This window comes from Ovis canadensis, chromosome 12 (genome assembly GCF_042477335.2).
Source record: "Ovis canadensis isolate MfBH-ARS-UI-01 breed Bighorn chromosome 12, ARS-UI_OviCan_v2, whole genome shotgun sequence".
NCBI classification, from domain to species: domain Eukaryota; kingdom Metazoa; phylum Chordata; class Mammalia; order Artiodactyla; family Bovidae; genus Ovis; species Ovis canadensis.
Window position 1 is genome coordinate 14,709,137 of NC_091256.1, and position 71,519 is coordinate 14,780,655.

At 48.5% G+C, this 71,519-nt stretch overlaps 1 protein-coding gene across 1 annotated transcript; it reads right to left on the reverse strand.

The window, feature by feature from the left end:
- Positions 1 to 11,727: 11,727 nt before the first annotated feature.
- On the reverse strand, positions 11,728 to 40,220 carry RAB7B (RAB7B, member RAS oncogene family). The gene is made up of 6 exons (XM_069544520.1): positions 39,802 to 40,220; positions 31,124 to 31,192; positions 30,514 to 30,640; positions 29,547 to 29,762; positions 20,284 to 20,409; positions 11,728 to 13,683 (listed from the first exon to the last, which is right to left on the reverse strand). Exons 2-6 carry the CDS (start codon positions 31,174 to 31,176, stop codon positions 13,603 to 13,605), a joined length of 603 nt encoding a protein of 200 aa, XP_069400621.1. The 5' UTR covers positions 31,177 to 31,192; positions 39,802 to 40,220; the 3' UTR covers positions 11,728 to 13,602.
- Positions 40,221 to 71,519: the final 31,299 nt, after the last annotated feature.

The following is a 71,519-nucleotide window of genomic DNA, read 5'->3' on the forward strand; positions in this document are numbered from 1 at the left end:
GTTTGAGTAAGCTCTGAGAGTTGATGATGGACAGGGAAGCCTGGCGTGCTGCAGTCCATAGGGTCACAAAGAATTGGACATGACTGAGTAACTGAACTGAACTGAACTGTGCTTCAGTTTCCCCATATGTCTAATGTGGATTATGATTTAACACCTAGTTCACAGGACTCTTGTGAGGACTAAAATAGTTAACATTCATAAACTGCTCAGAACAGTGCCTAGTACATAATAAGCCTCAATATATGTTCGATCGTCTAACACATTATTGACCAGGGGATTTTTGCAGAAACTAACACCTGTGGCATTAATATGTATTGTGTTAAAAATAAGCAACCCACCAACCAACCAACAAAGATATTTTGAATTCAGCATTCCCTCCCTACACCATGTTATGCAGAGCTGTATAGTTTTCAAATGACTAGCATATATATAATTTTACTTTATTTTTCTATCATTTTTCTATCTTACCCTGTGAAATGAGCAAGAAATAATAATAATAACTATTTTTTAGCAGTGTCTCATGGCATGCAGACTCCTAATTCTCTGACCTTTGGTGGAACATGTGCCCTCTGCTATGGAAGCACAGAATCTAACCACTGGACTGCCAGGGAAATCCCCAGGAAACAACTATTGTTCTCATTGTACAGAAGAGAAAACTGAGGCTAGAAAGAATACTAGCTTAATATCACAAAAAAAACTTCGTTAAAATCACCTGACTTCAAATCTATGGCCCTGTCTCTGATTTCACAGGTAATTCTCTGCCCTAGATGTAGCCTGAAACAGGGAAAAAATCAAATCAGAGACTGGTAGAGATTCTCAGAAGTCCTATAAACACCAGTCTCTCTCATTTTCAGAGTTTTGAAATGCACTTAATTTTCTCCAATCATGGGCTCGTATTGCATATAGAACAGATGTTTCTGAGACTTTAAGGGCAAAGAAATCTCCCAGAAATTCAAGAGCTATGGATCCGAGGCTACAGATGTCTGGGGAGCTCCCTGCTGACCGAAGACCTGTCTTCCCAAAACAGTGGCTGTGGGCTCAGAACCGTGCTGGGGCATGGCAGCAGGGAGGACGCAGTGAGCTCCGCCCATGAGGTCTTCTCTCTGGTCCAGTTTGGAGGATGCAGGCAGAGTCTTCCTGGGGCTAAATGTGCCAGCTGCCTGCTTCCAGACACTCTGCAAAGGTGTGAGAATTGGATTTTGCTTTTACAAGTGGCCTCAATGCTAACCAGGCAGCTTGAGTCCCAGAAGTCAGTGAGGGAAGATGAGTAGGTGTGAGCAGGATGGATGACTTCTTTTGTTTGTTCTCTCACTCATTCATTCATTCATTTAATTGCACCCTTAACTTAATAAAGGTAAGTTAAAGAATCTGATAACCTTTATTCACAAAGAGATTTAAGCCAATCCTCCTGAAACTCTTCCCGACCCAAGAATAACCAGCATTTATTGCTGGGCCTACCACCTTCTCCTGAGACATAAACCGAGATTTATCACAGGTCTCACACTTTTAATACACTTTACAACTCTACCAAGATAATATTAGAGAGTCCCCCAAATTTCAGATCTGTTTTCTCGGCTAATGCCGTAAAGAACAGTAAACCTAGTTACGGGCCGTCCTGTGAAAACCCCTTTCATTTTGACCTGTGGTCCTTCTCTACTTCTCTAATTGTGCTTTCTTAGATTCTGTATCTGTCAGTTCGGCAGCAACGAATCACAGGGCCACCCTCAGAGCTAGAATTGTTTATATCTCTCCTGCAAGTAGCCTGCCTGGAGCACACCTTTCCAGTGTAGACCCAAGCCTCTGCCACCTTCGACTCTCACACACCATGTAAATGTTTCTCCTGTCCTAAATCAACCCAGGGCCAGGAACCAGACGACTAGGTAAAGACTCACTTGCCCCAAAGCCTGTGGGAATTACTTAAACCAGCCCATCGTAAACTTTTTACTCAGCCCTGCCTTGCCTTTCCTGCAAGAAACCCCAACAACGCCCGTGTTCTAGGGGTCACCACTCTTTCTCCTAGTTTTCCTTCCTGATCACCCTGGTCACCAAAGACAGAAACACGTTAAGATGTATTATTTCAGGGACTAAAGTGATAATTTAATGTTCATTTTGCGACATGCCAATAAAATATTACAGGAAAGGACCAAATGAACAGAAATGATGGAGAATACTTAATGTACTGGGGGACACACTATTAGTAATTACGGGCTTCCCAAGTGGCTCACTGGGTAAAGAATCTGCCTGCAATGCAGGAGACGAAGGACACTTGGGTTCAATTCCTGGGTCAGGAAGATCTCCTGGAGGAGGACATTGCAACCCACTCTAGTAGTTTTGCTTGGGGAATCACATGGACAGAGGAGCCTGGCAGGCTGCAGTCCATGAGGTCACAAAGAGTCAGACATGGCTGAAGCGACTGAGTACGTGTTGAGCATCTACTACAAGCAGGCACAGCACATACATAACCCTTAGTGGTAAACATTATTATCCCTACGTACAGAGGAGAAGGCAATGGCACCCCACTCCAGTACTCTTGCCTGCAAACCCCATGGACGGAGGAGCCTGGTGGGCTGCAATCCATGCGGTTGCTAGGAGTCAGACACGACTGAGTGACTTCACTTTCACTTTTCACTTTCATGCATTGGAGAAGGAAATGGCAACCCACTCCAGTGTTCTTGCCTGGAGGATCCCAGGGACGGGGGAGCCTGGTGGGCTGCCGTCTATGGGGTCGCACAGAGTCGGACACTACTGAAGTGACTTAGCACAGATGAGACCATGGATGCTCTGAGAGGGCGGGGGACAGGCCCAAGTTCACACAGCTACGAAAAACAAAGTCAGGCTTCAAACCCAGGAGGGCCTGATGCTAAGGCTCAGACTGTGGCTAAAATTTTAAAAATTGAATCCCTGAGTGGTTAAAATACGTGTAATATATGTAGCATACACCGAAGACACAAAGTGTAATAACAACATGACTGCCTGTGGCCTCAACCCAACTGGAGAAATAGAAGTCTTCCAGCATCGTCCTGGTGCCTTGAGTGTCTGGCCCCTATTGCAGCTCTGCCTCCCCTGACCCTGACCCTGTCAAAGGTAAACACAGTCCAAATTTGGGGTCCAGGTGTCCCTTATTTGCTCGCCTTGTATTGCTTTCTGTTGTTTTGCCACATGCAATTATGATAAATATGTATGAAGATGAGCTGTTAAGTTTTAAACTTTACATAAATGCTTTACCATATGTCTTCTATGGCTTGCTATCTTCCAGAGCTTCTGAGTTTCACCCAGTTGATGTGTGTGGCTTTATTTATTTCCAGTGCTGGGAAGTGCCACTGTTTGAATATACCACATTTTATTTATCTGATTTCCTGGCAGATGTTTAGATCATTTTCAGTTTCTTAAAAAAAAATTTTTTTTTTAGCTATTACAAACAATACAACAAAAAATTCTTTCAGGGGAGACTTTCCTGGTGGTCCAATGGCTAAGTTTCCATGCTCCCAATGCAGGGGTTCTGGGTTCAATCCCTGGTCAGGGAACTACATCCCACATGCTACAACTAAGAGTTCACAGGCTCCAACGAAAGACCCCAGATGCCACAACTAAAGACCCCAGATGCCACAACTAAAGACCCCACATGCTGCAACCAAAAACAAAGATCCTGCATGCCACAACGAGCATCAAAGATCCTGTGTGCCACAAGAAATAAGCAAATTAAAAAAAAAAAAATTCCTTTTAAAAATTGAACTAAAATTGAAGTTTAATTGATTCACAATATTGTGTTAGGCTCAGGTGTACAGCAAAGTGATTTGGTTTTATATATACATATATATATATATACACACACATTCTTTTTTAGATTCTTTTGCATTATAGGTTATTACGAGATACTGAATATAGTTCCCTGTGTTATACAGTAAACTCTTATTGTTTATCAGGGGATCTTCCTGATCCAGGGATCAAACATAGGTATCCCACATTGTAGGCAGATTTTTTACCATCTGAGCCATTGGGGAAGCCCCATTTTATATATGATGATGTGTATCTGTTAGTCCCATATTCCTAATTTATCCCCATCCCTCCCCTTCTCTCTTTGGTAACCATAAATTTGCTTTCTATGTCTGTGAGTTTGTTTCTGTTCTGTAATTAAGTTCTTTTGTCCTATTCTTTAGATTCCACATATAAGTGATATCATACAATATTTGTCTTTGTCTGACTTACTTCACTTGGTATGACAACCTCTAGGTCCATCCATGTTGCTGCAAATGGCATTTATTTCATTCTTTTTTTAATGGCTTAGAATTTTCCATTATATATATATATATATATATATATACACCATATCTCCTTATCCATTCATCTGTTGATGGACACGTAGGTTGCTTCTATGTCTTGTCTATTGTAAATAGCGCTGTTATGAACATTGGGGAGCATGTATCTTTTTGAATTATGGTTTTCTCCAGACATATGCCCAGGTAACTCCTGAGTCCCTTGGATGGCAAGGACAACAAGATCAAACCAGTCAATCCTAAGGGAAATCAATCCATTGGATATTCATTGGAAGAACTGATGCTGAAGGTGCAACTCCAGTATTTTGGTCAACTGACTTGAAAAACAGGCTCATTGGAAAAGTCCCTCATGCTGGGAAAGATTGATGGTAGAAGAAGAGGGCATTAGAGGATGAGATGGCTGGATGGCATCACTAATGCAATGGACATGACCTTGGGCAAACTCCAGGAGATGGTGAGGGACAGGGAGGCCTGGCATGTTGCAATCCATGGGGTTGCAAAGAGTCGGACATGACTGGGTGACTGAACAACTACAACAATGGTAACTTTATTTCTATACTTTAAAGGATCCTCTACAGTGTTCTTCATAATGGCTGCACCAACTTACATGCCTACAAACAGTGTAGGAGGGTCCCCTTTTCTCTGCACCCTCTTCAGCATGTATGGTTTGTAGACTTCTTGATGCTGGCCATTCTGACTGGAGTGAGGTGATCCCTCACTGTAGTTTTGACTTGTATTTCTTTAATAAGTAGTGATGTTGAGGATATTTTATGTGCCTGTTGACCATCTGTTGTATTTTTGGGGAAATATCTATTTAGGTGTTCTGCTCATTTTTTGATTGAGTTGTTTGTTTTGTTGTTGTTGTTGAGTTGTATGAGGCTATTTCTATATTTTGGAAATAAAGCCCTTGTTGGTTGCTTCATATGCAAATATTTTCTCCCATCCTGTAGGCTGTCTTTTCATTTTGTTTATGTGTGGTGTGAAGGAGTGTTCTAACTTCATTGATTTACATTTGGCTGTCCAGCTTTCCCACCCACTCCAGTGTTCTTGCCTGGAGAATCCCAGGGATGGGGGAGCCTGATGGGCTGCCATCTATGGGGTCGCACAGAGTCGGACACGACTGAAGCGACTTAGCAGCAGCAGCAGCAGCATTCGCAGCAGCAGTCCAGCTTTCCCAATACCACTTGTTGAAGAGACTGTCTCTTCTCCATTGCGTAGTCTTGCCTCCTTTGTCAAAAATTAGTTGACCCAGGTGTGTGGGTTTATTTCTAAGCTCTCTATTTTGCTCCATTGATCTGTATGTCTGTTTTTGTTCAATACCACGCTATTTTGATTACTGTAGCTATTGTATGAAGTCTGGGAGGGTTATGCCTCTAGCTTTGTTCTTTTTCCTCAGGATTTCTTTGGCAATTCTAGATCTTTTGTGGTTCCATATAAATTTTAGGATTATTTGTTCTAGTTCTGGGGGAAATATCATTGATATTTTGATAGGGAGCACTTTAAATCTGTTGATTGCTTTGGTTAGGATGACCATTTTAACTATATTGATTCTTCCAACCCAAGAGCACAGGATATGCGTGTCCCATTTCCTTGAATCTCCTTTGATTTCCTTTATTAATTTTTATATTTCTTAGTGTGTAAGTCTTTCACCGCTTGGTTAGACTTAATCCTAAGAATTTTATTTTTGTGATGCAAATTTAAACAGGATTTTTGTTTCTACTTTATGATAATTCATTGTTAGTATAAAGAAATGCCTCAGATTTCTATATATGAATTTATATCCTGCTCCCTGTTGAACCAATTTATCAGTTCTAATAGCTTTGGCTTGATAAAGGACAGAAATGGTATGGACCTAACAGAAGCAGAAGATATTAAGAAGAGGTGGCAAGAATACACAGAAGAACTTACAAAAAAGATCTTCATGATGAAGATAATCACAATGGTGTGATCACTCATCTAGAGCCAGACATCCTGGAATGTGAAGTCAAGTGGGCCTTAGAAAGCATCACTATGAACAAAGCTAGTGGAGGTGATGGAATTCCAGTGGAGCTATTTCAAATCCTGAAAGATGATGCTGTGAAAGTGCTGCACTCAATATGCCAGCACATTTGGAAAACTCAGCAGTGGCCACAGGACTGGAAAAGGTCCATTTTCATTCTAATCCCAAAGAAAGGCAATGCCAAAGAATGCTCAAACTACCGCACAATTGCACTCATCTCACATGCTAGTAAAGTAACGCTCAAGATTTTCCAAGCCAGGCTTCAGCAGTACGTGAACTGTGAACTCCAGATGTTCAAGCTGGTTTTAGAAAGGGTAGAGGAACCAGAGATCAAATCGCCAACATCTGCTGGATCATGGAAAAAGCAAGAGAGTTCCAGAAAAACATCAATTTCTGCTTTATTGACTATGCCAAAGCCTTTGACTGTGTGGATCACATCACAATAAACTGCGGAAAATTCTGAAAGAGATGGGAATACCAGACCACCTAACCTGCCTCTTGAGAAACCTACTTGCAGGTCAGGAAGCAACAGTTAGAACTGGACATGGAACAGCAAACTGGTTCCAAATAGGAAAAGGAGTACGTCAAGGCTGTATATTGTCACCCTGCTTATTTAACTTATATGCAGAGTACATCCTGAGAAACGCTGGGCTGGAAGAAGTACAAGCTGGAATCAAGATTGCCGGGAGAAATATCAATAACCTCAGATATGCATATGACACCACCCTTATAGCAGAAAGTGAAGAGGAACTAAAAAGCCTCTTGATGAAAGTGAAAGAGGAGAGTGAAAAAGTTGGCTTAAACTCAACATTCAGAAAATGAAGATCATGGCATCTAGTCCCATCACTTCAGTGTCAGACTTTATCTTTTTGGGCTCCAAAATCACTGCAGATGGTGACTGCAGCCATGAAATTAAAAGACGCTTACTCCTTGGAAGGAAAGTTATGACCAACCTAGATAGCATATTGAAAAGCAGAGACATTACTTTGCCAACAAAGGTCCGTCTAGTCAAGGCTATGGCTTTTCCTGTGGTCATGTGTGGATGTGAGAGTTGGACTGTGAAGAAGGCTGAGCGCCGAAGAATTGATGCTTTTGAACTGTGGTGTTGGAGAAGACTCTTGAGAGTCCCTTGGACTGCAAGGAGATCCAACCAGTCCATTCTGAAGGAGATCAGCCCTGGGTGTTCTTTGGAAGGAATGATGCTAAAGCTGAAACTCCAGTACTTTGGCCACCTCATGTGAAGAGTTGACTCATTGGAAAAGACTCTGATGCTGGGAGTGATTGGGGGCAGGAGGAGAAGGGGACGACAGAGGATGAGATGACTGGATGGCATCACGGACTCGATGGACGTGAGTCTGAGTGAACTCCAGGAGTTGGTATGGGCAGGGAGGCCTGGCATGCTGCAGTTCATGAGGTCTCAAAGAGTCTGACATGACTGAGCGACTGAAGTGAACTGAACTGAATCGTTTTGGTGTGGAGTCTTAAGGGTTTTCTATGTAGTGTATCATGTTATCTGCATATAATGAGAATTTTACTTCTTCCTTCTGATTTGGATACTTTTCATTTCTTTTTCTTGCCTGATTACTGTGGCTAGGACTTCCAATACTATGTAGAATAGAAGTGGTGAAAGTGAGCAACCTTGTCTTGTTCCAGAATTTAGTGGGAAGGCTTTCAGACTTTTACTGGTTAGTATTATGTCAGCCATGGGAGAAAATTCTTGATCATGTCCTCTGGTGCACCAGGAAGGGTTTTGCCTGTGCAGGGACAGAACTGTAGGATTGGAGGGCCTGTATGTGGTGCCTTACTCAATATAGCCCCCAAATAATTGCACCAGTTTACTTTGGAGTTTATAAGCTAGAGCAGCATCTTTTCAGGGGTCAATGTTTCAGTTAGGAAAGGGAGTTCCAGGGTGTTGACAAACTGGTAAGCCCTGAGATTAGCCTTGGGAAATTCCTAAGTGTAGTCATTACATGGTAATTCACAAAGCAGTGCAGACTTGATTGTTCATCTCCAGAGCTGAGTTTCTGAGACTGGAAACACTTGCTCAGTTACTAGCTAACATCCCAGTACAGAGGATCCTCCTCCAGGACACAGGAGAACCAAGAGAACCTGAGGGGCTCTCACCACATCCCAGAGGACTTGGCATCTCAGCCAGAGCACGTGGGCTGGGAGGATTTCTTAAGGGTGTCCTCTATGGCGGCAGAATCTACATTTGTCAGCCTTGGATTCAAGGCCATAGGATGTGACTGATTGGAGGCAGGCAGATCCTGGTTGGGGTTTTGCTTCTCTCCCGTTTTGTTCTTTTTTTCCATCAACACTCATTTTCCTTCTTTTAAATTGTTGATTATATAATACATTCAAAGAATTCAAAATCTGAATTGCAAAATTATACAAAGAAGAGTCTTGCTGTCTCTCCTGACTTGTGTTTGCCCAGTCCCTCTCTGAAACGTAATCACTTTTATCCACTTCTCATGCATTCTTCTAGAGTTTTCTTTATATACAAGCAAAAATGAACATAAAGTCTTATTTGAGTCTCCTGTTATAGAAGATATAGCATATTATTCCCATGATTCTGCATTGCTTTTTAATGTGCAGTGCATCTCAGATATCTTTTCCAGGTCATTACATAAAACATTGAATTGTCATTTAAAAAAATACCTGTGTAGTATTCCATTTCACAGTATTTGTTATCTACTATGCACCAGTCTCCATGCTGAGTGCTGGGATTAAAGTGATTAATCAAAATAGGCCCTACCTTCAGGGATACTACAGTCTAGGCAAATGGACAAAAAACTATGATAAAATACTGGAGGAGCTGTGCCTGTCAAAAGTATTTCTCCAGCCCCAACCACTTGTCAGGCATTGCTCTGGGCATGGGGGAGAAGACAGTGAATAAAACCACTGAAAATGCCTGCCCTGTGGCACTTCCATCCTAGTGGAGCTGAAGTTCTGGCACTGTGTTCACGGGGGGCTTGGGGATGTCCACAGTGGGGCCCCTCACTTGGTCTCGGGATCAGGTAATCCTTACTGAAGAAGATAATGATTTAGCTGATAACTAGCAGCTAAGGAGGAATTAGATTGGGGAAGGGCCAGAGAGGAACCAGTGCACCCAACAGAGGTCCCCATGCCAGGCGTGGCAGGGTGAGAGGCATGTCTGGGGACTGAGAGGAGGTCCTTTGTTTGCAGCCGTGAGGGAGGCTGTGGCCAGAGCTGAGCCCCGATGAGCAGGCCCTGGCTGGTGGGGGCAGCCCCTGCAGATCCCAGGAACTGTCCTGTGGATGCGGCTGCGATGGTTGCCGTGTGGAGCAGCCAGGAAAGGGATCAGCGGGCAGGCAGCGGGCTCCAGGCGAGGGCAGTGGGGTCCAGGCGAGGCATGCGGTCGGCTGGACCTGCTGGAGCAGAGGAGGGGGGAGGGAATGATTCTAAGAGAAGGATGAGGTGGGATGTGAAGCGAGGAGGGGAAGCCTCTGAAAGGTGAGGCCAAGGCCTCCCCCCATGGGCTGTTCTGGGGCTTCACTGGTGTGAGGAAGGCTCTCAGCAGCGTTTCTGTTCCTGCACTGCCAACACCGCTTCACGTGGTTTTTTGCTCCCCTCCAAGCCTATGAGCTTATTTTTACTTTGTCTGTACTTTAGCAAGGGAAATCCATTGTCTGATCTTCTAATCCCTTGCTCCCTACCCCCTCCACTCAACACACACATACACACACACAGGCACACACTGGTCCTGGTACAGTGGTGCAGGCCGCTGCCCTCTAATGGAACTAAACTTCCCGCCGTGCCTGACCCTGCTTCCAGCTTTCACCTCGGGGGGAGCCTCCAGGTGTGCATGCCACAGGTCCGGCCTCATACCGGTCCACTGTTGCAGCTGGGTCTGCTGTGCATGGCAGTGGGTCTTGGGTGTTGCCGCGGCCAATGTGGCTGCCCCTGGACTGAGCTTCTGGGAACAGGATCACATCATGGGTGCCTGCTGGTGGCTGAGAGCAGGACCTACCCCTGGCTGTGGAGGGGACAGTGGGAGCCTCTGAGGAGGAGCAAATGCAGAAACAGCATTTCCCCCAATCCCCATGGGCGGTGGGGCCAGGCCAGGTTTGTTTTTTTTCCCAAGGCCCATGGGCATGTGTGGGCTTCCCTTGTGGCCCAGCTGGTAAAGACTCCGCCTGCAAAGCAGGAGACCCTGGTTCGATTCCTGGGTCAGAAATATCCTCTGGAGAAGGGATAGGCTACCCACTCCAGCATTCTGGCCTGGAGAATTCCACGGACTGTATAGTCTATGGGGTGGCTAAGAGTGGAAAAGGTGATGGCACCCCACTCCAGTACTCTTGCCTGGAAAATCCCATGGATGGAGGAGCCTGGTAGGCTGCAGTCCATGGGGTTGCTAAGAGTCGGACACGACTGAGCGACTTCACTTTCACTTTTCACTTTCATGCATTGGAGAAGGAAATGGCAACCCACTCCAGTGTTCTTGCCTGGAGAATCCCAGGGACGGGGGAGCCTGGTGGGCTGCCGTCTATGGGGTCGCACAGAGTTGGACATGACTGAAGCAACTTAGCAGCAGCAGCAGCAAGAGGGGGACACGCCCGAGTGACTTTCACTTTCACGTTATGGGTGTGTGCCACACAGAGCCCTGGGCTGGATTCTCGATTATTCACTAGCAGCCTGCAGCTGCCCCTCGGAGCAGGGCTGTGGTGGGTCCAGGAAGGGCCTGGTCACCCAGTCTTGTTGGCTGGGTCCCCTCTCTGAAGGGATGCTGAGGGCAGGGCCCTGCGACTTGCTGTCCCACCCCCATGCAGGCTCTAGTGGGCTCTCCTGGGCCTGGACTTAGAGCCCCCTCACCTTGGCTCTCGCTGCCAATACCTGCCCCTGTGGGGTGGGAACTGAGGGCCAGCCTGATTCAGACGTGGGGCTGGGGGTGAGGAGCGGCCCACAGTGTTTCAGCTCAGTTCCATCTTGAGACTGGTCACTAGCATGTCCCTTAGTCGTGATAGGATGGAGGCTGTGGGCCGCGGCCCCTACTCTCCACCCGCATGCAACATTCGGTCCTGGCTCCTGACTCCAGACAAGACTCAGAATGTGTGGTTTGGGCCTGGGGTTGGATCTCCACGTGACTTTTGCAGAGACAGAACCTTTTATCTCCAAGCAGCTCAGCTGGTCCTGGCCAGGGTCTGTCATTCTGGGGAGCCCTGAGAACACGCGTACTTAGTCATGACTTCCTAAGCAGGTGGTACCTGCGCTCAGAAGGACCCCATGCTTGTTTTAATAGTTCAGCGTCACCGTCTTGGAACTTGCGATTTTTGGACAAGGCACAAGGCGTTTTCATTTTGCAGTGAGCACTGACCGGTACGGTCCTATTTCACGTTTTGATGTCTTTGTCTTCCCTTTTAGTATCTGTTGAATTTTGGACTATGCAGATATTGAAAAAAAAAAAAGACTTTAAAAGCCAAATACCACAAAGGATTAAAACTAAGAAAGACGTTTATTATCTGTTGTGCACGTTTAGAATGGTCCCTAGGCCCACTGAAGTGCACAAGCTGTGGTACACATTCCATGCACCACGCATCCAGTCCACAGTCCCACTGCCCCTGGGAGAGCCGACACGCAGAGTGCCGCCCCCACAAAGGACGCAGAGCCAGAGCTGTGCCCTGGGCCGCCTGCTCCTGTGGGGAGAAGGGGTTCCCCAAACTCTTACTGACCCCTCACCTGCCCTTTCCTCTGCCTCTGGGCAAATCTTCAGTGCCAGGTGACGCTTGGAAGTCCAGTGCTAACATTCAGGGAAGGGTACTGCTGTGTAGACAGGAGACTTCCGTGGTGGGCATGGATGTGGCGGCGGAAACCCTGGGGGTGGTCAGTCATCTCGCCTACTCCCTTCAGGTTGGGCTCTGTAAATGCTGCTCATCACCAGCAGAAAAAGAAGGTTATGGCTGTAGCATCTGCAGGAACAGACTCCCCAGCGTTCCAGTATTTATCACCGATGCTGATTTCTTGCCTGAATCACTGATGCTGCAGTTTTTGCCCATCTTTCAGTAGGATTAAGAAATTGGGATGTTTCTGCCTCACGAATCTCGAAGGACTGAAAATGCCCGGAGCCAAAGAAAGAGCTCTGAGCATCTCAGCAGACGAAAACTGCGGCCCTTCCAGCGTCCATCGAGCCGCCCTTTCCCGCTCTGCTGGGAGGCGCACTGCTGCCCTCTGGTGGCCGGCTGGCAAGGAGTCTTCCAGGGGTGGGGGTGGGGGTGGGGGTCCACTTTGTCCCTGGAATAGCAGCTTTGAGTTCTCAGGTTAATGAGTGTCTTTTCACTGTCCCTGGAATAAAACAAGCTTGTCCTTGACTTGGAGCCTTGGCCCTTGCTTCTACCTGTCTTCAGAACGCTCTTCGTCCAATTCAGATGGCAGCCGTTTTCTCATTCTCCAGCCTTTGGGCCAGTGTCGCTTCCCCAGGGAAGCCCTCCTGGGCTACCTTGGCTGAAACATCTGAAACAGCACCTAACCCCACCCTCCGTCCTTCTCTCTCCCATCACCTCGCTTACCTGCTAATTGAAAACATCTCAAATTCTGGGTTTACTGCCTCCCCCTCTCCAGAACGTCAGACCAGGAGAGCAAGGTCTTTGTTACACGCGTCCCTGGACCTCAAGGCATCGTACGTAGTAGATACACAAAAGGACTTGTGGAGTGAATGGCCAGTGTGTCTCCACAAGAGCGCCTGGGATTGAAGCTGAGCTCCTGGTCCTCAGGAGCCACAGGATGTGGGCAGGGCACGCGCCACCCTCGTGTGACAGACGAACCAGCGGAGGCTGCAGCCTACCAGCAAGGAGACACACACGGCCCGGTTGGGGCGGGGGTGGGGGGTGGGGGGAGCGGTCTTCCTGTGCTCCTTCTGTCCTGCGCTGCGGGGGGGACAGACAGATGGTGTCCCAGACCCGACCAGCTGCTGCCAGGGGTTGAGGGGGACCTCCTCCCCGGCCCTGGTTGCAGGGATCCTGGTCCACAGCTGTGCGGCGGCTCTGAGGGGGTGGGGTGCGGTGGGCGCGCTGAGGAAGGCCGGTCCATCGCCTCCGCACGCAGGGGCCCGGGTGCAGGGATGCGCCTTCCAAAGCAGGAGGTGTCTGGGGAGGGCGCAGGGCAGGAAAGCCGGGGCCAGCGAGGGGGCCGTGACTCCTCTGGGACTCGGCTGGGACGTCCCGGTTCGGCCCTGACTGTCTGCACTCCGCCTGAGGCAGGGCTGGTCGGAGCCTGGCTGCGGTCTGAGCGCGGGCGGCCGGCGGGGCTGGGGGCCCGGGGGGCCAGCTCGGCGCACGCTCCGTCCTTGGGCGCGCAGAGCCGGGGTCCGGAGGGTCAGCAGCATCTGCTCTTGGGCTGGTCTTCCGGTGAGAGCTTGATGGAGTCTGTGAGGTAACTCTCTAAGATGCTTCGATACTGCGGAAGGAAAAGAGGCGTTAGCGTTCGCCTCTCGGCGGGCCGAGCTCCCGCTGCCCTCTATTTCTCAATGGCCGGCGATGGTCGGGCTTTCTGTTCGCTAGCCTTGTGCAGCTGGGAGGCCCAGGGGAGGTCTTCCCCGCCCGCTCCTGCCTCACCACCTTCTCCAGCTTCTTCAGCGGAGCCCAGAGCAGGCCGGCGGCTGCACGGCCGGGACACCCTACCAGGGAGAGGCTGAGAGATGGGGGCTCCGCAAGAAGCAAACACGTGAGGAAGGGCTGGGTCCCAGGCCCGGTGCCCTGACTTCTGGGCCGTCAGGCTGAATTACTGCTCAGCCTGAGGGTGGCAGCGAGTGGCGGGGCATCAGAGGACCTTCTTGTGCGTCTTGGGGGCCACCATCGTGAGGGCGAAGCAGCCCAGGTCTCCTGACCTCCAGCCGGGTCCCCTCACTCACCATTCTCCAGAGAGGACAACCCAGGGGACGTCTGACCTCAGGTGACAGAGATGAGAGCCCGCTGCTTGTGCCTGCAGAAGATGTCCCTGCAGACGTCCCCACACCCCAACCTTCTGTGTCCAGCTCCCAACCTCCCCTCCATCCTCTGTCCCTCCCACGTCCAGGGAGCCCTCCCAAAAACAGACTCAATGTTTCTACTGGGCCTTTTTGCCTCTCTGCCCAGCCTCCCAAAGTCTCCTGTCCCAGCAAGGTCCAGAGAAAGCCTGCGGTCAGTCTGACAGGCCTCTGCCCACCCGGCTGGCCACCCCTCTGCCATGAGCACAGGGGTGAGGCGGGGAGGCCGACCTCCTGCAGGAGATGGGCCTCTTCTTGGGGGATCACGTCTCTTTCCCTGCTCACGCTCCCCCGTCTCTGAGCTCCCAGCCTTCACGCTCCTCCCACGGCGGGTGTTGTGTGTGTGATGGTAAGTGGATCACTCACCACCCACACCAGTGGATATGCCAGTGTGGACCTGAGCTGGGAACCAGCCTCCTCCATGTGGCTGTCTGTCTCAAGTGTCCCTCCGAGGGGACAATTTCCAAAATGATGTCTGTGCCTTTACTTCCTCTGTGGGTCCCAGCTGGGGAATGTCAACCAGATCCTTAGTGCCCATGACTCTGGATCCCAGGAGGCTGCTTCGCCCTCACGATGGTGGCCCCCAAGATGCACAAGAAGGTCCTCTGATGCCCCACCGCTCACTGCCACCCTCAGGCTGAGCAGTAGTTCAGCCTGACAGCCCAGAACTCAGGGCACCGGGCCTGGGACCCAGCCCTTCTTCACGTGTTTGCTTCTTGCAGAGCCCCCATCTCTCAGCTGGTAGGGTGTCCTGGCCAGCAGAGCACAGCTCCCCTTAGTCAGCCCGGATGATGGGCCTAGAGTAGCCCCCAGCAAATTCTCTGGGGAAATTAGAATTTTCTTTGTCGTGTATGCACGCGTGCATGGTGAATCCCTTCAGTTGTGTCCGCCTCTTTGCGACCCTGTGGACTGTAGCCCTCTAGGCTCCTCTGTCCATGGGATTCTCTGGGCAAGAATACTGGAGTGGGTTGCCATGTCCTCCTCTGGAGAATCTTCCCCACCCGGGGATGGAACCCATGTTTCTTACATCTCATGCACTGGCAGGTGGGTTCTTTAGCACTAGCGCCACCTGGGAAGCCTTGTCATATATATATATATATATTAATAGCAAGTATTAGTTTTGGGGAGTGGGGGCCAGCATCTCCCAGTGAAAGCCTGTCCCTCCAGGGATGTCTCACGCCAGCCCTGTATCTCCCTCTGCTGGGGAGGATCCTAGCCCACTGCTTGTAGACCCAGCCTGCAGACCTCAGATTCCCCCAGCTCCTCACCCCAAGAGAGCAGACTCCTACCCAGAGGTGCCCAAGCAGAGAAAATGGCTCGAGAAGCTCCTTCTCCCAGCACCGCCGAGGCCTGGTGTGCGGGCTGGGGTCTGCACGGCTCGGGACACCGCCTAGTCCTGCAGTCAGTCCCTTCTGCAGGGCCTGCGCGCTCCATTGAGTGGACTGCGATTAAAAGCCTGACGCTTCTGAGCCTCACCGGGAGGGGCAAGGTGGAGACGAGCATTACTGTTTAGGCTGACAGATCCACTGCTTCCAGAAAGACAGGCTTTTGAAAGGAGCCTCTTATTGTGGTATTCTGTCAGGCCTCCTCTCACCGGGAACGACAAAGGCACCTTGGCTGGAATCAGAACGTTTTCTTGGACCTGTTGGTCCAGGAGGCTGGGCCTGCTGTTTCATCACCCCGAGAGTGCCCCAGCCTCACATCCAGGCCGGTTGAGACCATGAGGAGAGCCTGGGCCTCAGCCTCAGTTGCTGGACTTGGGGAGGAGAGTCTGAGCTGCCGGAGTAGCTGCGCACTTTCTGAGCCGCTTTGCGCTTTGCGGAACAAACAGAATGCTGCTTCGGAAGACGTGAGAGGCCTGCTCATCCGTTACACAGGTAAAGACTGAGGTCTTCAGGCCGGCTCTCTTCACCCAGTAATAGTCACATCCTCCCCAGGGTCACGTCAGCCCTGAGCTCTTTCTGTTTATGACATCATTTTACTCGATAAGGGCATCATCTCAATCCTCGGGTTTCCTACAGAGCTTCCAAGCCACCAGCAGGCCATAATTAGCCTCCCTGTGAAATTCAGACCACTGACTTCTTGGCAAGTTTGTGCATGCCGAGTGACATGACACCTAGAATCCTAACACACCATTTCGGTGAGGATGTGGCTGTGAGTCTGTCTCTCCGAGCCTGGTCACCTCATGACCCTGCCTTTACATCCTACACCCCAAGGACCTTATAAAAGTCCTGTAATTTCACTAGGCTCAGCTGTTAGTCAGCCTGCCTTCTTCCAGACATGGTAATTATGTCTTTCTCTAATTAACCCAAAAGGAACTGGGCCTCCACACTGCGGCCCACGCCTGGCCTAACCAGCCCAGCAGGGGTGGTATTGCCAGCTTGGTAAGAGCAAAATCCTATCAGCCCAAATCCCCCAAAGCAGGCGGGTTCCCCTTCTTTGATTATGAGGGCATTCTTTTTTAAAAATTAAATAATTAATTTTAATTGGAGGCTAATTACTTTACAAGATTGTAGTGATTTTGTCATACACTGACATGAATCAGCCATGGGTGTACATGTGTCCCCCATCCTGAACCCCTCTCCCACCTCCCTCCCCATCCCATCCCTCAGGGTCATCCCAGTGCACCAGCCCTGAGCACCCTATCTCATGCATCGAACCTGGACTGGCGATCTGTTTCACATATGGTAATATACATGTTTCAATGCTATTCTATGAGGGGCATCATAACCATGAATAGCTAAATACCTGATCCTTCAAAGTGGCCAGATTGGGACACTAAAGTAACTATCTGCCTTCTCTCCTTTCAGAATGCAAACTGAGCACCTCTTCTGGTATTCTACCTGTAAATCGCTCCTTCCATCCAGAGCTCGCTGCAGAACTCAGACGTTCCAAGGAAGCCGTGTACCCCATCGCTCCTCCTCTTGTGAGGCTTCTGCTGTCCCTCATCTCTTTTCTATCTTGGTCGATAGCATCACTAATCAATCATTCCTACGTTTGGCAAGCTAGAAACCTCGTCATCAACTTCAGCAGCTCCTGATTCCTTCTCTCCTCTATTTGATCATCATCAACCATCAATAGCGCTCCCTCCAAAGTCTCTTAAATCCACCGCATCCTTGTCATCTCCATCTTCTCATGCCTGTACCTTCAGAACCACCCATCAAGCTCATCTTCCCTGCAGCATGAAACTTCCCTGCGCTTTCGTTTAAAAATAGCTACCTTTTAGGGCCTGCTCTCGTGGTCTAGGGATTAAGAATGCAGGTTTGATCTAAGAGTCACATGCCTCGGGGCAGCGAAACCCACATGCTATCACTACTGAGTCCAGGTGCCACAACGAAGACCCAGTGAAACCAAAATAAATGAATAGAAACCGCTACCTTTCCTTCATAGCCTTCTCTGGACCACCACATTACTTTATCTAGAGGAAGACACTATTACTTGTACTGTAAAGGGAGGGAAGCGATGGCTTAAGGAGGCACGTGACTTGTCAAGGACACAGTGAGTAAGAGCGGGATTTAAAGCCAGATCCGCTGATTCAGAACCCAGCTCTTCCCACCCCAGGCTGGGCTCCCTCCGTCATCCTCCTCTCCAAGGATTCTGGACTGCTGTGCATGAGCACATGCGAAGGAGAGACAGGTCCTTGGAGGAAATGTCCTTGAAAACTCTTCTTTGACCTTAAAATAGAGTTTTGCAAACTCCAGCTTCACCTTAAAAACCCACATGTGTTTCTACATTCTTCGTCCTAATACGTATGTTTGTTTTAGCGCAAAATGTTTCTCCTCCAAATTTCTCAATAACGGAGACATTGCAGGAGGACAGACCCTGGCTTCCAGGCCCCAGGGGGGCTCCTGTGTGGCCCAGGGGTCTGGCAGTGGGTCTAGAGACGACAGGCCTATCATATGCAGTCTGAGGTCTGGTCGGGGCTCAGCAGGCCTCCATGGCCTGCTGCTGTTAAGGTCGAGAGCCTCGCTGCTCACCTCGGCCCAGTGCCCCCAGCTTCCTCCAGGCCACATCTCCCCCTCGTACAAATGGAGCCCGTGGCGGTCCCTCACATGAGCCCCGGGGACTCACACCTGGGCCTCTGTCACGCCCTTCTCGCTGCCCTTCTGCAGCTGCTGCTCACACCTGCACTGGCCTAGCCGTCCACCTGCAAACTGTCTGTCATCTCAGCATCCAACCGACAGGCCCCTTCTCCGGGTAGGCATCCTAACCGGCCTTGCCACCAGTGCCTCTCAGTCACGCTGATGCCTTGGCCATTCTCCTCCCCCCTGCCCCCCCTCACCTCCGCGCCCATGGCACTTTCCTCACCCCCCGACCGTCTTTTGTGGATGCCTTAATCCTCTACCTGACCACGGGCCAGGAGGTCTGCATCGCTAGCCCTGGCCTGACATCTCAAGAATTTTTATGGGATGGAATTATTTCTGTTTTATGGATGAGGAAACTGAGGCTCAGAGGAGTCATAGGTCTTGCCCAGGAGTCCACCTGAAAGCGTAAGGCCAGGATCCAGCTGAGGTCAGTCTGACTGTGGATATCGCGCCTGCGGCCTCTAGACTTCCCATGTAGGTTCCCTCCATCTTCATGAGGGACTGACTCGGGGTTGCCAGTCCACCCTCTTGACAAGTAAGGCCATTGGGAAGAAAACAAGACAAGACAGGCTAATGTCTAATAACTCCGCTGCGTCAGGACAGAGGCACAGCAGGAAGGACATGGCCTCAGGAATGAGGACACGCCTTCTCCAGGGAGGACGGATGCTCACCGCACACAGACACGGGCTGGTGGAGCTGATGGGGCTTCCCCGTGAGGAAGCATTCGGTGATCACAGCACTGTGCATGTGGTGGATCATCGATCACGCGTCACCCTACAGGGTCAAGCAGCTGCCCACGCCTTCCAGGGAATGGCCTAAGCAGGCACGTCTGTGCTACCGACTGGGTTACAGAGCTGCGCTTGACCAAGTGCTGGAGATAGTCAGCCCCTGCTTCCCACCAAAGGAGACGGTGAGGGCGGGTGGCCTGGAGGGCATGTATTAAGAATAGCCCGCGAGGACAAACCCTAAGGTTAAGGCAATGGGGTATGAAGATGGCGAGCTTGAACCCTCTCCCTGGGCAGCTTCTGGGGGTGGCTGCTGTCCCCATGGTGGGCAGTGCCAGGCAGTGGGCTCCTCCGCAGAGGGCAGCCCTCCAACCGGCTGTCCTCATCTGCTCTTTTCCTTAAAGATTAAAAATTAAAAATCACTGCTGTGATGGCCTTCTCTGTGCTTCTAAGAACCCACCTTGGCTGGATGTGGCAGAACAGTGAAACGGGCTGAGCCCCTCCCAATGCCAGTCTCTCACGGACCCTCTTCATAGTTTCCAGACTCCACACAGAATGGGACTGAAACCCTGCTAATGCTGCCGGGCAGCCCACCCTGAGCTTCCTCTCCTCTCTCCTGCCTCCCTTCCGCAGTGCGGGCTGTGTGCCCCTCCTCTGGGGCCCCCTCACCTGTCCTTGCCCACCGTGCAAAGCCTGCGCTGCAGCTGCTCCCATGGGGACCTGTCTTCTTACGAGACTGACGGGCCCTGGGGCACCGCAAGGGGCCCGGCGCAAATGGTGCACTCAAGACCTGCTTGTTGCAAGACCACACCACGGGGTCTACATCTATCCATTGTCTTGATTGGAGGATGTCAGCAAATTCTCCAGGCTTGATTATTCCCCCTGGACCAATACTTAACACCACGGGGCTGCTCTCGCATCAGTGAGGACTGAACTAGCTCATCGCTTCTGAGACTCTTACTGAATTCGAATCTCCGGGGGTGAGGTACAGGACCGTATTTTATGGAAACTCCACAAATGATAATCAGTCAGACTGAGGGACCACCAATGATGAACCCCCCCATAAAGCTAAGGAAGCTTAATGCCTCTGGAATTCTGTGGTTCCAGAATTAGAGTACTGTTGAGCTCACTCAGTGACTGATTAAGATAATGAGCAATACTGTCGCAGCCTCATCCCTCCCTGTGCCCACCCTAGGGGGCAGCCCTGGCATGTGCCACTCACCCTCGACAGAGCCCGACTGGCCAGCATCTCAAAGGCTTGTACCACGTTGATGTCATTCTTGGCACTGACTTCAAAATAGGGAATATCCTTCTCTTTACACCAGCCTTGGGCTACCTCTTGCGGAACCTGCACGAGGGGAAGAAATGACCACCATTCCTGTATCATCTTCACCATCATCCCTGATGTCATCATGTCCCCACCACAATCATCTCCACTATCCAAGCCCCACCTTCTCCACTGCCATTCCCAAATACTGAGAACCTTCCGTGCGGCTGTAAGCTTACGTGTGCTATTTTTTTGTTGTTGTTAACATAAGCCAACGAGGTGGCTATTGTTAGCTCCATTTCACACACAAGGAGATTGGAGACTGGCATATGTAGGGCTGAGCAGGATTTGAACACAGGCTTGGAAGAATTAAAGCCCTCCTCACTACAGCGTCTTCCTGAGGCCTACGCTGGGAGTGGCTTCTTGCCAGCAGCTCCTTCCTCAGTGCCTGCAAAGGGAGGTGGGTGCAACACACACCAGCCAGGGCCTGGGGGGAGGACCCATTCTCCTGAGCGGGCTTATCAGGCCTATGCTGCTGGGCAGAGACCCGGGTCCCTGCTAACCTTTCTTGCCCAGGAGAAAGTCCTGGGAGCAGATGATAAGCTTCTAGTCTGGGCCACATGATGGATTAGACGACTGATCATACTAACTCATTTAATCCTCTAACAACCTTGTGAAGTGGGTCTTTTTAGCTGCACTATATAGGTAAGAGAAGCAGAAGATATTAAGAAGAGGTGGCAAGAATACACAGGAGAACTGTACAAAAAAGATCTTCAAGACCCAGATAATCACGATGATGTGATCACTCATCTAGAGCCAGACATCCTGGAATGTGAAGTCAAGTGGGCCTTAGAAAGCATCACTATGAACAAAGCTAGTGGAGGTGATGGAATTCCAGTGGAGCTATTTCAAATCCTGAAAGATGATGCTGTGAAAGTGCTGCACTCAATATGCCAGGAAATCTGGAAAACTCAGCAGTGGCCACAGGACTGGAAAAGGTCCATTTTCATTCCAATCCCAAAGAAAGGCAATGCCAAAGAATGCTCAAACTACCACACAATTGCACTCATCTCACATGCTAGTAAAGTAATGCTCAACATTCTCTAAGCCAGGCTTTAGCAATATGTGAACTGTGAACTTCCAGATGTTCAAGCTGGTTTTAGAAAAGGCAGAGGAACCAGAGATCAAATTGCCAACATCCACTGGATCATGGAAAAAGCAAGAGAGTTCCAGAAAAACATCTACTTCTGCTTTATTGACTATGCCAAAGCCTTTGACTGTGTGGATCACAATAAACTGTGGAAAATTCTGAAAGAGATGGGAATACCAGACCACCTGACCTACCTCTTGAGAAATCTGTATTCAGGTCAGGAAGCAACAGTTAGAACTGGACATGGAACAACAGACTGGTTCCAAATAGGAAAAGGAGTCTGTCAAGGCTGTAAATTGTCACCTTGCTTATTTCACTTCTATGCAGAGTACATCGTGAGAAACGCTGGGCTGGAAGAAGTACAAGCTGGAATCAAGATTGCCGGGAGAAATATCAATAACCTCAGATATGCAGATGACACCACCCTTATGGCAGAAAGTGAAGAAGAACTAAAGAGCCTCTTGATGAAAGTGAAAGAAGAGAGTGAAAAAATTGGCTTAAAGCTCAACATTCAGAAAATGAAGATCATGGCATCTGGTCTCATCACTTCATGGGAAATAGATGGGGAAACAGTGGAAACAGTGTTAGACTTTATCTTTTTGGGCTCCAAAATCACTGCAAATGGTGACTGCAGTCATGAAATTAAGAGACGCTTACTCCTTGGAAGGAAAGTTATGACCAACCTAGATAGCATATTCAAAAGCAGAGACATTACTTTGCCAACAAAGGTCCGTCTAGTCAAGGCTATGGTTTTTCCTGTGGTCATGTATGGATGTGAGAGTTGGACTGTGAAGAAGGCTGAGCACCGAAGAATTGATGCTTTTGAACTGTGGTGTTGGAGAAGACTCTTGAGAGTCCCTTGGACTGCAAGGAGATCCAACCAGTCCATTCTGAAGGAGATCAGCCCTGGGATTTCTTTGGAAGGAATGATGCTAAAGCTGAAACTCCAGTACTTTGGACACCTCATGTGAAGAGTTGACTCACTGGAAAAGACTCTGATGCTGGGAGGGATTGGGGGCAGGAGGAGAAGGGGACGACAGAGGATGAGATGGCTGGATGGCATCACTGACTCAATGGACATGAGTCTGAGTGAACTCCGGGAGATGGTAATGGACAGGGAGGCCTGGCGTGCTGCGATTCATGGGGTCGCAAGGAGTCGGACACGACTGAGTGACTGAACTGAACTGAACTGATAGGTAAGAGGGCTTCCCTGATAGCTCAGTTGGTAAAGAATCTGCCTGCAGTGCAGGAGACCCCGGTTCAATCCCTGGGTCAGAAAGATTCTTGGGCTTCCCTGTGGCTCAGCTGGTAAAAAATCTGCCTGCAATGTGGGAGACCTGGGTTCAGTCCCTGGGTTGGGAAGATCCCCTGGAGAAGGGAAAGGCCTTATCCTCCAATATCCTTGCCTGGAGAATTCCATGGACTGTATAGTCCATGGGGTTGCAAAGAGTCAAACACGCCTGAATGACTTTCACTCACTTGTAAATAAGACCCCTGAGGTCAGAGTTTCAGCAGCTTGCCTCAGATCACACAGCTAAGAAAGGCAGAGCTCAGAGGCAGCCCCAGCCCCGCCCTCTCACGCCGCCTGCACTGCCCTCTGCTGGGCCCTGCGCAGGAACTGTGCTCTGTTGTCTCCCACTGGACTCTAGCTTTCTTGAGCTCAGAAAGAAACAAAGAAAGTAAAAGTGAAGTCACTCAGTCGTGTCCAATTCTCTGCGACCCCATGGACTGTAGCCTGCCAGGTTCCTCTGTCCATGGCATTCTCCAGGCAAGAATACTGGAGAGCGTTGCCATTTCCTCCTCCAGGGGATCTTCCCGACCCAGGGATCGAACCCAGGACTCCTGCACAGCAGGTAGACTCTTTACTGTCTGAGTTGAGAGCTCAGAGTCAGGACTTTTTAGCTCTTGGCCTGGCTCTACAAGCCACTCTGTTCAGGCTGAATGAATACACCTCTACCCAAATGTAAATACCAATCACAGTTTGAGGCCATTGCCTTGGAGAAGGCTCTGGCAGCTCTGCAGTTTACCTCCAAAGACCATTGGCTCCGCTGAGTTTAGTCTAATCAGTTATTTGGGGGAATAAGGAATGACCATATGTTGATATTTGCTGTGCCTGGAACTTTATAACCATTGTTTCATTTTGTTTAAGGTAGCCAAGGTTTTTCTCATAACAAAGAATGACTCAGCTCCTTTTCCTGAACACCGGGCAGCCAGGGGGAGATCTGAGACTATCCTTTGTCTCCTGCAGGTTCGGGAAAGTCTGTCTTCCTGGGGTTAAAGGAGCTCCACTTTTGCCTGTCTCTTTGGTCCTTGCTGTTCTGGCCACAGGTCCAGGCACTGGGGTTGGCTGAGTGGCCTGCCCCCTGAGGCGTCCGGACGGTATCCCCACACCCCCTTCCTTCCCCAGCCTCCCGGGAGCTGCTGTGCTGGAGCAGAGCAGGGAGCGGCCCCGGCGCTGGCCTTGGCCTCTGGTCCTAAGGTCCTCCTGCCTCGTGGTGTGAGGGGCTCCCCAGCAGCCAGGACGGCCCCCTCCCCTGGAGCATAAGCGCCCCTGACCCGGCAAACAACCAAGATGCCTCACAGCTCGGGCAAAATCCTGAGCTATGTGGATGAAGCGTCGAGGATGGCCAGGTTGCTGATTATGGTTGTCCTCACCAGTAACACACACATAATCGACCATTAGAAATTAACATGTTGCAATATGTCGATGGCATCTTAGGAGTGCAAAGGGCTTGGTATCTTTTAAAGTCCTTGAAAAGACTTTAGGGCAAGGACTGGACTTCCTCTTCTTGCTCCCTCCTTCTTTATATCCTGCCCCCCCACCAGGTGACGAGCATCTTTCTGGGCACACTGTTGGTCCTTGGGAGTTGCAGAAAACATGGAAGCGAACTGAAATGAACTCAAGTGCCTCTGCTTTTCCGGGAGGCAGGGAGCTTCTTCATATCTCACAGCGTGAGAAGCAGAAGCCCAGACTGGTGCCCAGGTTCACCCAGAGACAGAGCTAGGAAGATAAGCCCACATGTACAGTGATACATAAGTACAGCCCCTTCTCTGCCGTGGACCGTGACCGACCCTGCCCGCTGCCTGGCGTGACAGGCATTTATCTCATTTCTCCCCGCTCCTTCTCTGTCCAGTTTTTACAGAGTGGTTAAATACATACTCCAGAATATCAGTTGAGATTGTGTTGCGAATTAACCTTCTTTTTATAATCCCCCCACGTCTTCCAGTCAACCTCAGAAAGTTGCCACGGGGGAAAAAATGACCCACACGGCAGTTTTCATTTTTCCTTTCCAATTCTAGCACCAGCTTCATGATTTTTAAAATCTTGTTGTCTTTTATTTATAAAATAACAGTTATATATATCTGAGGCTCTGACTGTAGACATAAACTCAGGTTGTGGTACATGGAGACATGGGAAGGGTGAAAACTTTGGAAGTGTCACTCCGTTGATTTTTGTTTTGGCTGATGTGTGTGTGTGCCAAGTTGCTTCAGTCATGTCTGACTCTTTGCTACCCTATGGGCTGTAGCCACCAGGCTCCTCTGGCCTTGACAATATACTGTTAATGGTCTTCCCAGGTGGTGCTACTGGTAAAGAACCCAACTGCCCAAACAGGAAACATGAGAGATGTGGGTTTGATCCCTGGGTCCGGACGATCCCGAGGAGGGCATGGTAACCCACTCTAGTATTCTTGCCTGGAGAGTCCCATGAACAGAGGAGCCTGGTGGGCTACAGTCCACAGGGTCACAAAGAGTAGGACATAACTGAGGTGACTTAGCATGCACACATGCTATTAACATTTTCCATCAGCGGTCAAATGTTTGACAAAATTAGTCCATTTTGCAGATGTTTATCTATGATGCTTTTCCATCTCGTATGCATCTAACATGATCAATTGTATGTCTTGAGACAGGTCAGATACATCCTAAACCAATAAAAAGTAACAGAGAATATCTTCAGAAAACATAATCCCAATGTTATGCATCAGCAGTAAATCAGAACCTGCCTACCTGAGAGCAAAGAATTTACATCCTAGTGAATAAATTCCTCATAGTACAGATGCTAGCAGAGCTGTTTTTTTTTTTTAACAGTTTTTTTTTTAACTTTTACCTCTGTAAAACAGGTAGAGACTTTAAGAAAAATCTAAGTCAGCAATTTCTTTACAATTATCCTGGTGAGATATTGATTGATTGATTGTGGTAAAATACACATAAATATAAAATATAAAAATATATATAATATATAAATATAAAAGTTAAACTTTATATATTTCATATAATTATATATTTAATGTAATTGTATTATATGTTCATATATTTTATATAAATATAAAATGTGTCATTTTGGCTATACTGAAGCGTCCAGTTCAGTGGCATCAGTACATCACATCACTGTGCAACCATCATCAATGCTCATATCCCCAGCTCAGTCAGTAAAGAATCTGCCTGCAGTGCAGGAGACCCAGGTTCAATCCCTGGGTGGGGAAGATCCCCTGGAGGAAGGAATTTCAACTCACTCCAGTATTCCCGCCTGGAGAATCCCATGGCAGAGGATTGGTAGGATACAGTCCATGGGGTGGCAATCCACGGGGTCGCGAAGAGTTGGACACGACTGAACGACTAACACTTCATCATGCCACATCTAGCATATGTGTTTTAAATACTCATTTTCTTTTTGTTAAGTAGGAAGAACTTCCCTCTATTTCCAGCCCACACACTGGAGATATTAAATTGAGAAGGTGGGTAACAATCTCTTACATGTATTAAGATTGCCATGTGCTTTATAGCATCATTGCCTATGAGCCTCAAATAACCTCATGAAATCTGAGTCTGGTGCCCAAAGCTGGAACTAGCCAAAGACACACATGAATTTGAGCTTACAGAAGGTGGTCCTTCAGGGTCCTTATCCACTCAGCCCTGTGAAAGTGAGGACTATCTGCAGCCCACTCTCCAAGCCCGGGCTTCGCCTCTCAGGGTCGGCAGCATCCTCTGCCCGGTCTGTGCCCTTGCAGGGCGGCCGCCTCCCAGCCTCACCTCTGGCTCCCCGTCCCGGGTCTCTGGATCAAAGTCCGTCTGCGAGCCCCACTCGCAGCTCCTCCCCTGCACGTCCCTGTGCTCATTTCATGCCTGTGAGCACTTCCTCACCTCTCCTCCTCCCCTCTCCTCCTCCGGCTTGCCCCACTCCAAATCCTGTCGCCTTCTCCACCCTGTTCAGCACAGATCCCAGAGATGGAGTTGGGCTTGCCTGGGGCTTCACTGCTTCTTTCAAACCTTTATTCTTTCTCTCTCTGCAGAACAAAGCTCACGCCCCCGCAGCTGGGATTGGATGCCTCTACCCTTCTGAGTCATCACTTACGCCTCCCATTGGGTACCCTCATTCCTTGGAGGCTCGTGATCTGATGAAGCTTCCTTTCCATGCAGCCCCGAGCCTCACACTTCTTTCCCCTCCCACCATCTCCACCATCTCCCCATTCCGCCTGCCCCTCCAGGCCCAGCCCAGGGCCTCCATGAACCTTTACATGTGGTCTCTTTTTCCCTTCCTCCTTTTGCCTGCTCTTCAACCTCCGGCAGCCCCCTGGTTCTTCAGCCTCTCTTAGTCTCTCCTCTTCCCTCCGTGGGTCTCAGCGCCCTCACAGCTCTGTTCTTCAGCTGCTCTTGTCTGGAAAAACCTTCCCTCAGGTCCCTGGCCTTCACCCCATGCACTGCTGTTGAAGAAAACCACAACCTGGACACCGCTCAGCTGGTCTTCTGGTCTCCTCCCGTAGCAGAGCCCTTGCTGCACCATCAGTCCCGAGCTCCGTCCTTGGCCAACTCCTTCACCTCTTTTTCTCCACAGTACCTGGCGCAGCCTCACCATGATGCTCAAGACTCCTTCTTGCCTCCTTTCCTCCTCCCTCTCAACAGAAGATGCTGCCTCTTACCTCACTGAGGGAAAGTCAGACTCTCAGTCTTGAACACCCCTGACCTCCCACCACAAGACCTACAGAAGCAAGATGCTAAAATGGAAGTTGTGGCAGAGACACTACCATCTGATAGATGCTGGACATCAAGTTAGTTGGGAGAGAGCCCACCCACGGGACCGTGCACATTTCCAAAGGTTGATGAGCAAGAATTTGCTGAATGACTCCAAGCCTTCCGGCGTGAATAGAAAAAGATTGAAAAGGAGGGTTTAGAAAGGATATTTTTTGCAGAGAACTCTGTTGGGGGAACACCCACACAAGAGGAAGACCGTATAAAGCTTCAACTCTGACCAAAAGAGGACTTCAGAGAGGCCACGTGGCAGTTGGTGGCTACAGTGGACTGGTATCTAACTGCACCCGCGGGGTTTAAGGCGAAAGGCATCAGGGCAGAGAGAGGACGGTGCCCTGAGAATGAATTACCCCAGGCTCATCAGTGCAGCCAGCACGCACCGGTGCGCCCTGGGAAGGAGAGCTCGCCAGCCTGCGGCTGTTACAAACCCTGGGAGAGCATCTGCAGGAGAAGCCGAACCGTAGGATGGAGGATGGCTCTTAAACTCCTAAATTAGGAGCTGAGGAGAGAGAGGAAGAATATGCAAGACCTTTGCCATGGGAGGTTCATTTAAATGTTCCACTGGAGGCTTCTTAGGACCCAAAGGAGTCGCCCACCAAGAGACATATCTGCTGGAGCGCACAAACCGTCTCGAGACAGTACCAGTCAAATAAAGATTTCCCTGCCCTTCCGACCACTTCTCCCTCTTTCTGCTTCACTCCTAACAGAGCCTGAACCCAGAGTCATCCTGAGAAGGGGGGGACACGTGGATGCGAAGAGCTGGCAATGGGATCTGCCTCCTAGGCCACCGTGTTCTCACCTGCTGCTGGCCCCAGTGCGAAAGTTCGAGACTGCTTGGCTGTGAACCACCTTAGGACTTTGACTCTTATTTGAGATTGAGGGTTTGTAATTAGAGAATTGACACTAAATTTGCAACCTGAAGTAACCAGAGAATTGATGACTTCTATGTTTCTATTTCCAGCATAGACTTCTCCTTTGAAGTTTCATTCTTATGTGCTCTAAAGCCTACTGGTCATCCCCAGTCAGCTGTTCTATAAGCTGCTCAAACTCAGCGTGTCAAATCCAAGCTCATCTTTCTCTCTAAACAGGAGGCTCTTCCTTATGGAGGCAGTGGCTTAGCTGGAAGCACCCTCATTCACCATCCACCCTTCATCCTTCCAGATGATGCTTCAGTTCTCCTGTCACTTTTTACTTGAACCCTTTTGAAAATGTGGTTCAAATATGATGACTCAGTTCCCCATTTATTGTCTCTGTTTGAAACTCTAAGACAACCTGTTCAAACACTCTTTGTGGTGTCTTTTGGGTTTTGTTTGGCACAAGAACATCTTTTATAAATTACATTACTTTTACTCTTTTCTTATTAGTAGGCAACGATGAACAGAGCTTGACTCAATGCCACTGCAATAAGTAAATACCTACATAAATGTGGTCACTGCCGTCATGGAGCAAGCAGATCATTTGTTAAGTGGTTAGCCAGCTGATGTAGAATATGCTTAAGCTACATATTACATTTTACAAAAATACATATTACTATTTTCTCAGAATATCTGAAGACTCAAGGATTCATAAGTACAGACTCCCTATCTGACCTTGGGTAGAACTAATATTCTACCAAAAAAAAAATTATTCTACAGGTTAATTCAAATCCCACGTGCCTACTTCTTAGGCCTGCATTCTTTCATTCCCTGTCTCTAGACAGAATTGCCTTCAGTTCTCAGCTCATATCATGATGCTATTTCTTATGTTTGCTCATGTTGTTTCTTTAGCCTGGAACCCACTTCCTCTAGGAAGCCCTTTCTATACCCTGGATTTCAGTAGATAGATGCCCTTTCACTGTGGTCCCCAAGGTGATCTCTATGATTGTTCATGATTTACCATATTGCACCATAATTATCTTTAAAATGCATCCATTATTAGACTGTGAAATTCTTAAGGTAAGGACTATGCCTGCTTCAGCTCTGTGTGTGTGGGACTTAGCCCAGCGCCTGGCATGTAGCTGGTCCTCACGTGTTTGGTGAATGGATGGATGAGCTGACGGTACCTGCCGGTCTGCCAGATCAATCTTGTTCCCCAGCACCACCATGGGGTAGGACTGCTCCATCGGAATGGTTTTGGCCAGAACATCACCCCGCCAGGTTTCCAGGGCTTCGAAGGACTCCAGGTCAGTGACATCAAAAGCCAGGACACAGCCATCAGAGCCTTTGTAGAATGTAGACACCATGGAGCGGAATCGCTCCTGGCCGCCTGTGTCCCAGATCTGGAAGGGAAAGAGCAGTGGCCCCATGGGGCCGTGATGAGTAGCTGAAGGGACGTTCAACCAGGCCACCTCATCTCACAGCTTCCTTTCTGGGTAGGGGGCAGATCCCTGGTAAAGGTGCATGTGGTCCTTTCATACACGGATATGAGTCTCTGTCATTCATGTACACTACAGAATCTCTGCACTAATATTTAGCTTCCCTGATGGCTCAGACAGTAAAGAATCTACCTGTAATGCAGGAGACCCAGGTTCGATCCCCAGGTCTGGAAGATCCCCTGGAGAAGGGAATGGGTACCCACTCTAGTATTCCAGCCTGGAGAATCTAATGGACAGAGGAGCCTGGCGGGTTACAGTCCGTGGGGTTGCAAAGAGCAGACACGACTGAGCAACTAACCCTTTTAAGAGTACTTTCACATCTGAGCCCTCATTTTCTCCCAGGTCAGATGTGAAAGTACTCCTGAATACCAGGATTTGCAAATACTACTGTCTGTTGCTGCTGCTCAATACTGCTGATATAGTGTGACAGCAGCCGTAAGGTCACGAGGAAACAAATGGGCAGGGCTGTACTCCATTAAAACTTCATTTTCAAAAGCAGATGGAGGACCAGATTTGGCCCATGAGTTGATGTTTGCTGATCTATGCTCTAGACGATTCTATTTCTGGGTGCACATTGCTGTGTGAGTGCCTGTCCGGGAACTGTGGGGTGACTTTCAGGCATGTATGTTGAAGAGGGGATGGGAGGGCTGCTCACCTGTAGCTTCAAGGTTGTGTCATCCAGTATGATAATCTTGGAGAGGATGCTGGCCCCCAGTGTGGTCTGATAGTCTTCGTAAAATGTCTTATGCACATATCGGTGGAGGAGGGAGGTCTTTCCAACACTGAGAGAAAAAACCAGGACACGTGACACGCACCCCCATACCATTCTCAGCATCTTGCCCTTCTCACCACCGTTTCTCTCTGAGACCTTGAATTTCTAACATTTGCAGTTTGAGTAGCAAGGGACTAGGGAGTGGACTCTAGAAATAGGGACCGAGGTGAGCAGAGAAGTTTGTAGAGAGCTGAGTGCCTCCCAGCAAAATGGTCAGGCCTTTCGTGTATGTGGCAAGGCGGAGGAAGGCAGACGCTCTAAATGGTTTGCCTAGCTCACACACCCAGGTACTGTGGCATTGCTGCAGAGCTGGGTTCAAAAACCAGGTCTGTTTCTCCCACCTCAGCTCCCTTCCTTGGGGTGGAACGCCCTCCCTGGTGCCACTCTGAATCAGAAAGGGACCTGTGGAAGCAGGCAGCACATCCTGGATGTCTCACTGTCCTTGGGAGGGGCTGCTTCCCAGCCCCCAGACCCCGAGCTGAACTTGGCTTACCCCAGGGCTCCAATGATGATGAGCTTGAGGTCCACCTTCTTCCGAGGATTCATGGAGGGGCTTCAGAATCTGCAGGGAAACAGAAGTCGTCCCCAAGCTGTCCAGAGGCCCCTGTGGCCTTTGTCACTGGGGCTGGCCTCTCCTCTCCCCTGCCATGTGCAGATCACTACCAGGGGCTTGGGTGGGCTTGTTCTGCGAAGGAGGCAGATGGCCTAGCAGCCCCCACACACCCCTGCCCTCACTTCTCCTGGGGGTCTCCCTGGGGCTGGAAGGATGGTGGCCCCACGGGACAGGCTCTCCTCTCACCTTTAGTTCTAACCCTCCCTGCTCTTGGAGGCAGCAGCCTGGAACACCAAGGCTGGACTGGACTGAACAGAGGCCTTGCAGACAGACAAGCCCGGAGCTGGGGTGGAGGGCAGTGCGGGAAGAGGAGATGGGGGCGGGACAAGGGGCCCATTGTTCGGACCGCAGAGAGGCCTCTGGTGGAGCGGTGCCCTCCCCCAGCCCGAGGTGCTGCTGCCTTGGCAGAATCAAAAGGCTCTTCTCTCATGCAGCTGGTGGGGGTGTAACTGGTACATGTTTCTGGAAAGCTGCTTGGCAGCCAGTAGAGAGCCTTAAAAATGTCCCTGCCCTCCACTTCTAGGAATTTGTTCTAAAAAAATTATCTGAAATGCTGGCAAAGGCTCTTGTTCAAGAATGTGCTTCCCCAGTGTCATTGATAAACATCCAACAATTAAGAAATGGTTAAAAAAATTACAGCGCAGAGTGAACTCTTAAGCAGTCATTACAGCGGAGTTTGTGAGCGTGTTATAATAATGCGGGAAAATGCTTATGCCATGGGATCTAAATGAAAAACAAAAGACACTGAACTGTAGAAACCATACCCCCATCCCCATCCCCAGTAATGAAACGAATTCCTGTTGTGTGCGTAGTCACTCAGTCATGTCTGATTCTTTGGAACCCCATGGACTGCAGCCCACCAGGCTCCTCTGTCCATGGGACTCTCCAGGGCAGAATACTGGAATGGGTTGCCATGCCCTCCTCTGGGGGGTCTTCCTAACCCAGGGATCGAACCCAGGTCACCTGCACTGGAGGCGGATTCTTTACCATCTGAGCCACCAGGGAAGCCCAAGAATACTGGAGTGGGTAGCTTATCCCTTCTCCAAGGGATCTTCCTGCCCCAGGAATCAAACCAGGGTCTCCAGCATTGCAGGCAGATTCTTTACCAGCTGAGCTACCAGGAAAGCCTGAAATGAATTCTTACTTGCATGGAAAAAGTTCTAGAAGGAAATATATAAAAAATGTAAGTGATTAATTCTGGATGGTAGAAAACTACATGATTTTACTTTTGTTCTCTATACTTTTTAGAGTATGTTCCTTTTTTTTTTTTTTTTTTACAGCAAACATGTCAAACAAGTATTTTTCCTGTAAGAGGAAAACGCTTATATGTATGTTTATATATATGCGTGCATGCTAAACCACTTCAGTTGAGTCCAACTCTTTGTGCCTGTATGGACTGTAGCCCACCAGCCTCCTCTGTCCATGGGCTTCTCCAGGCAAGAAAACTAGAGTGGGTTGCCATATTCTCCTCAAGGGGATCTTTCAGACCCAGGGATTAAACCTGCATCTCTTACCTGTCCTGCATTGACAGATGGGTTCTTGACCACTAGCACCACCTGGGAAGCCTCATGTTTATACATACATACATACAAATGATATATTTATGCATATATAATTATTATTCTTAAGAAGATAAAGCAAAACTGTTTCAGGGAATTGAGCTTAATTAGCCTTTTCATTCTACCCCTATGTACACACACATATATACTATTCCCAACTCCTGGGTCTTCTAATCTCGGATGCACCAGATGTATGTGAGTTAACCTTGATCCGACTTTGCCTGGTTGAGGTATCAAAAGTTGGCCAACTTGAGTTTCCCTGGTGCTGGGAATGGCTCTCCATTGGATGCCCTGAGGTTTCGGTTCTAGTTCTCACTTTGCTGCTGGGGCCAGTTACTTCCTGTCTTTGAGTCTTGGCTTTCTGACTACAGAATGAGCCATCTGGGTCCCAGTGACACAAGTCTCCTTCTAGTTGAAAAATGCTTCATCTATTGGAGTTGTAAGTCACTGAGCCATGAGAGACTTGCCCTGGACACTGGGAGGAGCAAAGGACAAAGCAAATAAGCGATTACCGCAGAGAGAAAGTGGAAACTGTCCTGAGCGAAGCCTGGAGAAAGTGCTGTGAGGGGTTGTGTGTGTGTGTATGTGTTTGTGGTAGCCGGCAATCCACCTGAGCCCTGCAGAAATGACGCATGAGGTTGGGGGAATATTTCAGAGGAGAGAATGAAACAACCAAGCTCGGGGGATAGGTGAGTGGAGGACAAGGGTGGTTTGCCTCAGGAAGGGTGAGGTGAGAGTGTAGGGAGAGAAAGCCTAGGAAGGAAGCAAGGTTAAGGGTCATGACTATCAGGCCAAGAATCTTGTCAAATGTTTATTTACTCATTTGTCATACGCTTCCCACACTTCAGACAGGCAGAGGAAGAGAAGTCAAGCTATGAAGCAGGGTTAGTATGTTGTAATGGGGTCACTGCCCACCAGGAAACCAGCTTCAGGATAAGTGACTCAGAAACTCCTAAGGGCACGTGTCTCTAAGCATCAGTCACCACTCAGGAAAGGGAGCGAGGGTGGGCTCCTACCTAAAGGCTTGGTGTAACCTGCTAACTTCGCCTCAAAAGCCAGTACAGAGCCCTGGGGAGTCAGAAAACAGCCGGGCAGGGGAGTGGGAAGGGAACCAGCATTGGCTGAGCATCCGCAGGGGTTGCTCTGAAGAGCTTAGAGAATTCTGAGCTTCAAAATGAGTACAACGGGGCGCAGAGAAGCCAAGTCACTCATAGCTCATCTAAGGCCACACACGCAGCATACGGATGCGCTCATGTGTGAGCTGGAGGCCAGAGAGGCTGCTCTGTGCGTGTTGCCCCCTGACCTCGTGAGTTCGAATCTGTAGAATCCGTGTGCGCTGGATCTAGGGTATTCGACTCAGGTCTGGTAAACCCCAACCAATTCCTGGTAGACCTGTAGGGGACTGAGAGAAAGGCAGCCAAAACGGTTAAGAGGCACAGCAGAAGCTGAGGGAATGGGCTGCTGGACAGGAGCTCTCGTGTGCAGACTGACCACAGGGGCCCGTGAGCGTCCTGAAGCAGAGGAGTGAGACATGTCACCACACAGCCATCAACACTCACTCTAGGCTAAAATTTACTTGCCTGGTGTTGTGCAGAGCACTGTGTGAATATGCAAATAATATGCATATCATCATGAATTTAATAACACATAATACCTTATTATAATGCATTTATGGCACAAATCAAGGGCTCAAGAAATGTTAGCTATCTGATGGCTATTATTTGTACCCAAGAATAGCCTGGGGGATTGATGCTACTGTTATCTCTGTTTTCCCACTGAAGAAGCAGGTGTTTAGAGGAGCCAGGTATGTAGCTCACCTCTAGAAGCAGTCTGTGAGTGGCAGAGCCTACATTAATCGTTGCTGGGAGTTGAATCCAGGCCTAGCTCCAGAGAACACTCTTAACTGCTAAGTCCTACCTACTGCTTTCTGCTAATCGGAAGGGAGGATCACACACCCTCTTGGTGCCCCTGTCAGAGTCTTGGGGGCTGGATGGTTTGGGATTGACATGGCGCAGCAGAGCTGGGGTTGAGGGCAGGGGAGGCAGGAAGCGTATGTGGGTAACAGAAGATCAACGCCCACTCTTTGTAAAGTACTCCGCAGACGGCAATCAAAGACCACACAGGACACAAAAGTGAGCAAAGAGTAAGCAACCAGCAGAGCAGTAAGTTTTGAGTGGTACTCAAACTTACTACTTTTTAAGTAAAAAATACTACTTTTTTCACCCACCAGAACAGCAAAAATTAAGAAGATTGATGATAGGGACTTCCCTGGTGGTCCAGTGGTTAAGAATCTGCCTTGCAATGCAGGGGATGTGGGTTCGACTCCTGGTCAGGGAACTAAGACCCCACACACCATGGAACAACTAAGCCTGTATGCCGCAACTACTGGACTTGCACACCAAAACTGCAGAGTCCGTATGCTGCAGTGAAGGACCCTGAATTATGCGGCGAAGATCCTGCGTGCCACAGCTAACACCTGGCACAGCCAAATAGCTAACTAAGTAAATAATGAGAAAAGAAGATAATAACATGGGGAGAGGGTAAGGGGTATGGGAAGAGTAACATGGACTCACAGTACCATAAGTGAAACAGATAGCCAATGGGAATTTTCTGTATGGCTCGGGAAACTCAGAAAGGGGCTCTGAACCGACCCAGAGGGGTGGGGTGGGGAGGGAGGTTCAAAGGGAGGGGATATACGTATACCTATGTCTGATTCATGTTGAGGTTTGACAGAAAACAACAAAATTCTGTAAAGCAATTATCCTTCAATTAAAAAATAAATTTAAAAAAACTAACAGAAAAAAAAATCAGTGTTGACAAATGGGTGGGGAAAAACTCTCGTTTATTGCTGATAGACTATTAATTGGCACCATCTTTTTGACGGGTAATTTGACAGTAACAACATTTAATAGGAACATACCGTAGATTCTAATTCTAGAAGTGTATCCAACAGAAATACACATATGCTCAAATACACATTTTTGTAAAGGTAATTGCTGAAGAACCCTGTAACCTAAATGTCCATCAGTAAGAGACTGTGGCATAAATTATGATCATTCACACTCTGGAATACTAGGCAGTTTTCAAAGGAGTCAATTAATAAAGTGGAAAAGGATGATTTAAGTAAAATAAAATCACTGAACATTTTGTATAGTATGATTCCAAATGTATAAAAACAAACAACAGCCCTACGTATGTGACCATATGTTTAATATTATATCTATGCCTGTCCTGTAATACACAGACCCTTTTTTAATTCACTCCTTTAAGAAAAAACAAAACTGCCTTGTCCTGCAATACACAGAGGCTTCCCTCGTAGCTCAGTCGGTAAAGAATCCGCCTGCAATGCAGGAGACCTAGGTTCAATCCCTGTGTTGGGAAGATCCCCTGGAGAAGAAAATGGTAACCTACTCCAGTATTCTTGTCTGGAGAAATTCTCCATAGAAATGCTGAATTATAATGGCTCCAGTGTTATCCTCAACCATGCTCTTAAGACATTTGTGGGGACTTACACATTTGTGGGGTCCAATTTTGGGCTTCCCAGGTGACTCAGACGGCAAAGCGTCTGCCCACAATGCAGGAGACCCGGGTTCGATCCCTGGGTTGGGAAGATCCCTTGGAGAAGGAAATAGCAACCCACTCCAGTGTTCTTGCCTGGAGAATCCCAGGGACAGAGGAGCCTAGTGGGCTGCTGTCTATGGGGTCGCACAGAGTCGGACACGACTGAAGTGACTTAGCAGCAGCAGCAGCAGCCAGTATTCTTGCCTGGAAAATTCCATGGATGGAGGTGCCTGGTAGGCTACAGTCCATGGGGACACAAAGAGTTGGACACAACTGAGCTATTTCACTCCTTCTTTGCCATATACAGAAAGCTATGAATAGATACATACTGAATGATTAACAGGAGGTTGGGAAAGGTAGATTAAAGGCTAGGAACTATTGTTTTCTTTTATATACCTCCCGTTAAATTTTGTTACACAAGTCTAAGTTATTGTAATTTAAAATATCTGATAAAGATGACATTCCTTTAAAAAGAGCAGGTGAATGGATGGATGGCAGCCCAAAGTCTTCTGACAGGATAGGCACATTTGTGTCTGGGGCAGGAGAGAGGCCTCCGGGGACCATGATCATGAGTTTCAGAGTCGGGATTTTCATCCCACCTCCGTGTGCTTGTGGCCTTGGGAGAGTTTCTTAACCTTGGTGAGTCTGTTCCCTTGTGGGTAAAGTAGACATCCGTCATGGCTGAGGCTGATTCTGCAGGGTAGCAAGTGTGTCTCGTTCTTATAGCGAACTAAAAAGACCCAGTTAAACGGTTAACCGTAGCCGGGGACAGAGGCCGGATCCGCAGTGCCTGCTGCTTTCTGCGGTGCAGGCTCCCACCAAGGCTGATTTCAAGTGACCTGTGTGGATCCTGCTCCAGTACGCTAGAGAAGGACCCCAAAGTTCACCTGGAGCAACCTCCCACACCTCCACTATATTCACGGAGAGACAGAGCCAGATGTGCCCCCAATGGGCTTCCCTCCTCCAGGGGAGGATTTCCTCCAGAAGCCGCAGACAGAAGGCCCAGCTCCTCTGCTCCACGCCAGCCCTCCTGGGATTCACAGGGTGGGAGTTTTACTTGAGTCTTTTCTTCTCCAGATTCTAGCTCACCTCAGCTTCTACTCCGATCTCCCTCACCTACCACCACCTGGTCCTTCCCCTAATGTGCCCTCCACGTGTGCTGCCAGGCAGTCCCACCCTCCGCCCCCGGAACGGCAGGGATTTGCTGCGGGGGGCTATTTACAACAGCATGTCCCTGCCTCCCCTGCTCCACCACCTCGGTGTGTGCGGTTGACTCTGTTCCTCACCGTGCCTTCTCACAAGACTTTTAGGATCAAGCAATGCCGGGCCAAGAAACAAAAGCAGAAGAAACGCCCCATTCTCCCAATGGATTCACATGACAGTCGGTAATACGATCAGGTACAACTCCAAGAAGAGACCTGGGAGAAGAACCCAGCTGGGTCTGTAAGGAATCCCACGTGAGAGGGTCCCATGCTGACCTGGTATAAGGTCACTGCTGTTCCTCACAGGCATATGACAGATCTCCGCTGTCTGGACAGCTGGGGGCACATTCTACTGGGGGAAAATGGTTTTTCTCTTTGTTTTTGTGCTTATGCATTGTTAGGGTGGTTCAGCAGTAAATGTGTGAGCCCTTCTACTTGAAAAATTAAACAGCCTGGTCCTTGGGCCCAGGATAACTAGCAGTCGGAGGGTGACCAGCCTGCATCTGTGGTGACGCTCGGTGGCTTGTGGGTAGACACTGGCTGGGCTCCCCAGGGGAGCATGTGCTGAAGGCTCTTCCCATATCCTCCGGGTTCTGCCCTTGGCTGGGCTTTGGCACCGGCTGTCCTTTTAAGCTTCCTCCCTCCCAACCCAGCTGACTCAGATGCTTTAAACCAGTGCATCCTCCTAGAGGCCAGACTGAGTCATCACCCTCCACTGTTAAATAACAGAGAAAAGCAGGTTTGGAAAGCAGGGCCCCTGTTCAGCCAGCCCAGGCTCACACAGAACAGAGTCTGCCGGGAACTATTCTCTTGCCTGCCAGGACTTAGCCTTGCCCATCTGCTAAAGCTAACTCATTGCCCAGAGAGTAAGAAAGACAGAGCTGATACCTCCCCATGCAACCCACCCCCTCCACACAAGTGTTTTTAAGCCAGTCTCCTAAGAACTCTTGGACCCAATCTGCTTTCACCTGCCCACTTTCCTTCTCTCTCTGCCCTTCTGGCCCCAACCAGGACCCAGACACAAGCTTCTGCCTCCTTGGTGTTGGGTGAGGGGGCACTGCTGCGGACAGGGAGGAGGGATGAGAGGCAGTGAGCAGGGGCAGATGAGCATTCAGCAGCCGGCAAAGCCTGCCCCTTCCTCCTACCCTCTCTGCTCCCACGCCTTGGCAAATCTCAGAGGTATCCACCCTAACACATAAATGGGGTTTACAATCTTGGGAGCAAGTTTGTCTTTGAAAAGAGGCTATCAAGAGAGCACAAGTCTTTATTGCCTCTCAGGAAGGCTTGCAAGTCCACCTCACCCACCCCAATCGCAGCAGGTTCAGACCTGCTCTCTCGGGGATGTGTACCCACAGTCCTGGTTTCAGGAGGCTCAGCACTCCCGTTCTTTAAGTTATTTGGGGTATTAGTCCTATCTCTCCAAGTAGACTGTCAGTGCCTAGAGGGCAGGACAATGCCTCACACCTTTCAATCCCTCTAAAGAGGCTGACCCATGCCAGGAATATTGAGTCTTCAATGAACAGTCGTCTATCCATCCATCCATCCATCAGGATATATACTGCGTGCCTACCACACATCAGTACTATGGAGGTCAAAGATATAGATCAATCACTATCTCCGTGGCACTTGTGTGATAGGGAATGGATCAGACAGTCCAGAGCAATTATTTTCATTAATATACAATGATGCCTAGTAATTACACGACACTTTGCAGTTAACAAAACGCCATCACAGCCCAGCGGGCTCCAGAGTCGGGAACAACTAGCTTGCAGCGAGCCAAGACTAAGCTCTGAGTCTATTCAACTCTGTTCATTGACTCCCTGAGCCCTGCAGAGCTACGCTGAGAAATATTTACGATTTAGAACAAGAGGGACGCTTTCCTACTCCAGGAGTTTCCTGGTTCCCCACGAGACCCTTGGGTTGACCCAGTTCCACCCTGGAAGGTGCCCTGTCAGTGTGATGGGTGCTGGAGGGCCCAGCCCCGCCGGCTCCCTCTCTGCCCTCCTCTGACTGTGTGGCCAGCCGGAGCGTCCTGCCCCCTGCCTGCGGCCATGCAGAGCCCCAACCGGGCTGGCTCGCTGGGCTGGGCAAGGAGTCCTTTCTGCCTTGGCTTGCTGCCACCCTCTAGGAGCTGCTCAGGCGTGGAGGGGTCTCTGGGCTGGATCTACGCTCCACAGCTGCCAGATTCGAAGCCTCCCTGTCCTCCACTCCTCCCCACACCCACAAACCCAAATACCTCTGGGGTTGCTGGAACAGACAAGAACCAGGAAAAGCTTCCAGAGCCTTCTCAGCCTCCGATGGCAGGTGGGGGGTCGTCCCTGAGTCTGGGGGGCTCCTCTTAGAACAGCAGTCTCAGCTAGATCAAAGGAAAAAGGCTTTGGGAGCAAAGTTGCTGAGGCCAAGTCACTTCCTTCTGAGTTTTCCTCCTCTCTCTTTATGCACAAACTTGGGAAAGTTGCAAAAGAGGCCGGGCCGGTGTGACCTCAGCCCTGTGGGTGGAGTGGGTGGGGAGGATGGAAAGCTGGGCTTCCTCGCAGACTGGATCTGGGGCCGGCTGAGAATGGAGTTTACAGAGACTCTGGGCCCTGGGGCAGGGCAGGGCGGGCGGGGCGGATGGCAGGGATGAGGCAGGAGAGGCTGAGGGTCTGAGTCTGTGCCTCAGAGGGTCTGTTATCATAAAAAGCCTCTGGCTGTTTTTAGGAACTTCTGCATCTGCTGCTGGAAGCCAGCCAGTAGAGCTGCCCTTCTGTTGGTTGAATTATCAGACTCACGTGTGTGCCTGCTAGGGAGAGGTTCTGGTCCCCACACCTTGCCCTCACTCTTACGCTGCACACACACACCACATCAATACCTCCCTCCCCACCAACCCCCCACCTCCGACACACACACACACACACACACACACACACACAGAACCAGACTCGTGAGATGGGAGGCAAGTCCTGACATCTCCCCGGGCTTCTCGGGTAAGAGCGTGGGACCCAACCTGAAGTTCTTAGGAACCTACAGTGAGTTAAAATGTTAGTGTTCCCTAGAGCTCCACTTCTCTGTACACCAGTGCCAAATCGAATCCCTGAGATAGACTTTGGGGTGAAGCAGAAAAGGATAGCTTTATTACCTTGCCAGGTAAAGGGGGGCCACAGAGGGCTAATGTCCTCAAAATTGTGTGTCCCAACCTAAGAAGATGGTGAGAGGTTTTATAGTAATTGTTCAAAGAAGGTGTGGTCAGCTCGTGCACATTCTTGGATGAGGTAAGTAGAAGTCAGTACCGTCATCCTTCAGGTCCAACTGGTCTGGGGTCTGCATGCCTGTGGGCGGCATACCATTGATAATCCTTAACTTCTGTCCCCTGGAGGGGGTTTCAGTACCTGCTGCTGCTCCTGCTACTGCTAAGTCGCTTCAGTCGTGTCCAACTCTGTGCGACCCCATAGACGGCAGCCCACCAGGCTCCCCCGTCCCTGGGATTCTCCAGGCAAGAACACTGGAGTGGGTTGCCATTTCCTTCTCCAATGCATGAAAGTGAAAAGTGAAAATGAAGTTGCTCAGTCATGTCGGACTCTCCGTGACCCCGTGGACTGCAGCCTACAGGCTCCTCTGTCCATAGGATTTTCCAGGCAAGAGTACTGGAGTGGGGTGCCATTGCCTTCTCCCGCAGTACCTGCAGAATAGCTTAGATAGTGCTGTGTGTATCCGTTGATGGCGAAGCAGGACCTTGCCCCAAGGCTGGTCTGCATTGCTTCTCCCTTGTCTTGCATCCCCTCCTTTCCCTAACTAACAACTCCTTGAAACTGCCCATTGGCACTCAGGGAAGGTCACAGAGGCTGAATGAAGACTTTTTCCTATAATCAAAGAAATGAAGGACACAGAAAGATTTTGTGCCCTTGAAGCCATTAGGTGTCATTTCCGGGGCCTCTGAAGAGCTTGTCCTTTACGTCCCAGTGCAGAGAAGAGTTCAGTGACAGCAGAGAAGTGATTTATTAGAATAGGATGCTGGTGAGGCTTACAGGCGGCAGGTGAGAAATGCCGCACCCGAGAACTTAGTGGGCTACAGTTTTAGAGTCAAAAGAAAAGTAGGAGCGGGAGAAGAGCTTCTTTGCCTTTCTTGAGGAGACATCATGTTTCCGTCACCAGCTCCTCCTCCAGGGTGAGCAGCGGAGTTTTCTCATCCCTACGCGGTCAAGCTAGGTCCGCAGTTACTGTTTTTCTATGTGTGCAGAGAGCGTGTCCTAGGGATCATTAACGCCCTGAGCTCACTGGGCAGCGCATGGTCTCACGCCACCATTGTTTCATTGTTTGGGGGGTGTCACGTGCTTCTGTTGCGTGGTTTTGTTGCTAAGCAAGCTTGCTTGGTTTTGTGGTTAAGCAAACCTGCTTTCTTGAGTAATCATTACCTTATAGGGGTCTCCCATATTTTTTTTTGACGGCTCCCTAGTGGGATTAACTATTCAGTCATCTACTTTGTCTGTTTACTCTTTCCCTATCACCCTAGAGTCCCACAGGGTCCTGCTCAGTACCATTAGTGAAAGGTTCATTTGAGCTGCCTGTCACTATGCCTTGGGTAACTATGGTTGGCAGATTAAAGGAGAATAAAGTGAGTTTAGACACTTGCAAATGAGGTGACTCACCAGATCCCAAGGAACCCCTCTAAGGCTTATAATACATTTATACACTGGGGGTGTCCCTGCCCCCCATCCCCGCACGAGCTGGGATTTTTCCCTCCTCATGAGGACCACCCTTTGTTTAATAGTCCTCACTGTTAGAAAGTTCTTTTGTCCAGTCTGAGTCTCCAATACCGCTTCATCGCTGCTTACTGTCTAGGTCTGTTAGGTCAACTAGACTCTACATTTCTTAAGGGTGGACTTAATATCCTTGAACCCACACTTGGCCACATGAAGTGACAGATACAGGGCCTGGAAAGGAATGTTTGATGGAACAGAAGCTCTAGTTGAAACTCATTTCTTTGTTTCACTGGCAAACACGCCTGGAGGGAGGGTGCAGTGACTTCCATGAAGTGTAATAATTGGACAGCATACATTAAAGTTGGAAAAATTCCAGGGCAAATTCCTCTTGGTCTACTTGAACTGAAAGGGTGTATCAGTTCACCCTCGGGACAACCACTGGTTTCTGACAGCTAATTTGCTTTTAAATTGGTGCCCTTTGGAATCTCCCGGCCCCCATTCTTCTCCTTTTTGGGGACCCGGTTTTGAATGACACATGTGTGCTGGGGGAGGGGACAGACAGGTATCCGTAAAGTTACAGAAGCGCATTTGAGCCTCTTTAGAGAGCATGTTGGAGAAGAAAATGGCAACCCACTCCAGTGTTCTTGCCTGGAGAATCCCAGGGATGGGAGAGCCTGGTAGGCTGCCGTCTATGGGGTCGCACAGAGTCGGACATGACTGAAGCGACTTAGCAGCAGCAGAGAGCATGTTAGAAGTGATCATGGGCCCCCTGGCTGCTGTGGGCGCTTGTGAGTAGGGGAAGTGGACCGTCCTCAGCTGATTTTGAACATGAGACTGAAACTTAAACTTTCAGAGATAATTACAGAACTGCCCTTAACGCCTTGGGAAGCCAAGTCACCAAGCACCTTTGGGCTCTAGTCTCTGCTTCCTCTGTCCACATGGATCAAAAGTCAGCAGCTTCCCCTCTCTCCCCCTGACACAGGCTCCACTGGAAAATGGCATTCAGCCTCTGCTCTGTGGGGGAGGCCCTGACTATGTGTTCATTGAATTGCCTTCCTTTCTTTCTCTTGCACGCTTTCATTCAACAGTCATACCCCTTGTGGGGACACAAAATGGATACTTGGCATTTTATCAGTGGGAATAAGACATGGTGCAAATAATGGTATAAGAAACACAGCTAAAGGGTTGTGGAGATTTAAAGGATCTCAGACAGGAAAGCTTTGTGAAGAGGAAGGATTTTCACTGGAAGATGCATGCCTTGGGAACATGTCCAGATGGTGGTAGGTGGCCAGGGAGTGAGGTTCACTATGAGACGTGGTCTTGGGCGGGGCTGCGTGGGCCCTGGGTGACGGGAAGAGTGATGCTGAAAGCTCAGCTTCTCTGCACACTAGTGCTGAATGGAGTCTCAAGGGTCAGAGTTTCAGGTGAAATAGCAAAGGACAGCTTTATTCCTTTGCCAGGCAAAGGGTGACACAGCAGACGCCTGCCTTGAAAAGCTAAGTGTCCCCCAGAGGAGGACTTGATGAGAAGCTTTGTAACAATACCTCCCAAGAGTGGGCTTGCTGATGAGATGAGGGTGTGTGCAGTTTCCTAATCCTCTAGGCCCTTTAATCTTTGCCTCAGGTGGGTCTTGGTGGCTCCTTCCTTGATTAGAAACTGTTTACATCTGCCCTATGGAACTCAGGAAAGGTCATGGAGGCTGGAGTCTTGTCTACAAGAAATGAGGGGGAAAAGGCCTCTGTGCTGGGAGCCCCACAGGGCTCCCCTTGGTTTCAAGAGGCTGATCTGCTTGGCAGAAGAGAGATGGCACAAAAGAGGCGCCGCCAGGGCTGACTGTTTCACAGGCGCACCCCACAGCGCTGAGACGCCAACCTGGATTTTTGTGGCCCTGGGTCTAATATCTCGCGGCTACAGTGTCAACACCTGTTGAAAAGGAGTCCTTCTGGGGACTGTGCTCCTCTGGTGAACAGGGAAGAAAGAATCTTGGGAGTAAAACCATGAAGCTGAGGAAATGGAGGTGGCCCTGTTTGGCCCGGGGTAGAAGACACGGGAGTGGAGGGAGGAGGTGAGGTGGAGGCCAGGCCCTCCAGAGCCCCGGAGCCCCGAGCCTGGGTTTGAGGCGAGCCGTGAGGAGCTGCTGGGGACTGGAGCAGGGGCAAATGTGGTTGGAGCCGGGCTTCTGAAATGTGTCTGGGAGGAGGAGAGACCCGGTCGGGTGGTTGGGATGCCCTGGAAATAGTCCTGGTGAAAGGCAGTGACGGGGCACAAGGGAACAAGTGGCGGATGCGACCTTGTGACAGACCCGCCAGGCCCGCGGTCGCGGAGTTAAGCCGCGGCCTGGCGCCCCCCCCACCCACAGATGCCGTGGCAGCCCTGCTGGGCCGGGTGTGGCTGCAAGCCCGGCTGCCTGCCCTCACTCCGGCACTTGGAGGGCGCTTACATGGCTGACTGAACCTGAGGACTGCTCGGGGTTGGAGGGGGTGTGAGGGGCGGGGGAGCGGCCGGCTCTGCAGAGGAGGCTGCAGCTTGGAGGGCCTGGGTGTGATGCTGCTCACCTTGGGGGGAGACAACGCAATTGGTAGGGGGTGCGGGGGCTCCTCTCAGTGGGACGTCTTCCTGACCCCAGTTAGGCTCCGTGAGGGCAGACTCCACCTATCTGGTGCATGCTTGTGTGCCCAGGCCGCAGGGACAGTGCCTGGCGCTTGCTCTGGGCTAGGCCTGCCTCCTCCCCGCTCCCCATCTTGTTTCTGGCCAGAGCAGTACTGGGGAGGGCTCCTGCTGTTCCCTGGTCTCAGACCTGTGAACACGACCACCGGGGTCAAGGAGCCTGCGGGCAGGGTGCTGACCAAGGACAGGGTGCTGGGCCTCCTCCCGGGCTGGGGGATGGCAGGAACACTGGCTCCCAGCAGTTTCCTGGAGAGGCCGCGATTACAAGTCGGACGTGCAGGGACCAAATCCCCAAGAAAGGCTGTGAGCAACAGATCCAGGAGAAGAAAGATCCCGGCAGATAGGAGTCCTAACTCACTCACAGCCCTCACACCATCCTGCCAATGGTCCATTCTGAGCTCACCTCCTTGTATCTATTCCCCTTCTCTGTCTTTCTCACTTCCCTTTTCTGCTTTCTTGCTTCCTTGGAATTGAACTTCCCAATAAAAACTTAAATATCAGCTTCTGACTCAGGCATTTCCAAAAAAATTTCCTCTTAGGGAAACAGGCCTAAGGTAGGGCTCCATAAATATTTGCTGGGCAAATGAAAGAACCGTATGACCAACTGGTGCAGGATGAGAAACAAAGATACAGGAGCTAATTTGAAAAAGTCACAGGTTTAGAGATGGTCGGTCCACTCGGGGACTGTCTCCATAGGCCATACCCAGCAGAGACGCCCCATCTCAGAGTGGTGGGAAGGGGACAGAGAGAAGAGGCTGAGGCAGACGCGAGTCACACTCACATTTAAGAAGCAGGAGAAAAGAAGGGATCCTCGCAAGAGGCCTGGTGAGGCAGAGACGACCAGTGTTCATTCAAAGCCCCCATACACCACCAGGCCACAGCTCGCTACCCATTCCCAGCCCCTCTAGACAGCTGTGGCCGCGGACCACCTTTTAGCCGATGGACAGAAAGATGAATAAGACAGAGCGCCTGCTCCTGTAGACCTCAAGTCAAATAAATCCAGAGAAGTGTCCCGCTGGCACCTGGGCCTCTTTCAGGTCTGGCCTGGGAAGACCTCCTAGCACAGCTGCTGCACTCTCCCTGCCCACAGGATAGTAGAATGACTCTGAGGTCCAAGGGAGTGCAGGAACCACAGGCAAATGGAGTCCAGGGTTTTGAAGCATTGTCTTTTCAACTGGCCTCTCCATGAATGAGGAATACACTTCAATTGGGTTAAGCCACTTGATTTGGCTGGGAGAGGGGGGTTCTCTGTTAAAGAAGCTACTGTTATGTCATAACCTAGCAAGTGTGGAAAAGACGAGGGCAGATGCTGACGCTGAGGAGTGGAACACACTGTGGTCCTGAGGCCTGGCCTTGTGGCTCTAAACCCTGGTGTCTTCCACACACCCCAGGTTTGTGTGGATGTTGGGCGAGTTCTTGTACACCTCCTCTCATAAGCACAAGCTCTTTTAAGAGCTCCCTAGCCAAAGTCACTGAGCCGTGCTCCCAAGGCCACTGACGTCCACACGGGGCAGTCATCCCAGCCTCCCTTCCACGGTGATATGCATGTGCCAGAGCTGTTCAGCTGAAAACAGTAGACACGGCAGGAAGGACAGAAGCAGAGAAGCCCTGACGACCTCATCACTGAGGCCTCAGGAGCTGCCTCTGTGTGCCTGCCACGCACGACTCAGTGCCAGGCTCCCCTCCACCCTGTGGGGCCCACTCAAGATTCCCATTCCCAGGCGAGAGCCTCAGACAGGGGTGACTTGAGGCCTGTGTTCTTCCTGTCATGTTGGTGGTGATGATGGGAGCCCCAGGCCCCCCAGGAGAGGCTATAGGACTTAGAACAGGAGGAGGAGGATGCCTCAAAGGAAGTGAGGCCTCCTGTCCCCCAACAAACAATAGCAGGTTCCCTGGAATCCTCTTGGCAGGATCTTATCTCCATGTAGGAGCAGGCAGGAGGAAGGTGTTTGGATTCTTTGGGGGAGTCAGCAACCACTAATCTTTCAGCAGCTTATACATTTTTATTTTAACAAGAAAACATTGTTAGGGAGACTGGCTGGAATCGACCTTTCATCTTTACCTTTGACATACCCTGAACTGCCAGTAACCCAAGCCAGGGAGGAGTATGAATCAGAAGCCGTGGGTGAGGGGCTGTGAGGCATGCATCCTATTTTTATCTCTATTTTTGATGACTTGTGTCATTGTTTTATACTCCAATTTCCCCATTAACAAAACAAGGTAAGAAAACCTCCTCTGCCTAATTTACAGATTTTTTGTGTGAGGGAAAGAAGAAAAAGAAAAGAAGAACAAAACACCAAAAACCCCTTAAAGGACTTTAGGGGTCCTTCTAAGAGCAGTTAGTTATCAGAGCGTTTGCTCTGGTTTGAATTTTTTTCTCCTGAAAGATAGGTTGGAGCCTGAAGCCCTATGCCTCAGAATGACCCTATTTGGAAATAGGGTCGTTGAAAGTGCAATTAAAATTGAGGTGAGGTCATTCTAGAGTGGGGTGGGCCTTTCATCTGATATGGCTGGTGTCCTTATAAGAAGGAAGAGACATAGACACACACGGGGACGGCATCAGGTGATGAGGGAGGCAGACCCCGGAGCGACACTGCCGCAAGCCTAGGGCAGTGAGGACTCCAGCCGCCACCACAGGCTGGCTCAGGTGAGCAAGGATTCTTCCCCGTGACTCCAAGGAGGAGTGTGGCCTCGCTGACACCGTCCGTCTTGGTTTCTAGTCTCCAGAACTGTGAGGCGACAGATACCTGCGACTTAGGCCACTCACTTTGTGGTGCCTGGCTGGGGCAGCCCTAGGAAATGAATGCAGCATCCTTCCCAGGGCACGGGGAAGCTTGGCCAAAGCTCTTGGCCCGTCCCTGAGAGGTGGTGACCTAGTATCAGACACGGAACAGGGTCCTGGATTTCAGAGGTGAAGGTCACAAGCAGCCCAAGTCAGTTGTGGAAAACCCAAAGCAGCTATTCGGGCTAAGCAGGTTTACACAGGCAGCAGGAGCCTAGTCCACGCTGACTGAAAGCGTCACTTCTGCCTTGAGGGGCCAGAGTGCTCAGAACAGAACCAGGTGAGGGCAGCCTCGAGACTGAGGGCGCTTTCACTTCCTAAGACGTGACTGAAGCATCACCTTCACACTCAGCTCTGCCACGCAGGCTCCTGGAACCACAGGTACCAGGCGGCTGCACCAGCGTAGCTGCCCACGTGGCAATCATCCTTGAGGAGAAAGACTGTGGGGGTGTTCTCTACACGTTGGCCCCCGCCTCCACAGAGCTTGTGTTGTTAACCCCTTTATTACGCTAAGTGAAGTGAAGTGAAAGGCGCTCGGTTGTGTCCGACTCTTTGCGACCCCATGAATTCTCTAGGCCAGAATACTGGAGTGGGTAACCATTCGCCTCTCCAGGGGATCTTCCCAACCCAGGGATCGAACCCAGGTCTCCCGCATTGAAGGCGAATTCTTTACCAGCTGAGCCACAAGGGAAGCCCAAGAATACTGGAGTGGGTAGCCTATCCCTTATCCAGCAGATCTTCCCGACCCAGGGAATGAACCGGGGTCTCCTGCACTGCAGGCAGATTCTTTACCAACCGAGCTATCAGGGAAGCCTATAGTGAAGTCGCTCAGTTGTGTCCGACTCTTTGCGACCCTGTGGACTGTAGCCCGCCAGGCTCCTCCGTCCACAGGATTTCCCAGGCGAGAAATTTCTTATGCTGCTCTTGGTTTATTTGGATCAGATTATTCTCAATTCACTCTGAAAGCAATAATTTCATTAAATATATGTGTGTATATATACATATAGGCAAAAAGACTATATATATTATATATATAAAGGCAAAAAAGAGTAAAAACAAAAGAAAAAAAAGTGTGTGCATATATGTATAGCCATGAACTCTTTTGGTGTGTGCGTACCTGCATGCTAAGTTACTTCGGTCATGTTTGACTCTGCAACTGTATGGACTGTAGTCTGCCAGGCTCCTCTGTTGATGGGATTCTCCAGGCAGGAGTACTGGAGTGGGTTGCCATGCCCTCCTCCAGGGGATCTACTTGACCCAAGGACTGAACCCTCGTCTCTTACATCTCTTGCATTGGCAGGCAGGTTCTTTACCATTAGCACCACCTGGGAAGCCCAGATACTAATGTACGTCTTTCATAAAATCTAAGTGGTATAAAGTGAACTTTTGAAAAGCAGGGGATACCTGTATTAGAAAGGTTTATGGATAAATTTTTGATGTGATGATATAATGCTAAGAATTTGCTTCAAAATAATCCAGGTGTGTGGGGCTGGGAGTGGCTGGTGGTACAAGATGAAACAGGCCTGGCCGAGTATGGCTGTGTCATAAAAATTGAGTTGGGGTGCACAGGGATTTATTGTATTGTGGTCTCTGCTTGGGCACATGTTTGGAGATTTCCATCATAAGACAAAAAGCAGTAAAGCAATAAAAGTTTCCCACACCCCTTAGGATTGTGGTTGTGGTTCCCACATTCCCTAGGACTTCAGTTATTCTACCATCCTGTGGACAGGGAGAGACTGCAGCAGCTCTGGTAAGAAGTCTTCCCAGGCCAGATTTCCACCATTAGCAAAAAGCAATAAAAAGTATGGGCATACAGCTTAGTTCTTCCATCATGGAGGTGGAGTTGGTGTGTATGTGGGTGTGTACAAAGTGTGTGTGAGTGTGTGTTTGTGTGTACACGCTCATGCTATTTCACTCGAATTTGGTTGCAGCTCTGGAACAACTGCATTCTATCGAGAATAACTTTTTGACAGCTGTGGAGAATATGCAGCTGAATTTCCAAGGGGGTAGGCACAGACACAAGGCCCCTGCTGAGGGGGCTGCTGGGGCCAGCCCGACATGGGTATTCCCTTGGCCAAAGACAGTAAAAGCAACTAATGGAGATATTACCTCATGTCCAGAAGGACCCCGCTGGAGGCTGGATGTCAGAATCTCAAAAGCTACTGGCTCAAAACTTCATTCCACCCATGGATTTCTGGAGTTGGAGGGGAGAATGCAAATACAGGGAAAGGAGGAAGTAGCTGACGAGAGGCTCTGCTGTGTGGTGGTGGTAACTGCGCTGAATGGCGCTGGAAAGCTGCTTCACAGCTGCGGCTGGTGGGTTCTGAGGCGGGAGATGGATAAGCCCCAAGCTGAGCAGTTTCTGCCCGGTGCTCAGATGCTGCAAACTAGAGGGAGAAACAGGCTGGGCCCTGCCCAGACAAGAGATAAAAGACTGCAGATTCCTGATTCTTGAAGTTAAGGAGGCCTCCCAGACTACATACAGGCAGAAACACTCTCTGGAGGTCAGAAAGGGAGGAGGCGCCACCCCACAGTAAGTGATATCAGCTACCCATGGGCCCCTTCGCTAGAATCCATCTTGGCCAAGAGATATGTGTGCACACATGGGAGGACCCTGAAATACACTGAATACGGACTCAGAACCAGGCAGAGCAAGATGATTGTCCAAAGGAAACCCAGAAGAAATGTCCCATAAAAGTGATTTGAACTGCCACGAGAGTTTGACTTTCTCTGAGCCCATGCATGTATCTATCCACACATACTTTTTTTCCTCCTAATAAACATTTTACTCACTCCACTACTTCCCATCTCTATGTGGAAATTCACTCCTACACAGCTGATGGGCCAGGGCCTTGCCACTGGAGACTGGTCCCTGGTGGTCTCGTGGCCAGGACTCGGCTCTCACAGCCTTGGCCTGACCACAGCCTCCGGCTGGGAACTGAAACCCTGCTTCCTCTGCTACATGCTGGGGCAACCCGAGATCAGTTTCTCTCCCCTTTTCTCATACCTATCCATGTTCACTCAACGAAGTGTTTGCACAGCTTTGTATATGTGGGTCTCAGCTTCTAAGTTCTACAGTTTTGATAATCATTCATCTGTTATACACCCCCATTTTACAACTGGAGAAACTCAAACCTTGTTGCATGGCTGGAACAGCAAAAGGTTTGCATTGGAAGATCTTGGCTTAAATTCTGGTTTCTTTGGTTTCCAGCAAAACTCAGCTTAATTTGTCAAAGTAGAGGCATTGCTCTGTAAGTGCCTTACCACTGCTATTCTCTTGTTGATTTTCTGGGAAGAATCATTTGAGTGGCTTCTTCTGGCTTTAAGGCAAGTAGGCATCCATTTTTCCATGAGAAGAGTTTGACCTCCCGGAACCTGCTTTTTCGATTTGGTGAAAACTTGGAGGTCTAACAAGTAGGAGCTGTCATTTCAACAACCATTTGAAATTTGAGGTTGCCAATGAGGGTTTGGGAAAATTCACTGAGGGCTTCAGGAGTCTTCCCGAGATGAAGGAGATGAAGATGCAGATTTATGACAGCATCCTTGATGGGTTGAGGTGGCTGTGATTGGAAACTGCTGGAGTAAAAGGACAATGGCACCATCATGGTCCAGGGAAGGTGTGTGGGTGAGCGGGGTCACATACAGGGTGGGCACGAGATAGTGGGGCCCTGAAGGGGGGCGGGTCGGCTGATGAGCTGAGCGCCGTTGAAACGTCTAGTTGGCCCTCAGCACGGTGTTCACAGTGACAGCTCCAGAATTCCTTTGTTGGAGCTCAGCGGGCTTGACACAGAGCTATGTTTTAAAGCAAAATGTTCATTTTCGTTGGCTTTGCCTATTTATACTTGGTGGCTTTGAGAGGGGGTTAAAGGAGGTCAAGGTGCGGGCCTAGGCAAAGCCCTCCATTCACGCCTTACTGCTTCCAACCAGTGCAGCAACCCTGATGCCACGTGAAACTCCTGGGCGAAGCCATCTTATCAGAGTGTGTCACCAAAGAAATGCAGTGTTGAAAACTTGGGATCACAGAGTTCCAAAACAGCTGGCCGTTCCCTTTTTACCTCACTCTCTAAATCTACCAGTCTCCTGGAACAAGCATTTTCTTGTTTGAGGAGAATGTTAGCTTGAATGTTAGAAGAGATATAACCTTATTCTGTATCCCCACCCCCACCCCAGCAGCTCGTCTCTTGAATCACTTAACTCTCTGAGTCTCCATTCCCTCATCTATAAAATGGGATGAAAGGATCCTGGTCTGACTTGGTGGTTGAGGGATTAAATTTGTCAGTTGAAAAGTGCCCCCTGACAATGTCAGGAAACCTCATTAAATGGCTTGTGCAAGGCTGGCTGCTGCTTCGCAGCAAAACAGCAAATTAGAGGCAGCTGGGCCCCTGGCAGGGGGAATGCCTGCAAACGGGGTCTGACGGGAGGGGGCTTCCTGAGGGCAGGCGACTGTTTGAAAAGGGGAAGTGGCAGGCGGGTGAGGACGGCCCGTGACTTGCAGAATAAGGAAGCAGTTCTTACCAGCAGGGTGTAGGAGGGTGTAGGGGACTCCGGGGATGGTAAAGGTAAGGATGTTGACGTACTCGACAGTGTACGTCAACACAGCACCAAGGACCTGCTCAGATGCGCCTCCATTCTGACTCACCGACTGCCAGCCCCTCCCCGCTGCAGGCGGGCACTCACGTCTCCATGCTGGGCGCTGCCCCAGTGACCTGTGCAGCTGCTTGCTGCTGTCCGAGGGGCCTGTGACGATAGAGGTCCCTGGGTTCACAATGACTTGGTGGCCCACGGAACCAAACATCTTGGTACCTTCCGCCTGGGTTCTGAGGGCAAAGGAAGCATCATCAGCCACTCCCTCCCCTCCCTTCTCCGCTTCCCTGCTGCTAAGCTGCTAAGTCGCTTCAGTCGTGTCTGACTCTGTGCAACCCCATAGACGGCAGCCCACCAGGCTCCCCCGTCCCTGGGATTCTCCATGCAAGAACACTGGAGTGGGTGCCATTTCCTTCTCCAGCTTCCCTGGCCCCCAGCAACTCTCACTCCCTGCCGGTTCTCTAAACCACTGAAGCACAGGAATAATTTCCATTTTGGTCTCTCTCACTACATGAGGGTTTCTCAGTTTTTCTTTTTTTTTGGCGGGGGGCGGGGGCGGTGGTAAGGTCTATAGCATTCTGGAAATACATTCACTTCTCAACCAAGTACACACACATGCACACACATCAAAAATTTCATGAAACATGCTTAGTATGTGAAGTTCATGCTGATGTCTTCACTTCAATGAAGGTACCCATTTCATTAAAAAAGGTAGGTCATGACCCCCTAAAATGGTGTCATGACCCACAATGGATAAATCCTTTCAGTTTGAAAAGCCCTCAGCAGACAGTAATCACTGGAGCCTTTTTGGCTTTTGTGTGCCAAGCACACCTTAAATTATGTTTCTTTGAATTCCTGCCTTGTCTGGAACAGTGCCAGGAATCTATCTCCACTTCTCTCGATTGTTCCATGCCTCTGAGTGTGTGTGTGAAGGCTCAGTCAGTGCCACGCCCTCTGTGAAGCCCTTGAGGAGTCCTTCAGAGAGCGGTAGACTTGCCCTTCCCTTTGGGTCGCTTTGGTGGCCCATCTTGTGGGGCAACTGACCACCTTCCACTCTACACAGCAGTAGTTTGTGCACATTTTCATCTTCTGCAGTGCTTTACGAAGGCAAAATCCGAGTCCAGCTTATTTCTGCACCCCCGTGTCACTTAGCCCCGTCTTACATATTCATTTGTGTTGAATGAGTAGTTGGCTGCTGCTAAGTCGCTTTAGTCGTGTCCGACTCTGTGCAACCCCAGAGACAGCAGCCCACCAGGCTCCCCCATCCCTGGGATTCTCCAGGTAAGAACACTGGAGTGGGTTGCCATTTCCTTCTCCAATGCGTGAAAGTGAAAAGTGAAAGTGAAGTCGCTCAGTCGTGTCTGACTCTTAGCGACCCCATGGACTGCAGCCCACCAGGCTCCTCCGTCCATGGGATTTTCCAGGCAAGAGGACTGGAGTGGGGTGCCATTGCCTTTAGTATTTACTGTCTGTTGAATTGAAGATGCACCACACGTGTAGGAAAGGAGCTGAGAGTAGGTGCCGTGTGCTGGCTGTCCTGTCCTGCACCTCTGCTCACATCTCCTTACCTCTAGCCTCACACAACCAGCTTCTGGAATCCTCCCCAGTGACCAGCAGTTTCATTCAAGTCAACTCAGTTCATCAGATTTGAGTTTTGCCTGCTCTGTGTTCTCCCCTCATAGTAACCACTCTGTGGAGGATCCTCATGTGTCCACTGCAATCTGCTAGTAGCCTTGCTTGGTCATGTTGTCGTTTAGTTGCCAAGTTGTGTCTGACTCTTTGCAACCCCATGTGCTATAGCCCACCAGGCAACTCTGTCCATGGGATTGATTTCCCAGGCAAGAATACTTGAGCGGGTTGCCATTTCCTTCTCCAGGGTGTCTTCCTGACCCAGGGATCGAACCCGAGTCTCCTGCATTGGCAGGTGGATTCTTTACCACTGAACCACCTGGGAAGCCCTTGCTTGGTGACTAGAACCCAATTTAGGTCCCCAGAGAGACAGGAGGGGTCATAGCCTCTGAAAATCAGCTCACTCCTTGCACCACCTCCGTGTCACCACATGGAAAGAAGGGCAGATTGTCAAGGAAGGGCTGCTGGAAAATCTGAGAGCTGAGCCTCAGCCAGGCCTCTGCTTCTTGGTTTGGTCACTCACAGCAAGTACCAAGACAGGCAGAAATGTCAGCCTACCCTCTGAGACGAGGGCTTCTGACAGCTGTAAATTGACAAGTTACAACCGACAGCTGATCAACCTGAACCTTTGGCGGCAAAAAAACATAGAAAAAGAAACAGCTCTGCTCAATGATTTGTGAATATCCTCCTGCCTCTCCAATAGATGGGTAGGGAGGTGAAAAATGGAAACCACAGGTCTGGTCATGCCAAACTCATGTAGGATCAAGGCCAGCACCATCCTGAGATGTGCATTCGTGATGTGACTTGTGGCGTGCCCCCAATATCGCTTTGCTCCAAATGTCTTCCCCACTCTTGTAGTGGTGCCTGGGATTTCCACATTATTCACTCCTTTGTGTTAGGCAAAAATGCTGTTTGAAATCAACATGACTCACTGGAGCTTGAATATTTATTAATATTGTGTTTATTTTTCAGAATCTGTTCTACCACCTAGCAGGATCCTGGGGAAGCAGGACCTAAAACTGATTTGCTTTCAGGAGGAAAAGGATCAGTGAAATATAAAACTTGGGGCCCTATATGCAGAGCAGTAAAGGGGCAGGGGAAATGGACATTTGTGGAAAACTAAAGAAAGTGGTTTTAGAGGTGCGAGAGTGGACGAACTGATGTTTGTTGATGGCTTTTATGCAAGGCACCATGTTAGGAATGTTCCCTGCCTAATCTTATTAATACTCATGTCAACCTAGTGTCCATTTGGGGAAAATGAGGCTCAGGGAGATGAAGTAATGTAAGCTGGGGGCTTTAAGTCCCAGTGAGTCTGATTGCAAAGTTTTTGCTATTTTCCATCACAGTTTACTTCGTTCCAGGCTGAAAGGGAGCAGGAAGCTCTGAAAGGGAGCAGAAAGCTCTCTGAAAGGAGAAAGTGGAGGTGTCCAGACAGCCTGCCCTCTTATTCCCAGTTCTGCTCAGAAATGTCCCCACTGCAGCCAGGCTGGAGAGGAAGCTGTTTTAAGGAGTTTTCAGTTCAGTTCAGTTCAGTCACTCAGTCGTGTGCAGCAGACCAGGCCTCCCTGTCCATCACCAACTCCCAGAGTTTACTCAAACTCATGTCCTTTGAGTCGGTGATGCCATCCAACCATCTCATCCTCTGTCATCCCCTTCTCCTCCCGCCTTCAATCTTTCCCAGCATCAGAGTCTTTTCCAGTGCATCAGCTCTTCGCATCAAGTGGCCAAAGTATTGGTGTTTCAGCTTCAGCATCAGTCCTTCCAATGATTATTGGAATGAATAAGGATTTTTAAGGCTCTCCAAATGGAAGAGGTGAGGGGGGGATCTGGGTTTCTGCTGAAATAGGATAAGCTCAGGACAAGTCTCCCTGGGAAGCAGTCAGAGGTAAGAAATCTCTCCCTGACCTTCCTGGTACCCCAGGTTAGAGTGCTCAGAGACAGGTGAGTCTCATGACCTTTTCCAACTACAACATGCAATTTAAAAATTGTATAAATTGGCAAAGAACATATAAAATCAAGCCATTTTTAAGGGTACAGTACAGTAGTGTTAAGCATACTCACATGATTGTGCAACCAATCCCCAGAAGCTTTTCATCCTGTAAAACTGAAACTCTACACCCATTCAATAACTTCCCGCTGTCCCTTCCCTGGTCTCTGGGGGCCACCATTCTACTTTCTATTTCTACTTTCACTACTTGGGGTGTGATAAATGAAATGCTACAGTCCTTGTTTTTTTTGTGTGTGTGTGACAAGTTTGATTCGTACTGTTAGAGTTTTCTTCCTCTTTCGGGTTGAATAATATTCTATTGTGTGTGCTAAGTTGCTTTTGTCCTGTTTGATTCTTTGCAGCCCCATGGACTGTAGCCCAACAGGCTCCTCTGGCCATGGGATTCTCCAGGCGAGAACACTGGATGGGTTGCCATTTCCTTTCACAGGGGATCTTCCTGACCCAGGAATCAAACCGTCGACTCCCATGTCTCCTGCTTTGCAGGCGGATTCCTTACCACTGAGACACTCAGTTCAGTTCAGTTGCTTAGTTGCGTCCAACTCTTTGCAACCCCATGAATCACAGCACGCCAGGCCTCCCTGTCCATCACCATCTCCTGGAGTTCACTCAAACTCACGTCCATCGAGTCGGTGATGCCATCCAGCCATCTCATCCTCTGTCGTCCCCTTCTCCTCCTGCCCCCAATCCCTCCCAGCATCAGAGTCTTTTCCAATGAATCAACTCTTTGCATGAGGTGGCCAAAGTACTGGAGTTTCAGCTTTAGCATCATTCCTTCCAAAGAACACCCAGGACTCATCTTTAGAATGGACTGGTTGGATCTCCTTGCGGTCCAAGGGACTCTCAAGAGTCTTCTCCAACACCACAGTTCAAAAGCCACTAGGGAAGCCCAATATTCTATTGTATGTATATCATTCTTTGTTATTCCATTCATTAATGTGCAATTATTTTATTGTCAGCTAGCTTTTGAATTTTCCCCCCACCTTCTCCCATTGGAATTAAGCTTTTTGAGGTTAGGGACTGTCTTCCTTGTTTCATTGCATTTCCAGTGCCTAGCAACACGGTCAGCACATAACTGGGGCTTGATAAATATTTATTCACTACATAAATAAATGTCGAATCCCAGGGATTTCTTCAATTAGTCTAGTGTGGTACTGGTTATAAAGTCCTTTCCTCAACAATTTTATGAGGCAAACCCCGTTTTCTCAATACTCAGAGAGTCTACGTTTCACCCCAAATCACACAGCTGGTACTAGCCCAAGCCAGAGCTCTAAGCCAGGAGTTGTGACTGCTGAGTCTAGACATGCTGTTTCCCTGTGGTTGTAACCTTAATCTGGTGAGCCTCACAGGCCTTGCCTGTTCATGGACAGATTCAACAGCTTCTCAGCTGTCATGTTGAACACCAGGGCCTCCCCTTCTGCAGCCAAGCAGGGATATCCCGGGCCCCAAATCCCATCAGACTCTGCATACGTGGTTACTCTGTGACACTCTATCAAACTGCTGGCCGACTGCAGCCAGTCCTATATAATGGTGAAGCCTGAAGGAGAATCATACAGGGGATCTCTTGTAAATAGTGCAGTCTCAGACCCTCTGTGGCTAAAGCGAATTCTTCCCCTGCTTAACTTCCCTTGATTAAATGTTTTCTCCGTGTTTCCATTCACTTTTCTGTGTAAACATTTTTTATTGAAGTATAATACAGAAATCACAAATATACACTACAGTGAGGTTTCATAAACTATACACACATGTAATCAAGCTCCTAAATTGAGAAACAAGACATGACAACTCGCTCCCCAGAAGGCCCATCATGCACCCCTCCAAATGCGGTTTTCCTGAAGAGTGACCAGTTATTACTGGCTGTTAGAAGCCATCAATCTCCTGGCTTCTAACAGCTTATACTTATCTTTGCCTATTTTTAAATTTCATATGAACGGAATCATACGGTATGAATTCTTCCGTATCTAGCTTTTGTTACTCAACATGATGTTACTGCATGCTGTTGAATTTTCATTGTCTTTAGTATTCCATGATATGAATATATTGTCATTATTTATCCATTCTACCATCAGTGGATATTTGAGATGTTTCCTGTATTTGACTAGTGCTAACAGTGCTGCTTGTCTTTTGGTGAACATGCTTCCCAGGTGATTTAGTGGTAAAGTGCCTGCCAATGCAGAAGATGCCAGTTTGATCCCTGGGTCTGGAAGATTCCCCTAGAGGAGGAAATGACAACCCACTCCAGTATTCTTGCTGGGAAAATCCCATGGACCGAGGAGTCTGGCAGGCTACAGAGTCACAAAGAGTGGGACATGGCTGAGCAGCTGAGCACGCATGCCTGTGTACATATTACTGTTAGATATATGTCTAGGAGTAAAACTGCTAGATGATAGGGTTTGCAAGTGTTTTGAGTGAATATGACAGAGTTTTCCATAGAGATTGTATCAGTTGATGTTTCCAATATGCAATGTTTTGAAAGGTTCGGTTGATCCATATCTTCACCAATACTGGATATTGCCTGTTTTTCCCCCTTTAGTCTTTTCGTGAAATGCAGTGGGAGGCATTGAGGTTGTAGTTTGTGTTTCCAGATGACTAATAATTTGGACATTTGGATATTCTCTCTTGTGAAGCGGGTTATCTCCAAGAATCTTATTGATTAGTAGGAGTTCTTTATTCCAAATCAAGTGCTTTGTTGGATATATGGATTATAAACATCTTCTCCCAGACTGTGGCTGGTATTTTCACCCTCTTAATGGTGGGTGTTTTGGGTTTTTTTTGATGAACAGAACATATGAATTTCAATGTAGTCAAATTTATCAATTTTCCCCTTATACTAATAATTAGTAATTTTTAAAACTTGTTACACAAATTTTTGCCTACCTTAGAGTCATCAAAACATTGTCCTGTTTTTTTCTAAAACCTTTATTGTTTTACTTTCACATTTATATATATCTACAATCTATTGGAAGTTTGATAACAGGTGAGGTGATTCATTTTCTTTCTTCTTAGAAGTCAGATTTATTGAGATATGATGTATACACGTTAAAATTCACCCTTTTAGGTGTACGGTTCAGCGATCTTTGACAAACAAATACAGTTTCTGTTTGCTAATGTTTTGTTTAAAACTTTTTGTCTATATTTGTGAGAAAGAGACTGATCTGTAATTGTCATTTCTTATGATGTCCTTTGCTGGCCTCATAAAATGAGCTTTGAAATGTCCCTTATTTATCAATTATCCAGAAGAGTTTGTGTAAGACTGGTGCTATTTCTTCCTTAAATGTTTGAAGGAATTTACCAGTGAGGCTACCTGGACCTGAAGTTTTCTTTGTGGAAATATTTTAAACAGTAGAGTCAACGTTTAGGCAGATATTGCGGTATTCATTCAATGTTTAAGTAGCTACTGCAGTATTAATATTTTCTAATATTTTTCTTGTGCCAGTTTTGATAGGCTTTATTTTTCAAGGCATTTGCCTATTTTTAAAAATTGTCAAATTTGTAGAAATAAAATTATTTTTACTATCCTCTTATCATTTTAATGTTTGTAGGGTCTTTAGTAATGTATTACTTTTTATGTCTAATATTGTTTAGTGTTTTTTGTTTTTTTTTCACTTGAACAGTTTTGCTGATCCCTGGGTTGGGAAGATCCCCTGTAGAAGGAAATGGCAACCCACTCCAGTATTCTTGCCTGGGAAATCCCATGGACAGAAGGGCTACAGTCCGTGGGGTCACAAAGGGTCAGATACGACTGAGCGACTAATACTTTGACTTTGACTACCGGTTTGATTAATCCTTGTAAAGAGTTCATTCTTGGCTTTGCTGATCTTTCTCTATTATGTGACTTTTCTATTTTATGAATGCTCCACTCTTCCTATTAGTATTTCCTTCCTTCTACTTTCTTTGGGTTTGATTTGCTCTTCTTTATCTGCTCTCCTGTTTTCTTAATTATTTGTTGCTTGAAATAGATGCTGAGATCATTGATTTTCATCTTTTCTAATATACACATTTCAGGCTATAGTTGTTTCTTGAAGGACTGCATTAGGTGCATCCAACAAATTTTGACATGTTTTTGTCATACCTTCATTATCTGTATCAGTCAAGGTTTTATAAGGGAACAGAGTCGTTAGGAGCTGTATGCAGAAAGGATTACATTCGAGATTTTTGACTCTATGCAGCTGTAGGTGTTGACTAACAGAGGACTCTAGGATGTTGCTTCTGCCCTTGTGCTATAGACTCAGGTCTATAGTTTGGGCAGCCAGCAAGGGAAGACAGAGGTCAAGTGGGAAAAGAAGGGAGAGTTCAGTCCTCCAGGTTGAAGGAGAACAGGAACATAGCCAGTTCTCTCGCCGCCTCTAAGTCAACGATGAGGGGGCCCGCAGCATAAGGCACACCGTCTGTCACAGCGGCCACCACTGGCTCACACACCAATACTTCCTAGCTCTGGAGTAGGAGCAGGGGGCCTGGGCTGAGGTCAGCTCTGCCCTGACCAGCCAGAAATCTAGACAGCCTCTTCAGTGCTGCTCTGAGCTCTGCTTTCCATCTCTGAAGCCTAAGAGGTGGATGGACTTGGAGCTTGGAGACAAGTTGGGCCCTGCCTTGGGCTCCAAAAACGTTAAAAAAGGACACGAAAGGGATTTGGGGACCAGGCTTCCCTGGTGGCTCAGAGGTGAAAGCATCTGCATCCAATGTGGGAGACCCGGGTTTGATCCCTGGGTCGGGAAGATCCCCTGGAGAAGGAAATGGTAACTCACTCCAGTGTTCTTGCCTGGAGAATCCCATGGACGGAGGAGCCTGGTAGTCCACGGGGTCGCAAAGAGTTGGACAAGACTGAGCGACTTCACTCACTCACCAGACCCTTGACCCCTGTCCTCAAGGGAGCAAAGCCTTCTTTGGCCTTTACCAACTTCCCAGGAGTCCTTCCCTTTGACATTAGGGAGAAAGCATGAGCTGGAGTGGCTGGACGTGGAAAATTTGTTTTAGCACTGAATCCGCCTTGGTTTGCCCCTAATCACCCATAGGTGCCATCAGGGCTAAAGACAGTCACTATAGAAACCTAGCCCTGAGACACTCCCTCCAGACGCCCCAGGCAAGCTCACTTCTATAGCAGGTGAGAACACCAAGGCACAGAGAGGCCAGGTGACTGACCAAGGGCATGCACTTCACTGGGTGGCCAGAATTAGGAGCCAGGCCTGATCTTTCTGCTGCAGAGCTGTCATCAAGATCACCATGATCCCTCCCTCCCCTCCCATCTTCCAGGCCAGTTAGTTCCCACGTCCCCTTGACTCTATCTGTTGCAAGTGGAAGGTTTGGTAGGCTCAGATGTGAGAAGAAATTTGTTGGTCTGTGCAGCCGTGGACCGTCTGGCCACTGACCAGATCAAACTCATTCTGGGTGGTGCGCGAGGAGCTCCAGGCTCTGGTGGATTTGGAAGGTGTGGCAGAGATTAGAGGTGGGACCGTTTGTCAGAACCTGGGAGTCTGTTATCTCTGGAAACACTCGGAGCCGCTCCTGCCCCTGCTGCAGGTTCCGATCCTCCTAGGCTGGAACCAAATGCTGTTGTGGAGGATCTGAACACTTTCCCTAGGGAACGAAAGCCCTTGGGCATGTATGTATGTGTGTGGGTGGTCTTTACAAAAAGGGAGAGGGCAGAGCCCTGGGGTGAAATGGCACCATGTGGGCAAAACCAGGCTGTAGTATAGGCAGTGATCCAACCTCAGTGGTCTCAGCACTGGGAGAGGGGAGAGAGCAAAACCCTCGGGCCTCGGGGATGGGGGTTGGAGGCAGGGGTTTTGTCTGTTACTAAAACATTTGTGACACTATCCAATCAGCTTCTTTGTGGAGCTTCAGCTTCCAGAGGGTAAGTTAATAGTAGGAGGACATTTGCTCAGGGCTCTGTGGAAATTGGCTTGATAACCCCAGAGACTGTGCGCCACTGTAAGATATAAGCTGCCCTTCCCTTCCCGCTCAGCTGGCTCCTGAGCACCACGTGAGCAGCAGCCCAGGATGCTCTTGGCCCTAGTTCATCAGCTCAGCACGGACATGAGCAACTGGAAAGCATCCCTACCTCATGTCCTTGCAGTTCATGACTGAAGGTGATCTGCTATACTGTCTGTGGTATAGCAGGAAGAGGGCCCGGATGGGGTGCCTGGATCAAGACTTGGCTCTGCCACTCACGCTACCCATGTTTGGATAGGTCACTTTCCTCTAAATCTAGTTTCCTTGTTTATAAAATGAAGTTGATAGATTGGGTGATAAATAACAAGGAACATTTTGGTGCATAGGTTATGTGTCAGGCTTTGCCCTAAGGACTTTACAAGCATTAGCTCATTCAATACTCACACCAGTCCTATCAGGTATTATTTTAAAGCCCATTTTACAGATGAGATCACTGAGGTAGAGAGGGTTTAAGTCACTTGCATAATGTGCGATTTAAACCCAGGTTTTAAATCCAGATTTTCCTGATTTTAAAGTTGACAGTCTGACAGCCAGAGAGATGTTATGGGGAGGGAGGTGGGAGGGGGGTTCATGTTTGGGAACGCATGTACACCCGTGGTGGATTCATGTCAATGTATGGCAAAACCAATATAGTATTGTAAACTAAATTAAAGTAAAAATAAAAATTAAAAAATAAATAAATAAATAAAGTTGACAGTCTGTATTAGATAATCCCTAGGGTTTTGCATTCAAGAATTTCTTCCTGGAAGAGAAAAAGAGAGAGAGGACAGGAGGAAGGAAGAGATAAAGAGAGAGGGAGAGAGACTAATTTCCTACATGGTGGAAATTTTGAGGCCTTCTAGTTGTAAGAAGAGTGACGGGTGCGTGCAGGGCGGAGTATGGTGGTAAGGAGCTGTATGATGAGAAATCTTGTCACTGTTTACTTTTTGTGAATATTTTCTGTTTTGCTTCAAGGGGCCTCTCAGGCAGAATCATTATTGTATTTCTGACAGGTGCAAAAAATCCCCCCATGCATTCCTCTGCTTGTTGTCTGCCCTCCCGCCCCAATCCAGACACTGAATTATGAAAACCAAAAGTTTAAGGCATTCAGACCACTGGTTTACTGCTATGAAGAGCCTCTGGCACTGAACGGGTACTCTCCCCCATGGCTTGATCTGCTTTGATTTGGCAAGACCTCCTGCTTTTGCGCAACTGGAAATAAGAAGGATCCAAAGTCACTAACGTCTCACCATGTCAAGAATTCAATTAGCTGGAGTCATTTCAAAAACCACTATCAACTCTATTCTGGGAAAATGCCTTTCTGACCAGAAACTGTTGGGTGAAGAGTCAGCCAAGGGCGCAGGCGCTGGGGAAGCTTCTCACTGGAATACTGCGTGTGCAGGCGGGTGTGGACGCACGTGCACAGGCCCCTGTGCCTGGAGCAGGAAGAGCAGATCAAGTCTCAGATTTCCCAGAGACCAGGACGCACACCAGCACCGCCAGCTTCTGTGCTTGTCACCGAGCCCAGTTTCTAAAGCAGATAAAACAGGGTTTGGATTCCAGCACTGCCATTTGTGTGACATTGCGTGACAGTGGAGTTGTTTTGGAGTTTCAGATTCCTCTGCTACAGAAAAGGAAGAATTCCTTGAATGTATATGAGGATCCAAGAGACCATCCTCAGGATGAGGGCTTTCTATGCGTCATTCAGTTCTGAGTAAGCACTCAGTACTGATATTCTGGCTAAACCATATGAATCAGGACAGGCACCCAGCACTGACTGAGTGCCCCTTCAATGCCACATACTGCTCTAAGTGCTTCATTTTTTTATTTATTAAAAATTGTTTTGTTTTAATTGGAGGCTAATTACTTTATAATATTGCAGTGGTATTTTGCCATACATTGACATGACTCAGCCATGGGTGTACATGTGTTCCCCATCCTGAACCCCCCTCCCACCTCCCTCCCCATCCCATCCCTCAGGGTCATCCCAGTGCACCAGCCCTGAGCACCCTGTCTCACGCATCGAACATGGATTGACGATACACTTCACATATGGTAATATACATGATTCAATGCTGTTCTCTCAATGACTTTACTCATGTAATCCTTCAATGACCCCATGAGGTAAATAGTCTCAAAAAAAGGGAAAGTGAAAAGTGAAGTCTCTCAGTCTTGTCCAGCTCTTTTCGACCCCATGGACTGTAGCCTCCCAGGCTCCTCGGTCCATGGGATTTTTCAGGCAAGAATACTGGAGTGAGTTGCCATTTCCTTCTCCAGGGGATCTTCCTAACCCGGGCCTTGGATCAAACCTGGTCTTCCGCATTGCAGGCAGATGCTTTACCCTCTAAGCCACCAGGGAAACCCCAGTCTCAAAGAGGTAAAGGCAATTTGTCCAAGGCCAAACAGCTGATAATGACGGAACCAGGCTTGAACCTGGGAAGTCTCACTATGGAGCCTGTGATCTTCCACAACACTAGGCTGCTGTCTGGAGCATATATGTACCATAATGCTATACATATTAATGGACCAAAATTCATGGTGGGGATCACAGACAATTTTAATTGTTCAAAGGTGTTATCAAGGTTTCTGCGTGTTCTTAGTTTTTACTATGTGATCAGGGGATCAACCATTTACAGCCTGTGCTGTGCTAAGTTGCTTCAGTTGTGTCCAGCTCTTTGTGACCCCGTGGACTGTAGACCTCCAGGCTCCTCTGTTCATGGGATTCTCCAAGCAAGAGTACTGGAGTGGGTTGCCATTTCCTCCTTCAGGGCATCTTCCTGATGCAAGGATCGAAAATGTGTCTCTCATGTCTCCTGCGCTGGCAGGCAGGTCTTTACCTCTAATGCCAACTGGGAAGCCCATTTAAAGTTTAGAAAATGAAAATGCTCCCTGACCCTTAGTTTCCTTATCTGTAAAATGGGAAAATGGGGTTGTTAGGAAGATTAAATAAAAGCATTTATGAAAATGTGAAAACGCACAGTGAACAATTAAATCTGTGCCCTCATTTGTTATCTTCCTGGGTTTTCATTTTCATCTTCCTAGTGACAGGGGCCTCACCTCGGTACTACTCCTTTCTTGAATGCTTTCATTTTTTCTATCAGGACGGCTAGAGCCTCTGAACCAGGTTCCATCCTGGAATTTTCTCAACTATCCTTTCTCAACAGTCCAGGGCTTAGGCTGTAGCTAAATAGAATGAAGGCAGAATTCGGCTTCTGGTTTGATGGAGCAGAAGGCCATGCACTGTCCTCCGGCGAGAGCGCCACAATCTAAGCTAGCTGTTGAACAGCCGTCAGCAGGAGGACACTGGGATCCCCCAAAAAAGAGGAGATCCCACGTCCAAAGGCATACCTGATCGAGGCTCAGCTGGTAAAGAATCCGCCTTCAATGCAGGAGACCTGGGTTCAATCCCTGGGTTGGGAAGATCCCCTGGAGAAGGGAAAGGCTTCCCACTCCAGTATTCTGGCCTAGAGAATTCCGTGGACGACAGTCCATGGGATCACAAAGAGTTGGACACGACTGACTTTCCCTTTCCCTTTATGGGCTTCCCTGATAGTTTAGTTGGTAAAGAATCCACCTGCAGTGCAGGAGACCCTGGTTTTATTCCTGGATCAGGAAGGTTTGCTGGAGAAGGGATAGGCTACCCACTCCAGTACTGTTGAACTTCCCTTGTGGCTCAGCTGGTAAAGAATCCGCCTGCAATGCAGGGAACCTGGGTTCGATCCCTGGTTTGGGATGATTCCCTGGAGAATGGAAAGGCTACCCACACCAGTATTCTGACCTGGAGAATTCCATGGACTGTATAGTCCATGGGGTCGCAAAGAGTTGGACACAACTGAGCAATTTTTACGTTCACTTTCTTGTCCAAAGACAGAGTAGAAGTCACATGAGAAGGGTTGCAATAGTAACGAAATCAAATCCCATACCCTCTGGGCGGGCAACCCACAAACTAGAGAACAAATCACTGAAGAGGTTCTCCCATTGTTGTGAAGGCTCTGAGCCTCACAACATGCTTCCAAGCCTGGGGATCTGACCTTGAAGGCCAGTGGGATTTGATTACAGGACTTCCATAGGCCTGGGGGAAACAGAGACTGCAGTCTCGGAGGGCACAAACAAAACCTTGCGCATACCAAGATCCAGGGAAAAGACACAGTGACCCCACAGGAGACTGAGTCAGGCCTGCCTGCTGGTGTTAGAGGGTTTCCTGTGGAGGTGAGGGTTGGCAGTGGCACACCACAGGGACAGAGGCGCTGGCAGCAGCAGTCCTGGAAGGCGCCTCTTGGCCCAAGTCCTTTCAGAGGTTGCCATTAACCCTCCATAGCGCCCTAAAGACCCCAGGGCTGGGTCACCTCAGGCCAAACAACTAACAAGGAGGGAGCCCAACCCTACCCATCAGCAGATGATTAGATTAAAGCTTTACTGAGCAAGGTCCTGCCCACCGGAGCAAGACCCAGTTTCCCCCAACCAGTCTCTCTCATTAGGAAGCTTACACAAGCCTCTTAGCTTCATCCAACAGAGGGCAGACAGAAGAAGCAAGACGAACCACAATCCCACAGTGGCTAGGCCAAAAACCACGTTACAGAAATTCAGTGAGGAAGAAAAAGCAGAGAGTTAGGTCCCAGGTGCATGGACAAGGTAAACCCCCAGAAAAATCTAAATGAAGTGGAGACAGGCAATCTTCTAGAAAAAGAATTCAGATTATTTATAGTAAAATGATCCAGGACCTTGGGAAAACAATGGAGAAGATGCAAGAAATGCTTGCCAAAAAACATTTTACAAGAATTACAAGAACTACAAGAACTAAAGAATTACAATTAGAATTACAAGAACTAAAGGACCAACAGCCAGAGATGAATAATACATGAGAAGGAATCAATAACAGAATAACTGAAGTAGAAGAAAGGATAAGTGACCTGAAGGATGGAATGGTGGAAATCACTGCCGTAGCACAGAATATAGAAAAAAGAATGAAAAGAAATGAAGACAGCCTAAGAGACGTCTGGGACAACATCAAATGCAGCAACATTTCCATTATAGGCGTCTCAGAAGGAGAAGAGAGAGAGAGAAGGACCTGAGAAAATATTTGCAGGGATAATAGCTGAAAACTTCCCAAACATGGGAAAGGAAATAGTCAACTAAGTCTGGGAAGCAGACAGTCCCAGGCAGGATAAACCCAAGGAGGAACACACTGAGCCATGTATATAGTAATCAACCTGACAAAAATGAAAGGCAAAGATAAAATATTAAAAGCAACAAGGGAATAATGACATAACATACAAGGGAACTCCCATCAGGCCATCAGCTGACTTCAACAGACACTTCAAGCCAGAAAGGAAAGGCATCATACATTTAAAGCGATGAAAGGGAAGAACCTACAACCAAGAATATTCTACCCAGCAAGACTCTATTTCAGATTTGATGGAGAAATCAAAAGCTTTCCAGACAAGCAAAAGCTGAGAGGATTCAGCACCTCCAGACCAACTTTACAACAAATGCTAAAGGAACTTCTCTAGACAGGAAATACAAGAGAAGGAAAAGACCTGCACAAAATAAACTCAGAACAATTAGGAAAATAGTAATAGGATCATACATATCAATAATTACCTAAATGTAAGTGGATTAAATGCACCAACCAAAAGACACAGAGTGGCTGGGTTGATGAAAACGTGCGTATATGCACCACCACTTACCACACCGCTATACTTAACCCCCCAAGTTGTATGTAATTTTTTTATATTGTTAGGTTAATCATCTTTCCATAATGGCCTACAATTATAATTATCTTTCTTTCTTTTAAAAAATTAATTAATTTATTTTAATTGGAGGCTAATTACTTTACAATATTGTTGTGGTTTTTGCCACACACTGACATGAATCAGCCATGTCACCTGTCCCCCATCAACTGATAAACATCTTTTACTATTGTGATTATGTAACTATTATTCAGTTAATACCATTGTATCATGACTGGTCAACAGAAAATGATAAATTCTATATCACTAAAACTAACATTTAATAGAAAAACCTGTAATCACTTATAAAAATTCAGATGCATATCAAAATTAGCTTGGACTTTTTTGAAAAATACAGATACCCAGGTATTGCTTTTTTTCTCCACATCTCCAAATATGTTTCTAACGAGCAGCCATGTCTAAAAACAACTGGATTATGTGCTGATCTTTTACTTTTATATAGTTTGGCTCACTTATTTTATTTCACATTCAGTATCCCCATTTCATTTCGTTTATGTTTTCCGATTTCTTTCCCTTTTTCAGATGTCCTTTCTCAAGTCTTTATCAAGCACAGCAGAAAAGCTTTTGCATATATATGTAAATAGTGTGTTTAATGTATATATTTTAGAAAACTTAGGAGTTTTTGCCTAGCTAAAATATTAGTGACATTTTGATTCCACTTTTTTTACTTAGTTTAAATAGAATGCTAGATTTCTAGTTAAAAAAAAATAGGTATGCAACAAGCAACAAAGGTTTACTGTATAGCACAGGGAACTACAGTCACTATCTTGTAAAAACTTATGTGTGTTAGTCGCTTAGTCGTGTCTGACTCTTTGTGACCCCAGAGACTGCAGCCTGCCAGGTTCTTCTGTCCGTGGGATTCTCCAGGCAATAATACTGAAGTGGATTGCCATTTTCCTTCTGCAGGGGATCTTCCTGATCCAGGGACTGAACCTGGGTCTCCTGTAGTGCAGGCAGATTCTTTACCATCTGAGCTATAGGGAAGTCCCATAATAACCTATAATGGAAAATAATTTCAAAAATAATATATGTGTATACATATAACTGAATCTCCTTGCTGGGCACCTGAAACACTGTAAGTCAACTGTACTTCAATAAAATATATATATTAAGAAAAGATAAAAATAAACAGAAGCCACTTCAACGAGAAGCCCGAGCATGGCAACTAGAGAGTAGCCCCCATTCACTGCCACTAGAGAAAAGGCTGCACCCAGCAACGGAGACCCAACACAGCCATAAATAAACAAATTTATATATAAAAGAGATGCTCGTCTAATCTTCCTTTCAGGTGTAACCAGCTTCTTGTGTCTGAGAGCCTCCCAGTGGAGCCCCATCACGAAAGTCTTGGCAAACACCCTTCATTTATCCACACAAAAATCAGGACACCCAGTCCTACTGACCCGCTTTCAGAGACAAGAAATCAGGGCCCTCAGAGAGCTCTTCCCCTAGAGGGCAAGATGCAAGCTGAGGAGTGGAGGTTCTTCCGTGCCTAACTCCCACTGTGCTGGCCCAGATGACAGTGGCGTGGGACAGAGGGGGACGGAGCGCTAGGAAAGGAGTGGAGACAGCATTCATAGGATGTGATGCTGAGCTCGACGGGGACAGAGGAAAGGGAGTGTCTAGGATGGCACCTGGAATGTGTAGCTGAGATGTACTTAGTTCTGGGCACAGTGCTGCTAGCTCAAGGGTTTTGTTTTTCGGGTTTTTTTTTTTTCCATTGAGCTTTGTTTGTGCTCGGAAAGCTTGGGAGCAGGCATCAAAAAGAGAGTGTCTGAATACTTATGGTGTATCTATGCAATGGAATGCTGTGGAACCAGAATAACAATGAAAAAGCACCAAAGGAAAATCTCTAGTATATATTTTTGGGTTAAAAAAGAATGCCTTAACAGTACTCACAGTATACTACCATTGGTATATAATAAAAGGGGGAAGGTACATATAGTCCCATTTGTTTATGTATGCATAAAATACCTCTGGAAGGATATACCAGAAAGTTGGTGGTGAAGCAGGAGATGGATGGGCCCCAGGCTGAGCAGCCAGAGTTTGTCCCCTGTGGACAGATCCACCCAAACAGCAGGAGTGAGAGAGGGACTGAGCCCTGCACAGATAAAAGACAGAGGCCGCGTATTTCTCATTCTCGAGGTCAAGGAGACCTTCCCAACTATGCGTGCACAGAAAGGCTCCTTGGAGGTCAAAAAGGGAGTGATGTCAACTACCCATAGGTCTCTTTGCTAGAATCCATCTTGGCTGAGAGATGCGTGCACACACATGAGAGAATCCTGAGATAAACCAATATGGACTCAGAACCAGGCAGAGCAAGATGATTGGCCAAAGGCAACCTGGAAGAAATGCTCCGCAGGAGTGACTAACTACCACAGGGGCGCGGCTCGCTCTCTGAGCCTACCCGTGTTTCCAGCCGCACACATCCCTTTTCCTCCTGATAAACGCTTCACTACTTTCCTTCTCTTTGTGGGAATTTATTTCTTGTCAATAGCCACTGGTCCCTGGTGCTCTAATGGTTAGGATTCAGCGCTCTCGCAGCCGTATCATGACTTCAACTTCCGGGAGGAAAATTGAAATCCTGCCTCAAGCCCTGCGGGCCAGGGTCACTTGAGGCCAGTAGCACCGGGTGCTTTTTGGAAGGGGAACTGGATGAGGAGGGGCAGCGTGAGAAGGAGGCTTGCCATTGTACATCTTCCGGCACTGTTTGAATTTTGAGTCGTGACTATGTTACTTTATTAGTTTTCAATTGCTGCTGTAACAAATGACCACAGGTGCAGGGCCTTAAAACAAGCCAAATTTGTTATAGCTCTGTATACCTGAGGTTTGATCTGGGTTTCTCTGGGTTAAAAGCCAGGTGTCAGAAGGGAGTTTCTAGAGGCTCTAGAGGAGAATCTGTTAACCTGCTTTTCCAGCTTCTAGAGGCTGCCCACGTTCTTGGGCTCAGGGCCCCTTCCGTCCTCTTCAAAGCCAGCAAAGCTGCGTGTCTCTGACACCTTTCTATGGTCACGTCTCCCTCTGACCACAGCCAGAGGTCCTTTTTAGCCCTTCCAGTTCTACCAAGATAGCAGTGACATGCATCACTATAAATTTCAGGTGTACAGCATGATGGTCTGCCATGTACATCATGAAATTATTACAATAATAAGTTTAGTGAATAACCATCATCTCATATAGATACAAAATGAAAGAAATAGAAACAAACTTGTGATGAAAACTTAGAATTTACTTACTCTTGTAACAACCTTCATATGTATTATAACATATGTGTGTGTGTGTGTGTGTGTGTGTGTGTGTGTGTATGTATGAGCTCAGCCATGCCCAACTCTTTGCAATCCCATGGACTTAGCCCATCAGGCTCCTCCGTCCATGGAATTTTCCAGACAAGAATACTGCAGCAGGTTGCCATTTCCTCCTCCAATTATAACGTACAGCAGTGTTAATTATATTTATCATTTTGTACGTTACTTTCCTAGCATTTATGTCTCTTATAACTGCAAGTTTGCATTTTTTGACTGCCCTCTTCCAATCCGCACCCCACCCGCCACTGCCTCTGGTAATTACAAATCTGATCTCTTTCCGAGTTTGTTTTTGAAATGTAACTGACCTACAGCACTGTGTTAGTTCCTGTCACATAGCACACACCATGTACTTAGTAGCTCAGTCATGTCCAACTCTTGGCAACTCCATGAATTGATTGTAGCCCACCAGGCTCCTCCAGGCAAGAATGCTAGAGTGGGTTGCCACCCTCCTCTGGGGGATATCCCAACCCAGGGATCGAACCCAGGTCTCCCGCATTGCAGGCAGATTCTTTACTAGCTGAGCCACCAGGGAATACTGGAATGGGTAGCCTATCCCTTCTGGCAATCCTCTCAGCCCAGGAATAGAACCGGGGTCTCCTGCATTGCTGGCAGATTTTTTTTTTTACAG

Excerpts from the sequence above, each read along its gene's own strand:
- RAB7B (XM_069544520.1), bottom strand. The coding sequence starts at position 31,176 with ATGAATCCTCGGAAGAAGGTGGACCTCAAGCTCATCATCATTGGAGCC. Across the intron at positions 20,410-29,546 it reads TTGATCTGGCAGACCGGCAG|GTTCCGCAAGAGGTAGCCCA; the intron begins GTACCGTCAGCT and ends CCCCTCGTGCAG. Across the intron at positions 13,684-20,283 it reads CCAGTCGGGCTCTGTCGAGG|TATCGAAGCATCTTAGAGAG; the intron begins GTGAGTGGCACA and ends TTCCTTCCGCAG.